The 60,948-nt window shown below is 36.1% G+C and overlaps 2 protein-coding genes, 2 long non-coding RNA genes and 1 pseudogene across 10 annotated transcripts in view; 2 read left to right on the forward strand and 3 right to left on the reverse strand.

Annotated features, from left to right (window-relative positions):
• The window catches only part of LOC113303428 (kunitz trypsin inhibitor 2-like), an 881-nt gene extending 672 nt beyond the window's left edge, over nucleotides 1-209 (reverse strand). Inside the window, exon 1 of the mRNA XM_026552457.1 lies at nucleotides 1-209. This exon is cut by the window's left edge and continues 672 nt beyond it. Coding sequence (XP_026408242.1) covers nucleotides 1-42 — 42 coding nt within the window. The 5' untranslated portion in view covers nucleotides 43-209.
• A 40,360-nt stretch (nucleotides 210-40,569) lies between these two features.
• LOC113303429 lies at nucleotides 40,570-44,542 on the forward strand. Of its 7 annotated transcripts, none has more exons than XM_026552462.1 (7): nucleotides 40,570-40,661; nucleotides 41,219-41,424; nucleotides 41,545-42,276; nucleotides 42,596-42,902; nucleotides 43,456-43,505; nucleotides 43,586-43,638; nucleotides 43,806-44,542. In XM_026552462.1, the coding sequence occupies exons 4-7, from the start codon at nucleotides 42,685-42,687 to the stop codon at nucleotides 44,184-44,186; spliced, it is 702 nt and encodes a 233-aa protein (XP_026408247.1). In that variant the 5' UTR covers nucleotides 40,570-40,661; nucleotides 41,219-41,424; nucleotides 41,545-42,276; nucleotides 42,596-42,684; the 3' UTR covers nucleotides 44,187-44,542. The 7 variants fall into 7 exon arrangements, with proteins under 7 accessions (XP_026408247.1, XP_026408250.1, XP_026408245.1 ...); XM_026552465.1 differs by having other exon boundaries at nucleotides 40,582-41,424; nucleotides 43,806-44,148; nucleotides 44,314-44,542; XM_026552460.1 differs by having other exon boundaries at nucleotides 40,582-41,424; nucleotides 41,545-41,587; nucleotides 42,110-42,276.
• A 6,276-nt stretch (nucleotides 44,543-50,818) lies between these two features.
• On the forward strand, nucleotides 50,819-53,694 carry LOC113303430 (annotated as a pseudogene).
• Nucleotides 53,695-54,712: 1,018 nt separating this feature from the next.
• Nucleotides 54,713-55,861, reverse strand: LOC113303431. The gene is made up of 2 exons (XR_003337477.1): nucleotides 55,572-55,861; nucleotides 54,713-55,072 (listed from the first exon to the last, which is right to left on the reverse strand). It is a non-coding gene; the product is annotated as an uncharacterized LOC113303431 (long non-coding RNA).
• Nucleotides 55,862-56,475: 614 nt separating this feature from the next.
• LOC113301610 lies at nucleotides 56,476-59,068 on the reverse strand. The gene is made up of 5 exons (XR_003336388.1): nucleotides 58,899-59,068; nucleotides 58,671-58,717; nucleotides 58,386-58,457; nucleotides 57,472-57,496; nucleotides 56,476-56,701 (listed from the first exon to the last, which is right to left on the reverse strand). It is a non-coding gene; the product is annotated as an uncharacterized LOC113301610 (long non-coding RNA).
• Nucleotides 59,069-60,948: the final 1,880 nt, after the last annotated feature.

Here is a 60,948-nt window from a genome sequence, read left to right on the forward strand (position 1 = left end):
GGAAGAAAGTAAGAGAGCCAATACTAGGAAACTTATCTTCATTTTCTTATGCTGCGTTTTCAAAATTGAGATTGTAATCAGGGCCAGTGAGATTTATACAGGCAACCATTATATAGAGAGAGGGCAGAAACGTATACTGCTTGAAATATATTCACAAAGATTCATAAGAACTGGACTTCCCAACATGTGAAAGTGAAACAGATCACGGATAGAGAACACACGGAGAAAACCAAAAATGATGCAAATCTAAATAAGCCTATGCAAATTATAGTGCTCATGTGACACAAGAGACGAAAACAAAAATTGTTTTTTCCTAACAAGTCTTTTTCTTATGGTTATCATTATATGTTCGTACTGGTGGTAGTTGAACCATTACTATTTCTATACAATTTTTCTTCTTGTAATATTTCAAAACAGAAATGGTTGTAATGTGAATGCTACTTACTTTGTTTTTGGTTTGTTTTCAGATAGTTAGAGTTGAGTGTAATTTGTTTCATTATCCATGAGTGAATGACTAATCAAAGTTTATTGTGTTTGCATAATGATTTTTGACAAAATTTAAAGTAGAAAAGCACCTGTCTGAGTAAGAGAAATCGAGAAAAAGTCCATCAATAACCTAAAAACTCAATACCATCCCCACTCCAGAACAAAAGTAGCACTTGTGAGCTTACCCTCTTTCCTATTGGTTGGTGAGCGTAACCTCGCGCTTTCATTGGCTAATTGAGAAACCATTCGTATTCGTCGGATGAAATTCCGTTAGATATGGTGCGTTGATCTGACACTATGCGGTGTAGATTGGGTGGATTGTTGGGACACAGCGATGAACGACCCTCGTTATTTAGAAAAATTGCTATATTAATTTCGTGCATTTATTGTGAAAATCCAGAAAATAAAGAAAATTATTATATTAATTTCGGACGTTTATAATTAAAATAAAAAAAAATCATTTCAACATATTTATGGAATAAAATAATATAATTTATATTTTTTGAATCCTTTATAATTTCATGTATTTATTATAGAAAATCCAGAAAATAAAATATTAATTCATACATTTATAATAAAATAAAATAAAAAATCAATTCAACGTATTTATGGATAAATTAATGAGATTTATATTTTTAAAATCTTTTGTAAGGAAAAAAAAGAAAAAAAATATAGAAATGACAAAAAGATTACTATATTAATCTTTTATAATTTCATGTAGTTATTAAAAAATCCACAAAATAATAAAAAATTCCTATATTAATTTTGTGCATTAATTGTGAAAATCCAAAAAATAAATAAAACTAATATATTAATTTCAGACATTTATGATTAAAAATAAAATAAAAATCAATTCAACATATTTATGGAGTAAAATAATATAATTTATATTTTTGAATCTTTTATAATTTCATTTATTTATTATAGAAAATCCAGAAAATAAAAAAAATATATATTAATTCTTACATTTATGAATAAAATAAAATCAAATCAAATCAACGTATTTATGGATAAATTAATGAGATTTATATTTTTGAAATCTTTTATAAGGAAAAAAAAAGAAAAATATATGGAAATGACAAACATATTACTATATCAATATTCATTAATCTTTTATAATTTCATGTAGTTATTATAAAAAATCCAGAAAATAATAAGAAATTGCAATTTTAATTTCGTGCACTTATTGTGAAAATCCGGAAAATAAAGAAAACTACTATATTAATTTCGGACATTTATGGTTAATATAAAAAAAGATCAATTCAACATATTTATGGAATAAAATAATATATTTTATATTTTTTGAATCTTTTATAGTTTCATGTATTTATTATGGAAAATCCAGAAAATTAAAAAGAACGCGATATTAATTCTTACATTTATGAATAAAAAAAATATCAATTCAACGTATTTATGGATAAATTAATGAGATTTATATTTTAAAATCTTTTATAAGGAAAAAAAGAAAAAAAAATTAGACTGACAAAGAGATTACTATATTAATCTTTTATAATTTCATGTAGTTATTATAAAAAATCCAGAAAATAATAAAAAAATACTATATTAATTTCGTACATTTATGACTGAAACAAAAATAATCAACTCAATATATTTATGGAATAAAAAATAAGTTTTAAATTTTAAAATCTTTTGTACGGAATTTTTTTTTTGAAATGGTAAAGAAAACTAATATTAATTTTGGCATTTATGATTAAAATTAAAAAAATTAAAACATATTTATGGAATAAAATAATAAGATTTGAATTTGTTGAATCTTTTATAAGGAAAAAAAATCTAGCAATGACTATATTAATTTTTAATATTAATGATAAAAATCTAAAAAAGTTTACTAACAACGTCTAAAAATTACTATATTAGTTGATATTTTAAATTAATATTTATGTTTAGCGTATCTGAAAAAGTCTAATTATTTACCTGAACACAATCTTACGGGTTCCATTAATACAGTTAATTTACTAATATAAATAAAGCCAATGTTTAATATGTTAAAGTTAAATTAATATTTATGTTTAGAGTATCTTAAAAAATCTAATTATTTACCTGAACACAATCTTGCGGGTTCCATTAACACAGTTAATTTACTAATATAAACAAAACCAGTGGTTAATATGGTAAAGTTCGTAACCATTGTTCAAGTCACATTAATTAAAACCATATGAAAACCATATTTTAATTAATACTAATATGTTGTTGATAAAATATGAAACTAATTTGCTTAATTTTCTTCCTTTAAGATATTGATTGATATTGTTTCTTAATAAAAGTAATTTCTTATCGAAATTTAGTTTTGGTGACTGAATATAAATAATTCAAGCGAAAGCCAGACCTCATTGTTTGCACGTTACTTTTCTTTTTGGGTTTTTTCTTCTTCTTCTTCCTTTTTTTTTTTTTTCCGGTTTCTTACAATCTAGGAATTTGTTGTCTTTGTTTAATCTATTTTTATTGTTTGTTTTGCATGTAATCAATAGGTTGCGGTGATGGGAGGTCAATATTAAGCTTTTATCGGTGGTATGTTTTTTACCTATTTTCAATATAGTTCATGATGTTTATGGGTTTTATATTTTCAGAAAAAAAAAATATTTAGTTTGGAAAGGTGGTTTAGGAAGTCGACATCTCATCAAAAGTGTCTGTGTGAAAAGGTGAAATTTAAGTACCAATTTCTTCTTAGATCTCAATTCGGTTTCTGCTAAGGTTATAGTTTGTTTGTTGACTATCTATGTATTTCAGGTGCGAGAGCAATTCCAGAATAATTTCATTAGAAAGGGGTAAGCATGATTATTTGTGGGTGCATTTTACACATAGAAATTGTTATTGGCTATTTTCTGCGGGTTGAGGAGATGCCTACAAACAATAATGCTGAGAGCTGGTAACTGATATGGTGGAGTAATTTTTATTAAAATTTGTGGAGGAAAATGGTGGTGTGTAGTAGTGGGGTTTAGCTTATGAAGATGCGATGTAAGATTGTTTATTTTGTTTTCTTCATTTTCTGTTTTATTATGATGATTTTCTCAAAATAAAATATGTATTGCAAAAGTAGGTGTTTAATCGTTTTGTTGTTCACGGTATGATGTTTTGAGTTCACACAAATATTTAGTTCATTGAGATTATTTGTACATAATGATTACTGCAGTTCACGTGTTCATGATCTAAAAATGATAAATTTTAGGAAGGAGAGACACACTTATTCATTATAATGGTAGTTGTATTTTTGTGTTGTTGGTATCATTTGGTTGACACAAATTCTAGGTTTTTTCCTATCTCAGGGTGCATTGCGGGTTAACTAAATGGTTCTTATAATTTGTATTCCATCAATTAAATGTGTTATGCCGATGAAGACATCGACATGACATTCCAAACATGTGGTGTTAGTCAAAATATCAATTTGGTAAATCCATTTACTTCTATGTTTGGTATATCCCTGTGATTCACATGTCTTTGTGCAAGCAACTGCTGGGAAAGGATACTTTGATGTCGATTTTCTTATGGAGGTGTCTCAGCTATCGTTTTCTGAAGCATTTATGGAACGATGCATACATATTAATGACGTAGTTTTTTTCAACAATTGTTAATTATATATGGAAATAAAATTTTAAATTAGTGTTTATAAAACTCAAAATATCTAAAAAACCTTAAGGCAAAAAAATCTTTAGAGGTCTCCTTATGGTAAAAGAATCCCAAACGGCTAGCTTAAATATTTAGTACGTTTAAAAACATCTTTTTCTTACCATGTATTTTCGAATTAATTTAGGGAAAAAAAATCTTTCCATTACTTTGTTATATTTTTTTGCCACATAAAGCAATTTAATTCCATTTCATTTCTCAATTCTCATTGTTTTCTTTGCAGCCGAGTCTCAGAGGTCTATATTAAGGACAACCGGCATGGACATTTGTGAAATAAATAAGTCTCTTTGTCATCTTGGATATATTCTCTAAACATGTACAAGTCTTTTCGATGATGTAGTAGTGAATATATAATAATAAACAAGGATGTTACTGGCCCCGTCCATCATTTTCAATTCTATGTAGTGCCAAAAGGATAAATGTTAGGGTTATTTGGTTTTTGATACTTACATTTTGGCCGACATTAGTGTTTGGTCTAACTTTTGTCCAACTTAGGGTTTGGTACTTGGAATTAACGTTGACCAAGTCAAGTCATTATATATGTTTAATAATTATCAGGAAAAAAAAAATATTTAATAAGGGACTGTTAACAATTTAATCAAAGAAGAACCCATATTTCATGTCTATTAAAAATCATTGTTTCTAATTTCTTCCATTTCAATTTTTAACCTCATTTCCATATCACAAATTCAATCATCTAATATACAAATATCATAAACCCAAAATGATAGCAGAAAACAAATACAATCGTGCATAAATCTTCTACCAAAATCATGAAAAAAGTAGACTACATTTGAATCATATATACTGAAGCAATCTTAATAGGGTAAAACAAAACCCAGAGAAGAACAAATTCACTACTTCCATCATTCATCACCAAAAAAAGATGAATTTGCAGAGAAGAACAAGAACCCAACTACAAACCCCAAAAAACCATCTTCAAATTACAACCCATCTTTTGATTGTTCCACAAAAATAGAATATAAACCACAAACTTCGATTCTCCTTCAACTGAACACTGAACCCAAAATTGAACACAAAAAACCCTGAAATTCCTTCAAACCCATGAATCAACAACTAAAAGAGCACAAATTAGTTTTTTTTTAGAACTTTTATCGAATCAAAATACCCAAAATCAGAGCTCACATCAAGATGAAATCAAAACCTTTACGGCGGACAATTAATGGGTTCAAGGGCCATGATTTATGGTTTAGAAAACAAATCGAAAAAAACGAATTCCAATATGGGGTTTAATCACAGATGAATTGAATTGAATCTGAAATAGGGAAGACAATTAATTTCAATCTTAATTTTTGAGTTCTCTAATCGCAAATGAGAAAGAGGAAAAATTATTTCAGGATGATGTGGACAAGGTAGAAAAAGAGATGAAGATGGTTTGAGATTTAGGGTTTCTGTGTGTTTAATTCTTAGAAGAAGGAGGAGGCGCAGATGAGGTTTTGGTTAGGTTGATTAATAAATGAAAAAAAGTTTTAAAATCTTAGCCGCAAATCTCTTAGATGCATTGAGATCTAAGTGTGGATCGCCCGATGGGTTGAGGACAAGGTTAGTCATTGTTAGAAAAGATAAATATGTTTCTGTAATTATGTATTAATTAACCAAAAATTTACCACGTCGTGACTTAACTGGGTCAATGGAAGTCAATGTTAATTCCAAGTACCAAGCCCTAAGTTGGACAAAAATTAGACCAAGCACTAATATTGGCCAAAATGTAAGTATCAAACACCAAATAACCCTAAATGTTAATATGAAATAGGAAAATAGGAATAAGGATGGATGTAAATCCCAAACAACATTGTTAAGTTATTGTCCTAAGAGCATTGTACTCTCTCTTGGTTTTCCTTTATAAATTTTTCTGATATTTTTGATGGAGTTATGCTAGATTATTGAATTATAGTTTTTTGTGAAACTTATTCTTATTATTCTTTTTCTTTCTCGAACATGATATACGCATGAAATTGCTTTGTTTAATAGACCATGCTGTAACGACACTTTGTTAACTTGACGTACGGTTGATGTAAAAAAAAAATTCCTTTAATCATTCAATTCCAAGAGAGTTTTATGTTTTGTTTCAAGCCACATACATGATAAAATTAGCTGTTTTATTTCAAGCCACATACATAATAAAATTAGCTATATGCATCACTAAAAATCCAGCAACCAAATTATTTAATCAACCAATACAATTTAGATTCTCTTTACCAATAAAGGTAATCCAATCATTAATTAGTGGACAATCCTTGCGGTTAAAGTAACAATCATGAGTATTCAAACAGAGTCTTAGTGGGTTGTTAGTTCATTGCTTGATTACAACTTCTTTGACGGGAAGCATTTCATCTGTTTTGTACTATCTAAAATTGGAAAACTATTTTATGTTATATCGTGTGTTCTTTTAATGTCTTTCATATCATATACTAATATTTGAGTGTGATTTTTCATTTAACAATAAGGAGTTGGTGCGTGGGTTGGGTTGACCGCTTGATTCTTAATACAAGTATATGATTCCTGTAGAAAGATATATCAATGCATTTTCTTGATTACATCATCTTCGACGGGAAACACTTTATATTCTTTTCATTATTTAGGGTTGAAAATATATTTATATATTAATATCTTTTAGGATTGATTCGAACATAGTCTTAGTGGGGTGTTTGTTCATTGATTACAACTTCTTTGACGGGAAGCATTTCATCTGTTTTGTACTATCTAGAATTGGAAAACTATTTTATGTTATATCGTGTGTTATTTTAATGTCTCTAATATCATATACTAATATTTTAGTGTGGATTTTCATTTAACAATAAGGAGTTGGTGCCTGGTTGGGTTGGCCGGTTGATTCTTAACACAAGTATATGATTTCTGAAGAAAGATATATCAATGCATTTTTTTTATTACATCATCTTCGACGGGAAACACATTCTTTTCATTATTTAGAGTTGAAAATATACTTTATATTAATATTGATTTTTAGTATCACTAATATCAGATATCCATACAACTATATAATGAGTGTGATTTTTCATTAACTATATAGGGAATTGGATCCTGGAAGAGAACTTGAATTGGCCGCTTGATTCCTAACGCAAATATTTGATTCTTAAAAATATAGAACGGTGAATTTCCTTGATTACATCATCTTCGACGAGAAGCAATTCATATATATGCTTTGCAATATTTAGGGTTGAAAATCTATTTTCTATTAACAATAAATACAATTCTGACCAGTAGGAGTCATAAATAGGAAAATAAAAAAATGATGAGAATTCATAACCAATATAATTTGGATTCCATTTGCCAATAAAAATACTCCAATTATTAATAGGCGATCGTTACGGTTAAAGCAACAATCACGGGTATTCAAACGGGGTTATAGTGGGATATTAGTGCATTTCCTTGATTACAACTTCTTTGACTGGAAGCACTTCGTCTGTTTTGCACTATTTAGAATTTACAAGCTATTTTTACGTTATATATCGTTTGTTCTTTTAATTCTCTAATATCAGGTATTGATACAACCATATAATGAGTGTGATTTTTCATTTAACTATACGGACTTAGCTTGGAAGAGAACTTGAGTTGGTTGCTTAATTCCTAACGCAAGCTTATGATTCTTAAGAAAGATACATCAGTGCATTTTCTTGATTACTTCTTTGACGGGAAGCACTCTACATGCTTTGCGATATTTAGGGTTAGCAATCTATTTTATATTAATATCGTGTTATTTTTAGTGTCTCTAATGTCAGATATCAACACAACTATATAATATGTGTGATCTTTCATTCATCTACAAGAAGTTGGAGCCGGGAAAAACAATTAAATTACCCGCTTGATTTTTTACGCAAGTATATGATTTCTGAAGAAAAATATATATGTGTAGTTCCTTAATTAAATTTTCTTTGACGGGAAGCACTTCATATGCTTTGCGTTATTTATAGGTGGCGATCTATTTTATATTAATATCATGATTTTTTTTAATGTCTCTAATATCACATATCGCTGCCTACATAATGACTAATGACATTTCCTTGATTACTTCTTTGACGGGAAGCATTTTGTATGCTTTGGACTATTTAGGATTGGCAATCTGTTTTATATTAATATATCATGTTATTTTTAGTGTCTTTAATGTCAGATATCAACACAACTACAAAATATGTGTGATTTTTCATTCAACTACAAGAACTACAAGAAGTTGGAGCATAGAAAAACAGTTGAGTTAGCCGCTTTATTTTTAACGCAAGTATATGATTTCTGAAGAAATATATATATGTACGTTTCCTTGATTACATTTTCTTTGAAGAGAATCACTTCATATGCTTTGCCCTATTTAGAATTGACAACCTAATTTATATTAATATCGCGATATCTTGGTTTCTCTAACTTCAGATATCGATGCCTATATAATGGCTAATGAGTGTGATTTTTCATTTAATTATAATAAGTTGGAACCTGGAAGAGCAGTTGAGTTGGTCCCTTAATTCTTAACACAAATATATGATTTTCGAAGAAAGATATATGAATGTATTTCCTTGATAACATTTTCTTTGACGGGAAGCAATTCATATGTTGTGCACCATTTAGAGTTTTCAATCTATTTTATATTAATATCGTGTTTTTTTTTAGTGTCTCGAATATCAAATATTGATACAACTGTATAAAAAGTGTGATTTTTCAGTTAACTACCAATAGTACTGATACATGTGATGTGATGTAATGAACTACTTATTGATTTCAAAGGTTGGTATAATTTTTCAAAAGTATTTTTATTTAAGAGGATTTCTAATCTCCAGCACTTTAAATAATATGTAATTGGTGAATAATTTAGTTCTAATTGTTAATCTACTAAATGATTGCTTCAAAAATAATAATGATAATTGGTGTTTTCATGGTACACTGCAGTTGTTAATTGAGATCGCTTCTTGGACGGGTGCGGGTCTTCCCCCAACTGAGGATCGATTCGGCGTACCCGATTCGAAGCACAGTTTAAATACTATTTTTTTAATGTATTTATAGCTTTAAATATTTTAGTTTATTTGTAAAATTGATTATTATTTTATTATATTGCATGAAATTAGTTTTCAAAACCATGTTAGATCTTCAAATCATAATAATATTATATATTTAATTATTATAAAGTTTTAACTGTTAATTGTAAATCTGTTGGATAGTAATTGTATAAGCTTATTAGAACTCTTATTAGGACGGGTGCGGGGCGAAGCCCCACCTCAGTGAACATGAACTGACGATGCAAGAAATTTCAGCAGTCCCGGTGCATAACACAGGTTTCAAGCTAGTTATATTAAATGATCTTGAGTTTATCGTTCTAATGGAGATGAGCATAAGATAATCCCCGTGTCAAATTTTGTAGATGTGGACTTTAACGAGCAAAATTTGAAGACTTAGATGGATGATTGTAGGCAGGGCCGGCCCCATAGGGGAAGCAGGGAAATCTCCACTTTGGGGCATCAAGATCCAGAGGGAAACATAATATGTGGTTTACATTTTGGATTTTTATAAAAAATAAAAACATTTTTAAAGGCTTTCTATAAAATTATGTGATATGTGTGCAGAAGAAGAATAACCTTAGGGCTAAACCAGAAGTTTTTACTCTTTCCTCTAAATAATCCTTGTTGTAGGCTTAGAAATGTTATTTTGGAGCTACTATGATTTAGGAAGTATTATAACTCTCATCATCTTGTTAACTGTATACTAGATAACTAATTACAGGCACAACTAGTCGATGTCAATGTCAATACTTTTACCTATCAATATGTTATAGGCTTTGATTAGTACTTTAATTTGAGTTATAATTGAAAAGTCGTGAGTTGTATTTATTCTACTGCTCATGATTCTTGTTTTGGGTACTCTTGTTTCTTCTCTTTTTGTGCTTTCACTTAGAAACGAACCAAGCATCACGACAATCATAGAAGAGTTAAAAATTTCTCTTGTTAGAATAAGTAAAGTTGCAGGGTAAGAAAATTATAAATAATGATGGGGGGCAAACAAAATATTTACATGCTACAAATGGATAGTTCTGAGTCTGCAGATACTGAAGAGGAAAAAGAAATATTTGAAGAATCCAATGAATCTCCAGTCTAGTCTGATGTAGAGATTTGTCTCCATGCACTCACAGGCAATGCAATTGGGGAGACAATCAGAATTCCTGGTGTTATTAACACACATAAGGTTTCATCCTTATTGACACTGGTAACACCACCAGTTTTATTAACAACAAGTTAGCATCTTCTCTCAAGTGCCACATTGAACCAACTGCTGCTATGATGGTCACAATTTCTAATGGTGATAGAACAATGAGTACTGGCATTTGTTCAAAACTTCAATTGAGCATGCAGGGACATATAATTTATGGAAGATCTGAGAATTCTGCCACTTGGAGGCTGTGACATAGTTCTGGGAGATGTCTGGCTAAAAAATTTAGGTGATGTACTCTTCAATTTCTCTAAATTAAGCATTTCTTTTAAGTACAAAAATAAGAAGATCACATTACAAGGGAGCTCTCCAAAACCTTCACTGTTTATGGAAAGTGGTACTGCAATTAAGAAGTTCCCCTCTACAACCTGTGATGGATTGGTGGGTCATTTCTTATCAATCTCAACAACCGATGCACCACCAAATCTTACATCATTACATCGATCCCTTATTACAAGAATTCTCAGACATATTTCAAGATCATACCCAACTACCACCCAAAAGAAGCTTGGATCATACAATTCCTTTACAACCCAACTCAACACCTATTAACCAAAGAGCTTACAAATTCCCATATGTTCAAAATGAAGTGGTTGAAAACATTGTCAAAGAAATGCTTAATTCTAGCATCATTCAACTTAGTCACAGCCCTTTTGCATCCCCTATACTTTTGGTCAAGAAAAAAGATAACTCTTGGATATTTTGTGTAGATTATAGAAGACTCAATAGTGTCACAATCAAGGATAAATTTCCTATTCCCATTGTTGATGAACTATTGGATGAGCTAAAAGGATTTAAATTCCTCTCCAAGATTGACCGTAGAGCTGGTTACCACCATATCAGGGTCAGTGACTTGGACATTTTCAAGACAACTTTTAGGACTCATCAAGGAAATTATGAGTTCAAAGTAATGTCATTTGTCCTCACCAATGCCCCTGCTACATTCCAAGCTTTAATGAATGACATATTTCAACCATTTTTGAGGAAATTTGTGTTGGTCTTCTTTGATGACATACTTATTTATAGATCCAACATGGAGGAACACTTAGAACATCTCAAGTTTGTTTTCTCCTTGCTCATACATCATCATCTTTTTGCAAAAATGTCCAAATGCAGCTTTGGTCAGTCCTCCTTGGAGTATCTGGGTCACATTATTACACCTGAAAGAGTTTGTGCTGACCCAAGTAAGATTTCCTGCATGCAATCTTTGCCATAACCTAAAACAATCAAGGAGTTGAGAGGTTTTTTATGACTCACGAGCTACTACAGAAAATTTGTGAAGGGGTATGGTTCTTTCCGCAAACCATTATCTGACCTACTTAAAAAGAATTCTTTTCAATGGACTCCAGAGGCTACCACTTCTTTTGAGAATCTCAAACATGCCATGAGCAACACCCCTATTCTGGCACTTCCTTATTTCACTATGCAATTTATGGTGGAAAATGATGTCGATGATATATGCATTCGTGTAGTATTACTTCAGGAGGACAATCCTATTGCTTACTTCAGCAAGCCATTGGGACCAAGAGCAAGAGCCATTTCCACTTATGAAAAGGAGTTTTTATCCATTGTCCTAGTTGTTCAAAGGTAGAGGCAACAGATTCATCATAAACACTGAACACCAGAATATCCAATATTTTCTTCAACAAAAAATCACCACTACTTTACAACATAGGTGGCTGATCAAACTATTTGGTTTTGATTATGAGACACAATACAAAAAGAGAGCTGACAATGTGGTTACTGATGCACTTTTCAGAAGACCTCATGACTCATCAACTTATCATTCTTTGTCTTTCTCTACCCCATCTTGGGTATAGTAGATTCTCCACAACTATACACAAGATCCAAAATCAGACACCATCATTGCTCGGCTACTTCTTCATGATGACAATGTGTCATATTTCACTTACAAGGAAGGAATTACGAGGTAAAAAAATAGGCTTTACATTGGTACTGGAGGTAATGTCAGACACAATCTTTTACAGTCATTCTATGCTTCTTTCTTGGGTGGTCATTCTGGCATGCATGCCACTTATGTTAGAGCTAGAAGCCATTTTTTTGTCCAGGTATGTTGAAGGATATTCTACTCTTGGTTTTCCATTATAATATTTTTCAAAGAAATAAAAGAGATTAGACCAATGATGTTGGGTTACTTCAACCACTATCTATTCCTGATCAAGCATGGCAACATATTACTATGGATTTTATTGATGGCCTACCTACCAGCAACAGAAAGAGTGTCATTCTAGTCATTGTGGACAGGCTTACAAAGTACGCACATTTTATTGCTCTACAACACCCTTATACATCTGCTTATATGTCCCAAGCATTTATCACTAATGTTTTCAAGTTGCATGAGTTACCCTCTTCTATTATGTCTAACAGAAATAAGGTCTTCACAAGTCATTTTTGGCAGGATTTGTTCCAAGTTTTGAGAAATCAATTGAACTTGAGCACTTCCTATCACCCCCAAACAGATGGACAAATTAAAAGGGTGAATGCATGCCTAGAGAATTACCTAAGATGCCTCACTAGATATAAACCAAGAAAATTGAGTCAATGGCTGGATTTAGCTGAATGGTGGCACAACACAAGCTTTCACAGAGGGTTGCAGATGTCACCATTTCAAGCCTTATATGACTATGCTACTCCACACATGGTTTTCCCTACTTCTGCCACCACTTCTGTAGCTGCAGTAGAAGATTATCTAAAAGAGAGAGCATCTATGCTAGATCTCATCAAATAATCTCTTTAGAAAGCTCATGAAAGAATGAATTTATATGTTGATGCTTCTAGGGTTGAACGAACTTCTGAAGTGGGAGACTTGGTCTACTTGAGACTTCAACCTTACAGACATGCCTCTGTTGCTTTGAGAAAGAATTTCAAACCCTCAACTAAGTTCTATGGTCCTTTTCCAATTTTGCAAAAGGTGGGACAAGTAGATTATAGATTGGAACTTCCTTCTAACTCTCGCATGCACCCTGTGTTCCATGTTTATTAGTTAAAGAAACACATTAGCCTACAATACACTCCTTCCCCTACTTTTCCTGTTGTAGATCTTACAGGAGACATCATCATGCTGCCAGAAAAGGTGCTCCAATATAGAACCGTTCTTCTAAGAAAAAAGCCAGTACACCAGGTGCTCATCCAATGGACAAATTCTTCTCCAGAAGACGCTACTTGGGAGTCCACTGCGAATATTAAGGCTCACTACCCACGTTTATCCTTGAGGAGGGGGGGGGGGGGGTTGGTGGTCGGAGGGTTGTTGAATCAATCTAAAGTTAATGAAACTAAACCTCATTTGGCTGCGCATATTTGCACAGAACCTTGGATTGGATCTTTGATTCAAGAGGTGTTTAACACCAATTTTATCCCATTTCTTATCAATCAGTTGTCTAACTGTTGTGTTATTGCAACAAAACCTCACTTGATAGCCAAATCACAACGACACAAAAGGTTTTTTGCGGCTATAAAACTATCCTATGGCATGTCAAAACCTTTGATACCGTCCATTACTTCCCTCATCTTCAAATTTCAATCTATTTAATGTTTCCGTATTTCCGGGTTCACCGCCAAGTGAGTCTTCATAAAATGCCCTATTATTTACAACTTCACAAAACATATATCTTTGGGCCTCTTGAAAACCATCTATGGAAGAAATACCAAGATGGAAAGAGATGGTATGGAAACCACAATGAATTAACATCTCCAGGAACATGACCTGTCCCTTCTATGTAAAACTGCATAAGTTCTGGAATTTGGATTATATACTTTGGATTTGGAAGATTCCAATCCCAATTATGAATCCTATGCCATTTTCTTAATTGCCAATAATCGGGATCAGCGTTAAATCTATCTTCTGCGAACCAATCTTCTCTTCTTTTTCTTTTTCTTCTTCTCCTGGAAATGGACTAACCTTTGGTGAATGGTTTGTTCTTGTCCTATTAAATATGCTAACACTCATGTCCGACATTTCATAATCAACCACATTAAGATTTGTGATATCATCTTCTTCGTACCTACTTCGGTAAATAGTTTGTTCATCCACCACAGTTACTACTTCTTCGTTAGACTTATCTGATTTTACCATTTCCTCTACATCAATTTCATGTTCTTCCACTAATTTAGAGATTTCCATAATAACTTTTTCAGTACCCTCAGATGGAAGCTTGAAAACATCATGTTCATTTTCCTTTACTACATTTGGTTTCTCTTTCACCACTTCTTCATCATCCTTGAACAGAAGATCCAAAACGCTTTTTTTAGTCTTCTTATTCTCCAAATAATATGTAGCTTTTTTTTGTATATTTTCTCTTCACCTTGGGTCCTTCTTGATCATCGGTTTTTGAAGTTGAGACTGTATTTACTTTATATCCTAGTTGAGATTGAATACGTTCATGAGCACTAAGATTCCTCTTTGTATAATTTTCATTTTTCTTCTCGGTAGCTTTTACGTCCCTTATGCGCAACTGGCTGTAAAGGTTCTTGTAAATGAGTTTTATCTGGTTGTACAAGCTCGATCAGTGTTTGGGTGACTTTAAGTTTCTCTACCTCTGTATATTCAACCCACTTGGTCTTGAGAATTTCTACCTGTGGCAGATAATCAAATGCAACCTCATTCTCAATAGGTGGAACCAAATTCAACTGCCTACACTGGGAATCAATGACTAAAAGAGGAATGGGCATACCCTGAGATCGATATTGCAACAACATGTGGGCACATGGCAGGACATATGTCTTCCATAGAATACATCCACAAAAAATTTCACACATGCTCCCCATCTTTTTTAATCTATCCAACTCCAAACATATTTTATCTAATGCATACTTTGAACCATGGTGGTGCAGTCCCCTGAACTCGGCGATATTATGCGCATGTTTTCTAAAATTAATACTCTTTTGAAATGTGGCTTTAATAACCACAAGCTAGGAGCGCAACATATTGTGCATGTGCTTCCAACATTCTATAAATCCACCTATACTATTTTTCAAGTACCGATTAAATACATTTTAAGTACTTTCCACGCGATTAATAGTTCTGATACTGTAATGTCTAATTTTTTTTGTTTGCCAACACTGTTTCACATATGTATTTTATTTCCTTCAGATATCGTTTATCGTATTTTTGAACAAAGGAGTCCAAAGCCATATCAAATAGAGTCACTGTTTCATTTCTAATTACACGTCCCCAATCATTTTCAAACTCCTTCAGCAGATCATCCTCTTCACCCTCTTGTACACCATTTTTTTTATCCTTACCTTTATTTTTGGTTTTTCCTTCATTGTTTTTATCTTTCAGTTGATTCACAATTTTATCCTTCGTCGTAGATGCAAGAAACTTCAAATATACATTCTTCTGAATATGTCAAGTACATAACAACCTCTTTGCAGCAAGCAAGTGGGAGAGTTTAATGTTCTCAAACATTTTAGTGCCCATTCATAGTTCTCCTTCAGCTCCACACACATAAAAGCAAATGCAATTGTGAAAGATGAACCAGTGGTCGTCATACCTGCAACATGAAACAAATGCATTTTCCATCTGTTGGTCTTATAAGTACAATCTATTATAACCACGGAAGGAAAACATCGGGCGCACATGGTGAATTCTGGATTAACCTAAATAATTTGGGCCAGTTCATTAATCTCAGGAATTCGCTTATTCCATGTCACATAATGATTTGATCAAGATAAGCATGAAGTTGTTGTAACCTAGTCCTTCCGGCACTTTCGGCTAGACCACGCTTTAGTTTAGCATTATTAATAGTCCTAACAATAGAATAATTATTTGGATACTTCTCCTTTATAGTGTTGGGTACGCTTTTAGGTTTTGTGCCGCCTGCCGCCAATAGAATAATTTTTTTTTTTCGTCGTTCGTTAATCTAGCAACATATGCATGGCCTAATAGACTGTCAGCAGCCAAATGGTTATGATATCCAACCCTGAAAATTAATATCCATGTATCAGTATCTATACATGCTGACCTTAGTCTAAAAGGACACTCACACTTTTTGTTGTTGTTCATTTTCTTCGCTTTACATTTGGATTCAACAAAGTTTTATCTATTTTGAGCTTTCTATGCTTGCCACTTTTTTCACGTGCTAATTCAACAAACGAACCCTTACCTCCTTGATTTTTACTTTCCCCCTTTACAATCATAATCACCATATTGTTCTTCTTGCCCACATCACGACACCACTCTACAAGTTCATCTTTTGAACCAAAAATCTATACAATAAAGTGTTAAAACATCAGTGTTACTTCAACTGAATGACAAAAAAATTGATATGTCAGATGTTACCTTATTGGTTGTAAAGAGTTTTGTAGAATCAAGTCCAAAAACTTTGACAAGTCCCGGCAGCTCGAAAGAATTTGAAGCGATAACATTTAAAGAGAGTTTCCCTTCTTTTTCTTCGGAACCAATTGATCTTCTGTCTGTGTCCCTCTAAAAATAAATCTACCTGAGTTGGAATTTCTTCGATCTGATTGGGAATAACCTATTAAACAAGTTTGAAATTCATAACAAGTATGTTAAAAGTGTTAAATGAAAGAACTGGATATAAACACCTAGGGTCCCCCAGACATGAACGTCCAGATACCTATGTAGTCATCCACAAGTGGTTGACACTATCGCGTCACAGTCATTTAGACAGAAGCGACTCAAGACAGCTAAGTAGTCAGCCATCAGTAGTTGACTCTAATGCATCAAAGTCATTTACACAGAAACAACCTGAGAAAATTTAGTAATCATTTGGTCGAATTCTTACAACTGAATCTTACATCAATCGGTCGATCATCTATGACTGACCGCGTTAAAAATATGTTATAATCCATGAAGCCTCATGATCGAACATCAATTTCCTACTATAGTCGGTCGATTGTGATAACACAATAAGCCTCATGATCGATCAAACCCGACCGAGTAGTTATTCATCTTAATTTCTCATTACTTAAGTTTTAACCATGAAAGAAAAGAAAAAAAAAACAAGGTTGCTTACCTATTCATTATTTTCATAAACCTTAACTTCATTTGAACAACAAAGATTTTCTTATGATTCATCTATGGTTTGGCCTAGATTTTCTACACTTGGAATAAATGTTATGACTAGGGTTTCCAGTTGATTAGTGAAGAAGAAAAAAAATAAAAGCAAACCTAAATATAAACTTACCTTAATGGAGAAGGCATGAAAAACAATTAGTTATTTTTGGGTGGTTATTTTGGATTATGAGTTTGATTTGACTTGACTTTTTAGGTTGCAGTTAGTCACTTTTAAAAATAAAGTATATCAGAATCTCAGAAATGGTATCTCGGTTGCATTTAACCCAAACTTTGCATTTAGTCATTGTCATTATTTAAGACGTTTAAATAGAAGATAAAAATAAAAATATTTATAGAGTGCGACTTTGTGAACCTGCAAGTGCACATCCTCCCCTTTTATCACTGGTTAGGCTTAACGGGGGATTTATACCGTTAGAAATTTAATTTTCTTAGCATTTTTATTTAGGGAAAAAAAACACAACTTCCGAGACTTTATCAACGCATCTATATATTCTGTTTTATCCTTAGATATGTTGTCGTATACAACCTGACTAGTTTGCCAAAACTTTTTATTTCCATTAAACTTGAATTGGTTGAGAAGAAAGAAGAAAGAGTTAGAGGGAGTAGTATTTTTTAGAAAAATCGAATTTTGGGAAGTTCCAATTTTTAGAAACTTAAAAAAGATCGTTAAGAAATTTAAACAACTATATAAATATAACAGTGTGTAAGAGTAATACCCAGATATCTAACTTCTAATTTCTGCTCTGACACTCTCCAACTCCCTCTCTACATATTTTTCTTCATTCCCCATTTTCTTCAAATTTCTTGATATTATCCAGTGGCTTCCCTGGTTAAGTTTCTGATTTTAATTTGTATAATTTGTAGTTTCTGTTCATCTATTTCATCTAGGTCGATGTCCACAAACACTTATTCCGCTGGTTCCCTAATCAAAGAGAAAGGATATAAAATCCTTCACAAAAACTTTACTGTTGCTCCACAGAAGAAATCTTCTCTAACTGGAACACTTGTGAAGAACAGTGATAATGTAAGAACAACTTCGACGTCATCAACCTTCTCTTTGATTCCCAAGGAAAAGTTTATGTTCAAAGCTAGTGGAGAGGTTGGATGGTTATGGTTAACAGAGCCGATCCTGAGTCTATAATGTCCATGTGCGAACTTGACCATAGGGTTTTTTGTAGGGTTAATTTATTTCCTGATAACCTTGAAGAAACGATTAATGAAGGAATTTTAATTAATACTTACCGAAAAGAACACCAAAAATGTAAGAAGAACTCAAAAGATTTAGTGGTTACTGCAATGAGGATTTAATAAATTGTCCCTTGTATTGTATCACCCATATGTAGAATTTAAACTGTAACACAATTTTTTATTATCAAAATCGAAATATATTAAATCAATTTCTCTCACAGCGTGGATTCTTCGTAATATTAAGAAAGTGTTGTAAGATTGATATTTTTTAATGTGTTATTGAACTGCTGAAGTTTCAAATATGGATTCTTCGTATTATTAAAAAAGTGTTGTAAGATTAATATTTTTAAAGCATTTTTGTACTGGTGACGTTCCAAATGTCTTAGCATATCAAGATAGTGCAATATTTATGATACACAAAATAGCGGTAAAAAATAGAGATTTGATATTTTAGAAAATTGTACAATTCATTGTTTTATAATTCCATCCAACAATCCCAAACTATTTTATATAAGTGAAGAAGACACAAATGTTGCTGAAACTTCTACCCCGACAATCACAAACTGTTTCTTTAACATTATGTAATTCAGCTTCAATTAGAATTGATTGTGGAGCTAAAGATCCACCCAATACCTAACCATAGAAATTTCTACTGGTTGTGACCTCTTTAACCAAATTGGGTTTTTTTTATTTGTTGTAATTTTTAATCTTGTATCTTTTTTTTTCAGTCGTATAAATCCTACTTAATGAAGCTTTCAATTGTGCAAATAGAACTGTTACCAGTGTGATTTATTTTTATTCGTTAAATTGACGATCAAAATCTCCAAATCTGTTTAACCAAATTCGGTTTTATTTAGAAGGTTCTTACTGTCCTGCTTCCGACATTATAAGAAATTGCTTGTTGAGATCTTCCATTAATCTTGTGTAAGGATTAACTCACCCTCGCCCTGTAGCTTAGTTTGCATGTTACTAAGTAGTCCTTTTTAGTATCTTTAAGTGTGATAAATTATTGTCTACTTTCTGAGAGGAATTTGTAGGAGGGTCCTCTAAATGAAAGAAAATTTGTGGATTATTTCCCATTCCGAAAGAAGTATATATACTGAAGTTTATTTGTATCATTAATCTTTTAAGAACATCTGATATGAAACAATTTGAAGTGAATTTGATTCACTGTTTTTTATTGCACATTGTCAAATATCTTGAACAAATGATCTACAAAGAATTTCGAAATGAGCACGTTAAAATTTTGTATGTTACTACGGAGGCCTATAAACATATTGTTGCGCATATGCAAGGGGAAAATGTAAGTGTTCCGTAATTTCTAGTACCTGTCAAACATTCCATTTAATTTTTGATCATTTAAATGCATTGGAAATCAGTAAATTGTTTTACTGTTGTGGAAACAAGTTTAAGTGCGCTTGACATATATGGTATGTTATCTGATCCTCTCATCTCATGAATATTATTACTTATGTAGGATTTATTTTGCTAACATTATATTGGATCTTGTTTATGAACTTCTGGATAACACAAGGACAGACTGTGTTCGGGTTTTTGGAGGCCATACCTTAACCACATTCATCTACAATCATGCGAGTTTAATTATGACTTCCATATTTTCCTTGCTTACATGTTCCTGTTTGATCTTACAAGGACACTAAAAAAATAAAATCACCGTGTCGATATGCGACGAACGGACACTCGTGTCGGACACAACTCAATTAGCAAGAAAAGAATAAAATATTTAATAACATTACAAAATACTTCAGCTATTGATATTTTACATATTTATATTAGGAAGGAAAATATTTTCTTCATTCTAACTTATATAAGAATCTTTATCTTTAGTAAAAACATATTTTCTTAACTTCAATAAGGAGTTTTGTCTTTAGTAATATAAAAATAGAGACACTCCCAAAACTCTCCATCGATCTCCATTAGATTTTTTTTAGCAAAATTGGAGATATTCTCCCACAACTATATCTATATCTATGAGATGATGGAGATACATAGAAATAACAACGGAGTCTATATTTCTAATACCTTTTTTTATTAGTCATATACATATATATAAGTATTTTTCTATGCTCGCCATCCGTGTCCCCGTTTTCTAGTTTTTTGAGTTGTTGTGTGAAGGTATCGCATCAGACACGAAAAACCGACACCGTGTCTGTGTCCTTGTAACACAACTAATATAAGATATTAGTCTCACACTAATGCACTAACAGGATGAAAACACGTATAGTCACAACATTGAGAGTGTTGTTTATAAAATATGCACATTGGCACGTGAGTCAGGAAAAGAGCATGGAAAAATACGCTTGAGCGCGCCAATCTTAAAGTGCCTTTCTGCCATGGTAACTCATATTCCTATCATTGTTAAACTTATTTGTATTGTACTGTTATATCGGTAAATTTGTTGTGTACAGTAGGGGAGCATAGATGTTAATAATATACTTTGCACAGTTGTGGTATATGTCACAATTTTCACATGTTTTGCTAATTTTGATTAGGTGAGTATCGGGGAATAATGTTGTGTGTTAATGTTAAATTATTTTTTGCAAAAACAAGTTCATGTTAGGTTATGTACATCACAATGGGAAACTACAAAGCAGATAGAAAAGTCGAAGGTGCTGATGGAATAAGAGAGTCAAATCAGAATTAGGTTGGTGAAGTAGTTTTAATGTAGGAAAAGCTGGTGCAGGCGTTTCTATTAAGTAGATAGAAACGTCAAAGGTGCTGATGGAATAAGAGAGTCAAATCAGAATTAGGTTGGTGAAGTAGTTTTAGTGTAGGAAAAGCTGGTGCAGGAGTTTCTATTAGGGTGACATGGGACTAGTTCTAGCCATATGATCATAAGGCCTCCATAAAAGAAAGATATAGGGAGGAAACTCAAACACCAGAAATATGAACTCAAATATGTATCCATAAAATGGCGGAATTAGCCAAGGAAAGTACAACAACTAGTCGAGTATTGGAACGAATGTTTATCTACTTTCACACTAGAAACATTGGGAACCACATAAGGGCTTGCCTATGTTTGTTCAGTTTGACATGGCTTACTTTGTGGGAAACTCAGGTATTTGTATCAGATTTCTATGCATTTATGTGGTAAAGAAATGATTCGTACCTGTGGTCTTATTTTTAGTAATCCATTTTTCCTTTTTTTTTGCGACTTATCAAAAACTAATTTTAGCTGCTATCATTCGCCATCTAGACCAAAAAAATTATTGGAAATCATGTCTAACCAAGACTATGATTAGAAATCATACACTGTTACTTGACATTCAAGTTTTTGAGTTTCTAGAAGATGTTCTGTTTAGGAATGTCTTGAGTTTAAAGTTAAGATTGTTCTAGAAGTTTACTATGTTCAAGAATTTGATTAGGTATGTTTTAGTATTTCCTGTTTTTAGGAATCTCGGTGTTATTAAGAAATATAAATAGGTTGTTAAGCCATGAAGCAATGTACACCAAAATTATTAATTAAAACAAGTTATTAAGAATTCTCTCTTGTATGATCTTTTCATAAGTCTTTGTATATTAGATATCTACAACCGGTATCAGAGAAATATGATGTTAGGTCTGCGGTTTAATCAAAGAAGAAAATATGACATCTAATTTGATTTCAATCAAGGTTTCATTTTTTGATGACAAGAATTTTGAGCATTGGAGAATACAGATGAAAAATATTTTTACATATCAAGAAGTTTGGGATGTTGTCGAAACGGGATACGTGGAACCTGTTAGAGCATTTCTCGGTCGAACTCGCATGTGTTGTTATCTCAAGCATGTTTGCCAAGTTTAGTTGTCAAAACTAGCTAAGTCTCGGTTAGGACAGGTTAGTGTAGTTGAGCTCCAGACTCCATGGCGATTATCTTGCGAAGACGAAGAACTACTCAAGGAACCAGTGGAACTTCATCCGACCAAAAAGGTATGTGGAGACTTGAACTTATATATCACTCAAAAGTCTATTCAATCTCCTACTCTTGAGACAAAGCCGTATAAGTATGATAGTTTTCATACAAACACATTTGAGATTTCGTGCCGAGTTTACTCGTCTATCTTTTATCTCGAAATACGTGTTGGTAAAGCTTTCGCTTTATCCGTTGTTCATCTTTATACGTGACGCAAGTCATGAAGACGTTTCGATCTTGATAATAGCTTTGATGACGATAGTCGTGAATAATGATTATTATAACATTATAGAAGAATGTTTCAGTGATTGAAATGTAGAGTTGAGAGTATGTAACTGTTGATGGTGGTTTTTAGCTTAGGGTTAAAATCGTAAAACCACAATCTGACATGACGTCACTATGACCATTAACACATTTATTGAATCGATCAGCATGCCTACGTAAGAATTACCAGGGTACCTTTTTTTTTATGTGTCATGTTCCACGGCAGAACCCTTAACATTGACCGACATCATCTATGCCAAACCCTAATTCTCATGCTACCGTTCCAAGGCATGCCAACCATTCCAGCCGCACCACTTTTCCAATGGCAAACCATGCCATCCACATCTCCGCGCCAAGGCATGCCAACCATGCCATCCGCACCACTTTGTCAATGGCAAACCATGCCAGCCACATCTACGCGCCAAGGCATGCCAACCATGACAGCCGCACCACTGTGCCAATGGAAAATCATGTCATCCACATCTCCTCGCCAAGGCATGCCAACCATGCCAGCCGCACCACTGTGCCAATGGAAAACCATGCCAGCCACATCTTCGCGCCAAGGCATGCCAACCATGCCAGCCGCACCACTGTGCCAATGTCAAACCATACTAGCCGCACCATACGCCAATGGCATGTCAAACCCTTGGCCCCACCATGCCAAGCCAACCGCACCTTACCCTGGCCCCAACCATGCTAGCCGCACCATGCGCCAATGGCATGCCAAACCCTTGGCCCCACCATGCCAAGCCAACCGCACCTTGCCTTGTCCCCACCATGCCAAGCCGTCCGTGCCAAACTCTTGTCCCCACTATGCCAAGCCATCCGCGCCATTTTACTTGGCCCCACCATGCTGGCCTTCCCTATGAGGCTACCAAAACGAAGGCGTGCGACGATCAACGACCACCCTTCCATCTTAGATGCAAATCCTAGCCGTCCAAGGTTGCCAAACAGCGCATGGTAACCTTTGGCCCAAAACCCTAGTTTTTCCCACGCCAAACCGCGCCAAGGCATGCCATGCCACATGTGCCAATGGCATGCTAACCACCTTGCCGCGCCATACCATGCCGACCTTCCCTACGCGGCTAACAAAACGAAGGCGTGCGACGATCAATGGCCACCTTTCCATCCTAGATGCAAATCCTAGTCGTCCAAGGTCGCCAAACCACGCATGGTAACCTTTGGCCCAAAATCCTAGTTTTTGTCACGCCAAACCGCGCCAAGGCATGCCATGCCACATGTGCCAATGGCATGCTAACCACCTTGATGCGCCATACCATGCCGGCCTCCCCTACGCGGCTACCAAAATGAATGTGTGTGACGATCAACGGCCACCCTTCCATCCTAGATGCAAATCCTAGTCGTCCAAGGTTTCCAAACCATGCATGGTAACCTTTGTCTCAAAACTCTAGTTTTGGCCACGCCAAACCGCGCCAAGGCTTGCCATGCCACATGTGCCAATGGCATGCCAACCACCATTCCGACCTTCCCTATGCGGCTACCAAAACGAAGGCGCGCGACGATCAACGACCACCTTCCATTCTAGATGGGAATCCTAGCCGTCCAAGGTTGCCAAACAACACATGGTAACCTTTGGCCCAAAACCCTAGTTTTGGCCATGCCATACCGGCCTTCCCTATGCGGCTACCAAAACAAAGGCCTGCAACAATAAACGACCACTTTTTCATCTAAGGTGCAGATCTTAGCCGTCCAAGGTTACCATCTAACGCATGGCAACCTTTGGCCCTACTTTTGTCGCGCCTAAACAAAGCCAAAACCCTAAATTTTGGCTGCGCCTAAACTAGGCCATATTAAAGCCATACTGATCATGCTTTCATGACACTGGCTACCAAACGAAGGGATGCAATAATAAACGGTTACCTTTCCTCTTAAGATGGAAAATCTCGACCGTCGAAAGTCACCACTAAGCCGGCAAGTTTCCCAGGCTCAACTTTCCAGACAACAACAACGTGCTACATGTTTTCCACGAAAACACTCGAGACATCAACGCATGTCACAAACTGGGGGATGCTCATTGGGTATTGGTTTGGCGGTTTACAGCGTGCGGCGTACACTACACCCGTTATAAAAAAGTGTCATAAGGATGAGGCGGTTAGTAAATACAGGGAGTAATGGTGAAATGCTTTCTTTTATGGAACATCAATTCCAGGCGTTACCGGTTATCACCTCCTCCCATTTACTCACCCGTTTTCCATTTCTTAATGAGACCAGAGTACGTTTCACTTCGACTTGTATAAATATGCATTACCTATTTCCACCGAAAACAAGTTCAGGTCAGGAGGATACAACACTCAGAAAAAATTTGCTAGCTTTCCATCTATTAGCTTCCCACTTTCTGATACAAGTCGTGAAACAACTACTCTTCCAGAATCAACTATTCTGGTCTCAACACTTTCTTCGCTTCCCTCCCCAAAACCAACCCTTCTCCTTCACTTTGTGACCGAAGCAAGTCTGGAACGACCATTTCTTGGTTCAGGCCGGATTTTTACAGATTGATCTCTCGAATATAAAGTACTCCCTTGCAGTACATTGTTTAGGTTTTAAATTCGTTTCTCAACCACACACCCGAAATTACCAAAATCAGCAGAAATCGTTTTCACCCTAAAACAATTGGCGACCACAGTGAGAGATTGATCTTTCGGTTACAATGTCAATTTTCGAGCATCGACCTCATGCTTCGACCCAGACATCAAGGCGGTAGAAGCAGGCGATCCGCTCAGAGATCGACCACTCAGTTACCAGACGACCCGATTATCAGTCTTGACACGACGAGGGATGACTGGGGACTTCCTAGAGGTTAAAAGATAATGATCCAACCAGGGATCAATGACTATTAGATGAGACGACTGGGGACTTTCCACAATCACGGCGGTGCCTCCCGTAAAACTCGGTCTTACACCCGGAAGATTCCCTTTTCATCAAGAGACCTGATACACCGAGTAAGTCTTACCTAGACAAAATACATGGTTTTCTATTTCAAGTTTTCACGGGAATGATGAAACCGATATCCATGTTATGTTTCACCCCATGTCATCTACCGACACGCAACGCTCACGGCATGGTTTTCCTGGGATGTTTGCGTCACTTGTATTCGTAATCAAGACAACATCATTCCCAAATCAATCCATTCCAAAACAATTCATTACAAAAGAATAATCCAAAACCCTCAAGGTAACATTTGTCTATCAACCCAAAAATCCAGGAAATCAAAACCATAAACTAGGCGTTTCATTTGCCTTTCAAAAAAAAAAAAAAACTAAAAATAAGAAGTTCAGAAGACAGAAATACATTCAAGGAAAGTTTTTCAACAATGGAATGCTCTTCTTAGCAAGAGCTTCCTTCGTTCTTTGGAGAGCCGCCATCTTCCACTTCAGCTTCCTTCGACTTCCGCTTCCTGCTTCTTCACCATATCCGCAGAAGGACCTTCGACTGTTTCGACCAGCAACTTTTCAACCTCGGAGAAACCTTCAACGAACCAAGGAACATTGAACTCGAAGTTTACACACATGTCACGATGGGACCTCCAACTCGAGATTACATCCCCAGAAACAATATTACCGGGCACGTTGCACATGTCGTCAATCGAAGACAAAGCTTCCTCCACACGCTTAACCAACACAAATCGACTAACAACCTTCTTGGTCGTGGAGATATATCCGTAGCTTTCCCATATCTTGTTGTATACCGCCGCATGTTTGGCTGGCACGCTAAATCCCCGGATCAACACATGATCCGGATAAGGAACCAGGTATGGAGGGTTGAAAGTGAGTCTCGCGTCTACATCAGCAACCGACAAGGGATTCCTAACGAAAATTGCACCTGCGGACACTGGAGTACTCTTCATTGTCTGAGTCACAACGACGTTTTCATCTCGATCAACATCCATTGCATGGCCGCCCGGTGCGGCTGCCACAATTGGAGACAAAGCTGTATCACCACCAGTCTCCATCTCAGGGCCATCTTCAGAAACAGTTTCCCCCTATGACATCACGAATTAGATATTTTCCAAAGAGAAAGAAAAAAAAACATGCGGGAGACTCACTGATTCGCTTTCAGACTGGCTATAGGAATATTCAGTACTGATGTCGGAAGAACTACTCTCGCCATCACTGAACTCTGAGCTTTCATCCTTCTTGAGTTCCCCATCGCCACGGATAGGCTTAGTACAGCCACCCTTCGTCTCGAGAAGCGATGTTTTCTGACTACTTGCAAGTTTGGTAAAGGCGTTCACGCTGCTGAGACCCTAGGCAAGATACAAAGACGGATACTCAGGAAAGAAACAAGGATATACACGATCCAACTAAAGTCAAGAGGAAAATCACACGTACTCGCATATTGGACGAAATGAAAGTCGGTAGGGCTGTCGAAACTGACTGGAAACCATCTGCACGGCTTTTAAATCTTCGCTCCTTCACTTGGGGACTATCTACATTTGGGCTAACGGATTTTCGTTTGGGCGAAGAAGGATCCCTCAGCAATAGATGCTCCGCTAAAACCACAGGAGAAGGCTTACCGCGACGGTTTTCTACCACATCATTCAAGAATCCATGGAAAACGAGAAAATCATCCTGCCAAAATATGTTATATTTGGAGGTTGTTGATGGATTTCGTTCCGCAAGAAGGAAAGGGAAACTTTTACCCGACACAAGAACAGTAGCATCGAGAACAGTTGGCAACGAAACTTCTGGAACAACCGGCTGACGAGCAAGTGGGACCTCTTGGTCAAAACCCATATACCGAGCCGCCCTATCGATATTGTAAGAGACTGCTTTGCAAGATCCTCGAAAGAAAGACGACACATAACCGGGCGTGCAGCTTCGCATGAACGCCATCTCTCCAACACTCATATCCTCTTTATCAGAAGACAAATACATGCTCGGAGAAGGAGCAAAGGTACTTATCTGAGTTTTATGGACGCATGCACCGGAGCCCATGGACGAAAATTGACCGTGTGCGAGTTGTCAAGGAATCCAGCTAGGTTCGAACCAATCTTTGGGCGCCTATTCGACCAGCGCAGTATCTACGACCAACCGTTTTGGAGCATGCCTTTCGAAGTGCTCCCACAGCCACGCTTGTAGAAAGGCGGCATGAATATACGAATCCACTTTCATGTAACCATTTGAAGCGCACATGTCCGCGACCAGCTGATCCAAGTGTGTGTACAGAGAACCAAGAAACAAGCCGCCAATAGGGAGAACGACACCTTTTGCAAATTTTATGGCACACTTGATAAGTTCCTGTCTTATCTCCTTCTTACCCGATCCGTCATCGAAAATATCTCTGGATAACCAAAGAGCCAAGAACGCCGCAACATGAAGCGTACTATTCTTCTGATTCGGCTCCAACTCACCGGGAAACCACTGAGACACCCACCATCCATAGAAGCAATCCTTTTAATTTTACAACCAGAGTGGTGCGCATTTTTTATTCATCTGCAGACAATTTGACATCGAGGTTTCCTACTACAGGAAGGTTAAGAAACACGGCCATGCTCTCTAAGGAGGTAGTCATTTCACCCCACCTGCATATGGCCGTGTGAGTGTCTGGACACCATATGGAAATAAAAGCAACCAAGCCTGGAATATCTTTCTTAATTTGAAGCACTGCGGAAGCCGCGACAGCATCAATGATCTGCGCCTTGGTTAAACTGGCTTTTACACATTCCTGGCTCGTAATGAATCACATCCATTTATCAAAGGGATGCAACGGACTCACAGAGATTTTAAATTCAATAGGAGAAACATGATACTCTTTTCTATGAAGAAAAAGCCTTATTACACCTCCTGGACGAACCGATCGGGCCTCACCTTCACTTTCCGGACCAGTCAGAAGAATCGACACATACTTGGGATGATTTCTCTTAATCATGGCGGATGTTGTAAAGAACTCATCATATATGTTCGGCTTGGAATTTCCAACATCTTTCGGTACGGTAGAACTTTTCTCAAATGATATCCTAACGAAAATTCTCTCATGCTACTTCCACCTTCGAAATAACTACAATGGAACAATACGAAGAGAAATTATTACGGAAAGTGCATGGAAATTACTTTATCAGACACAGGAGATCCATCCTGGACGCAAGCCAATTTGTTTTAAAGTCATAATGCGCATAGGCAAAGAAATAGGGACTGACAGACCCTGCATCACCACCTCATGCCAAGACTATACCCTGCAGCGGTAAATTTGCGTCCGGCCGAGGAGGCGCTCCCCACCACGGGAACCATACACACGGTCACACCAGGAAAAAAGAGTAAACCCTAGAAGCTAGGTTTTCACGGGAAGGGAATGATAATTACCATCTCATGCATGCCTACTTTGCTCGGTAATTGAGGCGGCCAACATCACTACGGTATTCACGCCTAAATGTTACTACAAGTTCGTGCAAAGCGTACCTACGGTTAGGATTCATACCAACGCAGAAGGACAACATTTCTACAAGTTCATGAAACGGTACGCCTATAGCTAGGGTTTGCACTAACACAAAAAAAACACAAGAAAAGTAAGTTAAAGAGGAAGTGTTGGAAGACATACCTGGGATTCGCTCGTCCGCTTTACTGTTACCACACGACCAGAATAAAAAAAAAAATAAGTGTGAAGTAAAAGGAGAGGTCGCTCCTTCCTTTTATAGGCGTGATACTTGGGAGTTTGAATAAGGAAAGGACTTCCTATTTGAGTCATGTAAGGAAAAGAGGAAATCGGGCCCGCGAAGACCAATCACCATGCCAAGACCGTCCGCGCCATTGCCTTGGCCCCACCACGCCAAATCGTCCGCCATGCTTGCCTCGCCAGGACCGCATCACGCCTTGGCCCCACATGCCAAGCCGTCCGCGCATGCTTTGCCTCATCAAACTGCACCATTGCCTTGGCCCCACCATGCCAAGTCGTCCGCGCCATGACTTGCCGCACCAACACCAACAAACTCACCAAGCCAGCGTCACTATGTTCCTTAACCCAGCCAAGGTGATGCATAGCCAGATTAAGCCGACGATTTTCATCTCACCACTCCACGGTCTGCACCACCAGTACAATTTATGCAAGGCCGCCAACACGGGAAGCACAAACTCTCTTTAACTCTCGAAAAAGGTTAGTCGGACCTTCCTGACCATCTTTTCACGACTTGTTGTTTCGATTTTTGTCCTAGCCTGTCACCATCTTATGATTACCTCGCAACGATGCTCCCGTTCCGAGCAAAGCAGGGGACTTAATGTTGATGGTGGTTTTTACCTTAGGGTTAAAATCATAAAACCGCATATCTGACATGACATCACTATTACCATTAGCACATTTATTGAATCGATCATCATGCCTACGTAAGAATTACCAGAGTACCTTTTTTTTATGTGTCATGTTCCACGGCAGAACCCTTAACATTGACCGACATCATCTATGCCAAACCCTAATTCTCATGCTACCGTGCCAAGGCATGCCAACCATGCCAGCCGCACCAGTTTGCCAATGGCAAACCATGCCAGCCACATCTCCGCGCCAAGGCATGCCAACCATGCCAGCCGCACCACTGTTCCAATGGCAAATCATGCCAGCCACATCTCGGTGCCAAGGCATGCCAACCATGCCAGCGGAACCACTGTGCCAATGGCAAACCATGCCATCCAATCTCCGCGCCAAGGCATGCCAACCATGCCAGCCGCACCACTGTGCCAATGGCAAACCATGCTAGATGCACCATGCGCCAATGGCATGCCAAACCCTTGGCCCCACCATGCCAAGCCAACCGCACCTTACCTTGGCCCCAACCATGCTAGCCGCACCATGCGCCAATGGCATGCCAAACCCTTGTCCCCACCATGCCAAGCCAACCGCACCTTGCCTTGGCCCCACCATGCCAAGCCGTCCGTGCCAAACCCTTGGCCCCACTATGCCAAGCCATCCGCGCTATTTGCTCTGGCCCCACCATGCTAGCCTTCCCTATACGGCTACCAAAAGGAAGGCGTGCGAAGATCAACGACCACCCTTCCATCCTAGATTCAAATCCTAGCCATCCAAGGTCGCCAAACAACGCATGGTAACCTTTGGCCACGCCAAGGCATGGCATGGCACATGTGCCAATGGCATGCTAACCACCTTGTCGCGCCATACCATGCCGGCCTTCCCTACGCGGCTACCAAAACGAAGGCGTGCGACGATCAACGGCCACCCTTCCATCCTAGATGAAAATCCTAGCCGTCCAAGGTCGCCAAACCACGGATGGTAACCTTTGGCCCAAAATCCTAGTTTTGGCCACGCCAAACCGCGCCAAGGCATGCCATGCTAACCACCTTGTCGCGCCATACCATGCCGGCCTCCCCTACGCGGCTACCAAAACGAAGGCGTGCGACGATCAACGACCACCCTTCCATCCTAGATGTAAATCCTAGCCGTCCAAGGTCGCCAAACCACGCATGGTAACCTTTGTCCCAAAACTCTAGTTTTGGCCACGCCAAACCGCGCCAAGGCATGCCATACCACATGTGCCAATAGCATGCTAACTACCTTGTCGCACCATACCATGCCGACCTTCCCTATGCGGCTACCAAAACGAAGGCGTGCGACGATCAACGGCCACTCTTCCATCCTAGATGCAAATCCTAGCCGTCCAAGGTTGCCAAACAACACATGGTAACCTTTGGCACAAAACCCTAGTTTTGGCCATTGCCATACCGGCCTTCCCTATGCGGCTACCAAAACGAAGGCCTGCAACAACCAACAACCACTTTTTCATCTAAGGTGCAGATCTTAGCCGTCCAAGGTTACCAGCTAACGCATGACAACCTTTGGCCCTAGATTGGTCGCGCCTAAACAAAGCCAAAACCCTAACTTTTGGTCGCGCCTAAACTAGGCCATATTAAAGCCATACTGATCATGCTTTCATGCCACTGGATACCAAACGAAGGGTTGCAATAATCAACGGTTACCTTTCCTTTTAAGATGCAAAATCTCGACCGTCGAAGGTCACCACCGAGCCGGCAAGTCTCCCAATATCAACTTACCAGACAACAACAACGTGCTACATGTTTTCCACGAAAACACTCGAGACATCAACGCATGTCACAAACTGGGGGATGCTCATTGGGTATTGGTTTGGCGGTTTACAGCATGCGACGTACACTACGCCCGTTATAAGAAAGTGTCATAAGGATGAGGCGGTTAGTAAATACAGGGAGTAATGGTGAAACGCTTTCTTTTATGGAACATCAATTCCATGCGTTATAGGTTACCACCTCCTCCAATTTACTCACCCGTTTTCCATTTCTTAATGAGACCAGAGTACGTTTCACTTCGACTTGTATAAATAGGCATTACCTATTTCCACCGAAAACAAGTTCAGGTCAGGAGGATACAACAGTCAGAAAAAATTTGCTAGCTTTCCATCTGTTAGCTTCCCACTTTCTGATACAAGTCGTGAAACAACTACTCTTCCAGAATCAACTATTCTGGTCTTAACACTTTCTTCGCTTTCCTCCCCAAAACCAACCCTTCTCCTTCACTTTGTGACGAAAGCAAGTCTGGAACAACCATTTATTGTTTTAGGCCGGATTTGTACAGATTGATCTCTCGAATCTAAAGTACTCCCTTGCAGTACATTGTTTAGGGTTTAAATTCGTTTCTCACCCACACACCCGAAATTACCAAAATCAGCAGAAATCGTTTTCACCCTCAAACAGTAACCAACTATGGATATAAGCATATATAGTGTGTTCGCGCATTAGTGTATAAATCCATGCACCGGAAACCAAGTGTGCGCACTCGTGCATACGGTATTGGGGAAAGGAGACAGGTTGGGTACGCGTATTGGCGGAAGTTTTAGAACCAAAAATTTCTGCTGAGGTTTGTGAAGTTTGCAAACTGGAAAACCGTCACCTTAGGTATGCGTACCCTTACGCGTACCATCGGAAGTTGTCGAACCGAAAATTTCTACTGGGTTTACAAACCCAATTTCGGTAAAGCTAGATTACACGTACCCGTACCAAGCTGTTTATATCTCAAATCGGTAGCTCATGAACTTAAAACAATAAATTAATAAGGAATGCAATCTTTGCAAACCGTGGCTATATTTTTCATGATTGATTCATGTGAATCAAACCGATTTTGTTTCAATTGTGTCTATTATAAAGATCTAATCAATTGAACAACTCTTGAACTAGTTCGTTTGAAGTCATTTGAACTAGTTAGTGAAGAAGATGAATACGGTCAATATGAAAGTTGCTCATATGGCTAACCATTGGTGAACCATTTGTGAACCAACCAAATGTACACGTTTAAGTACGGTTACACAAACCTAAATGAAACACATTTCATTTGTGTGTGACAAGCTAAGTTTCGATCTAACGTTTGAAAGATATTAGATTGGAGAAAATCAGGTTGATCATCTAATAGTGAATATTGAATGCTTTGTTACCAAGGTAACTTAGATTGCAAACCTTGATTTGAAAACTATATAATGAGGACTCTATCATATGTGCAAACCTAATCCCAACACCTCCTGTGTGATACTAGTTGGTTTGCTGGAGTCGGTTCTCCTTTAATCGTAGGTTTCTTCGTGAGACCCTGTCGATTAACGACTAAAGACTTCATTGGGATTGTGAAGCCAGACGATACTACTTCTCTTATAGTTTGCGATCTGATATTTCTATTTTCTATCGTATGAGTTTAATTGTAATATTGGCTTGAGATTTATCTCTGATAGGGCAAGATATAAAAATAAATCACAAACATCTTCGTCTCATCTTGTTTCGCTACCATACGATTAAGATTGTTGTGAGGTGATTGATAACTCTAGGCTGTTATTCGGGAATATAAGACCAGATTATCAATTGGTTCCTATTCACCTTGATTATTATCAAAAGATGGAACAAGCTTTAATAGGTTTATCTGTGGGAGACAAATTTATCTATCTTATAGACTTTTCTGTGTGAGACAGATTTTTTTATACAAGTCTTCGACTTTGGGTCGTAGCAACTCTTAGTTGTAGGTGAGATCAGCTAAGGGAATCAAGTGCGTAGTATCCTGCTGGGATCAGACACGTAAGGACGCAACTGTACCTTGAATCAGTGTGATATTGATTAAGGTTCAACTACAGTCCAGACCGAAGTTAGTCTGTAGTAGGAAATAGTTTGTAGCGGCTTAATACAGTGTGGTGTTGAATTTGGACTAGGTCCCAGGGTTTTTCTGCATTTGCGGTTTCCTCGTTAACAAAATTTCTGGTGTTTGTGTTTCCGCATTATATCGTTTATCTTTATAATTGAAATAATACAGGTTGTGCGTTGAATATCAATCAATTATAATATCCAAACTTTGGTTGTTGATTTACATTGATTGACACTTGGATATTGGTCTTTGGTACCATCCAAGTTATTCCTTGTATTTGATTAAAGACTCGCTGATTTCTATTAGCTTGAGTAATATCAAATCAAGAGAAGAGATATTAACCCCTTGACATACTTTTATCTAGATTGAGTCTGACTGTCTAATTAATTCTCTAGAAAGTATATTGGAGTTAGTCCATACAGATTGCTAAGTGAAATATTGGGTGGTTTTGTTAGACCCCCGCTTTTTCATAACCAGCTGAAGGAACTGCTCTTACAGAAGCTCCGAGAGATGTTCTAACTTATAACATGAATAAGAACTCTAAATCTACATATATTCTTCATCAAGGTATTCATGAATATATTATGGATATATTTGTATACATCAAAGAAGTTAATAGGGCTTGTGACTCTTTAATAAGATATTTAAAGGTTCTGACAAAGTAAAATATGTGAGACTATAAACCGTAAAAAGAAAATATGAGTTGTTACAGATGGATTTAACTGAGTTGATAAAAAAATTCTTCTCAAGAACATTGAGTCTAGTTAGTGAGATGAAAGCCAATGGAGACACAATTGAAGATACTGTTTTTTATTATAGAAAAAATATTACGCAGTTTGCCAGAAAAGTTTGAGTCAAAGGTGACTGCGATTTAAGAATGTAACACAATTTTTGATTTGAGTATTGATGATGTGTTGGGTTCACCGCAAGATTATAGACAAAGAATATTAGAAAAGACAGCCGTAAAACCAGTTGAAGAAGCTTTACAAAGTCAAAAAAAAAAACTAATACAAAGAAGCTAGCTCAGGTAGATTTCAAGATAATAGAGGAAGAAGACCTGTTGATAAATCTAAAATCTGCTGCTTTAACTGCCAAAATTTTGGTCACTTTAAAAATGAATGCATTGAACCAATACAGAAGAATGTTTATTACAATAACAAAGATGGTAACTACAATAATAAAGCTGTAGGATATAATAACAAATCTAGTAACTACAATAATAAAGCAAACATGACAGAAGAACAAGAAGATGATCAAGAAACTCTTTTGTTAGCTTGTCATTCATCCCATATCAATCTCATTTCCAAGCAGCAAAGCGTATCTTAATGTCTGTGAAAGGTACAATTAATCTAGGATTTTTTTTGTGGTGCTTCAAAGAATGCAAAATTGGTAGATTATACTGATAGTGATTGGGGTAGTGATACTGAAGAAAGAAAAAACACTTCAGGTTTTGCTTTTAATATGGGATCAGGGTACTTTTATTGGTCATTAAAGAAGCAACAAGTGATTGCATTATCCACAACAAAAGCAGAATATATGGCTACAACTTCTTTTGCCACTCAAGCAGTGTGGTTAAGAAGAATGTTAACTTCGTTAAATCATGAGTAGGTGAATTCAACTAAGATTGTGTGTGACAACAATTCAGCTATTGCACTTAGAAGGAGTCATGTCTTTCATGGATGAATCAAGCATATTGATATAAAATATTATTACACTGGTGAGTTAGTTAAAAATGGAGAAGTCGTCGTGAATTTGTGTCCCATTTCTGAGCAAATTGCAGACATTTTTACGAAGTTTTTGAAAGCTGATACATTTAAAAATTTACGTGAGAGACTTTAATGACTAGTTTACATAGTCTTGGTTTGGGGGAGGTTGTTGGAAATCATGTCTAACCAAGACTATGATTAGAAATCGTACATTAACAGTCAAGTTTTTGAGTTTCCAGAAGATGTTCTGTTTAGGAATGTCTTGAGTATGATGTTAAGATTGTTCTAAAAGTATACTATGTTTAGGAGTTTGAGTTTGATTATGTATGTTTTAGTATTTATTGTTTTTAGAACTCTCAGTGTTATTGACCAATATAAATAGGTGTTAAGCCATGAAACAATGTACACCAAAATTATTAATCAAAACAAGTTATTAAGAATTCTCTATTGTTATGATATTTTCATAAGTCTTTGTATATCAGATATCTACAAAAGTGTCTCATATGATCCCCAAGATAAATCTTATATAATTAAGTTCGCATCGGCCTTGGATCAGCAGTTAAGAGCGCCAGCTCCTGACATTGGAACAATCAGTGATATTTATAGGCATTTGAAGAAGAGTATTCAAGTTTCGGTTGAGTTTGTCGGACAACAAAAGCCAAACACTAGTACTTCGTTTCACTAAATAAATCCTTTTCCAATTTTTTTTCTTTTATGTTATAAATAATTAAAATAACTCTGAAGAATCATTACATACAAAACTGGATGGGAGTCTTGCAGCCAGTTGAGTTCCAACACCCTTTTAAATAGCCATACCTATTATATGAAAAATAAATCTATTAAAACAACAATTCACATCATTATTAGGCCTATTCCTATGCACATGCCAAAAGCCAGTTTTTGGCATATATGCACCCACTATGGGTATGCCAAACTGCCAAACTCATATGCCTATATGCCAGTCCTGGCATATAGGCATACACGACATACTTTCCATCGAGCGACATAGTGTCCATCTCTCGATGGTCTTAAAATCTCTCGATGGTTAGAAAATCTCTAGCGATAGTCATCATGTCGCTTGCTGGTCAGATCATCGCTTATCAGATCTTCATCCAACAGCTACTATTTTTTCCCTCTATAAAACCTAATTCAATTTCATTTCAACTCAAACCAGAATTTCTTAATCTCTTTAGAATTTCTCAATCTCTTTAGAATTTCTCAATCTCCAGTACTTTTCATCACTCTTCCAATTCCTTAGAGAACGTGATTGATAATATGAATCTTGTTGAGTGCGTAGCAAACCAACATGTTGTTGAAAATCGAAGTTTTGTTGGTCGTGCCAATGTAGCAAGTGAACTTAGGAGAAGTCAAACTATGAGGCGAAGACCAAAATTAAAAAATGCGGAAGATGAATGTATTTGCAGGAATTTTGTTGATTTTACGCAGAATCTAGAATTTCATCATCTCTAAATATTGTGGCAAAGGGTTTATAATGTTTTTGTAGAACAAACATTAAACATCCATGGTCGTGATGTTTCAGAGTTGATTCATCGCTTCAGTATAATTACGCAGGAAGTTAGTAGGTATGTTGTTGTTCTTCAACAAGAAGGTCCAAACTTGAGAAGTGATGAAACCACGATGGAATTTCAGAAAAGGTGCCTTGTGTAATATCGTCGCATCTACGGGCAAAAGTTCCATTTTGAAAGTTGTTTCGAGATTTTAAGATGTTTGCCCAAATATTCTCCATCATTTATGTAGTAATTTCTCAATTGTCCACTATTAAGTTTTAATATTTGTTTGAATTATTAATTGTGAGGTTTGATTAAGAACATAATTAATATTAATTTGCAACACTATTCGTCAAATTTTCAAATTCATTAAACATAGGAATAGTCATTTTACAAGACATAGAAAGACTCTAAAAATAAAAATTTAGGACAATGTTCTTCATCTTCTTCATTTTACCAAATTTCTAATCAATGCGCTCATGAACGGAATCTCCTTTGTTTATCTTCTTCTTTGGCTTCAAATTTGTTTTGCCTTGAACTTTCCTTTTCCTTTTCTTAGTTGCGGTTTTGACTTGGTTAATATCCAAAACTTGAAGACATCTTTGCTTCTTACCAATTTCTTTATAACTCTCACAAATATTCTTAACGGCTCACCCTCAAGCAGTACTCCAGAAAAATCAAGTTGTATTGCCGAATCAAGTTGGGTTAATTGTGCCATTTTGATAAAATAGAAGAAATAAATTAGATTGAGAAATGAAGAATAGATTGAGAAATAGAGAAATTCTTTGTGTAAAAAAATTTGGGGTAAGTTTTGAGTTTGAAATTCACATATTTATAGCGATAAAGAACTAGCCGTTGTCGATAGAGTTCAAATTCGCTAGAAACTCAGTCGCTTATTGATTTTCCCATAGTGGCGCAAATGGTTTTCCATGCCACCTGGTATGCCAAACACAATTTTTTTGGCATGTGCATAGGAATAGGCCTTAGCTAAACAATTCTTCTGTCTCTTCAAAAAGATTATAGTGTCAAGCTAGCCCAAGTTCAAAAAAAGCAACCATATCAATGAGACACATACTTATCCAGATCTAGGAATTACTGTTTGGTCCAGAAATGAGAGGACCGGTTTAATGTGTAGTCCACCCCTAGATTAGAATTATCCGCTGGTCCAAAAACATGTTTTTGGACCAGAATCTTTATTCCCTAGTCCATCCACGTGCGGTTGACACAAGACAGTAGTTTAAATATGCCAAACATACCCTTCTGCAACTGTTAATCACGAACAAAACACATTCAAAATCAGTATCTTCTCAGATTCAGTCTCTCGTTTTATCTGCTGCTGCGTTTTGGTTCATCTCAGTTTTCTGGTAGTGTCTTTCAATTAGGTTCATCTTAGCTTCGAATTAGGTTCATATGAGCTTCGAATTAGGTTTATTTGAGCTTTGAACAAGGTATTTATCTTTTAATCATCTTCCTCTGTTGCTATTCTTGAAATCTTGATGAATAATTAGGTTTATTCTGATCCGATTTCTAACAGAATAATTGTATATGATGTACATTATTATCTATCTCTTATGATTTCAGTTTTATGTTGGTTTACATTGTCAATTCAGTTTCCGTTCGATTTTTTAAGTTTTTTTTTTGTTTTTTTTGTATGTTTCAATTAGGTATCTCAGATTCGAATTAGGTTTATCTCAGATTAGAACAAGGTATGTTACTATAATCACGTTTTTATCTGCTGCTGTTCTGTTTTAGTTTTTTTTTGTAATCTGATTTTTGTATTTTTTGATATAGGTTTGTTTTACATTAGACAGATCGTGTAGTAATTTTTGTTTTCTCTTTTTGATATAGCTGCAGTTTCATTAGCATGTTTTTTGTTAATATGATCATGATTCTCAAAATATATGGAACATATTTATTCATAGGCACGGTACATATTGATATGTTGTTTAATGTATGTTATTTATTCTACATGTTATATGCATTCAGAGACTCAGTACATGTCAATACGTAATGCATAGAACATGTCAATACATATCGAAATATGGAATATATTTATTCATAGGCACGATAGATTTTTATATGTTGTTTAATGTATGTTATTTATTCTACATGTTATATGCATTCAGAGACTCAGTACATGTCAATACGTAATGCATAGAACATGTCAATACATACCGAAATATGGAACATATTTATTCATAGGCACGGTACATATTGATATGTTTTTTAATGTATGTTATTTATTCTACATGTTATATGCATTCAGAGACTCAGTACATGTCAATACGTAATGCATAGAACATGTCAATACATATTGAAATGATACAATACATATCCACACAGAGACTCTTTTTGGTTCATCTCAGTACATGTCAATACGTATCATATCAATATGTATATTACCAATAGTTAATTATTGGATCATTTTTTACAGGGTAAAACATGTCTGACGTTGCTCCCGCACCAGATTTCTCTTGCTATTCTCATGTATACCATAAGCAATACCATTTTGCATATTTGGTTACATCGTTTTCAACTTTAGAGGATTTGAAATTTTGCATCTGTAATATGTGGAGCTGGTTGACTCCATCAACTATTTTGGTTAACTATTTACAGAATCAAGCGATAGTTCCTATTCTTGCAGACGTAACGCTCCAGAGCATTGCTGCATTACATTCTGCAAAGCAATCGGCTTTCTTTGATTTGCAGGTGGATGTAATTTCAGCTGGCGCATCTAGTTCTTCTAGGCGTATGGAAGTTGACGGTAATGCAGACTTAGTTGTCAGTGCAAAAAACAGTTACTTGAAAGATGGTAAAGAGGTCCCAAATATGTTTTTTTTTCAGATGGTTGGGAGAAGATTTTTGATGATACTACACAATTATTCTATGGTGGTGTTGATGCCGTACGTATAACATGCCAAAAATACTGCATGAGAACTGGATATGAGGTAATTAAGAAGAAGAATGACCTTGAGAGATTCACCGTCGTATGTAGCGTGAAAGGTTATTTATGGAGGCTTCATGCAACTGTCATTGGTAGTTCTCTTCATGTTTTTAAGATAAAGGAATATGGGGGAAGGCACACCTGTGGCGGTGGTTATATGTTGAAGCATCCAACAATTACGAGAAAACTTATGAACAATCTAATCATGAGCGTGTCAGGCACAACCCTCGCACAACGCCAACAAAGATCGTAGATTATATTAAAGTTGCTGGACGGATCGATATCCAATATCACCACGCATATCATGCACTTGAGTTGTTGCAAAAAAAAAAAAGCAACCATATCAATGAGACACATACTCTCGATATCCAGATATCTGTAAAAAGATAAAGATACTGAAAATAATCGGATCCGTATTTGTGGATCTCAATAATCGTACATCCAATGGCTGTTACCCGCGGATTCATATGACAGCACGAGCCATAAAGAAACTCTACAAAATAAAACCTCATTGGCTTCCTCTCTCCCCAACTTAGCATCCCCCTCAACTTCCAAGTGCTCTGCGATTTTGCCCTAATTCAAATTAAAGGCTTTTTCTCATTTCAATTTAATGTATGAAATCAAATCATTAAGTTTTAGTAATCTGTTATTTAAACTGTTCATTTCCTGTTCAAGTGTTGGGTAAAGTTTATTAGAATCAGTTACTCATCTTCATTGAGGTTTTCTTAAATTATGTTTGTATGATCAGTAGTATGATGGGATAAGAAGATCATTTTCTTCCGTCTTTGAATGGTTTTTTGAAATTACCCAACTGATGTTTGTGAAATTGCCTGACTGATGGTATTAGTGAAGCCATTGAATAGAAAAAATGATTTTGATAACTAACTTTTGCTTATAGTTTGGGGTATTGTACAATTTCGTTTTCATAGTCAATTTTTCATGAATCCTCTGCAATCTTTCAGTTTTGTGTAGTGAGTTAGTAACTCTTTAATAGACTTATTGTGCCAAAAGGTAGTGGTGGTAGTGTAATGCCAACACTGTAAGCTGTAACTGTAGTGAACTAGTCAGCTGTAGGTTAAATGGCTAGCTAATAGGCTAGTGGTGAATGGCAATAAGAAAGCTGCAGCGATTAGTTGGCTAGTAATGGTTATCTATGACATTGGTCGCAGCTTGCAAAGATGAATGGAAACTGCATAGTAGAGGTGCTAGTGTTCTCTGGTTAATATGACAGAGCTTCATAAAGTTGAAAGGTCATATGGAATCAGTGGTTAAATTGAAGGGTATTGACTTAAATACTTCCCAACAGAACTATATACGGTTTGAGTGGGTAAATTCTGCGGCTGCAGTCCATAGCCCTCCCATTCAGAATATAAAGGTGCTGGTTACGTATGGCATAATGTTTAAGTTGAAGACTTGATTCCTGTTATGTATGATGTTATATGTTATGTGGGTTTGTCTTGTTTTCAATTTCTCATATTTGTCGTTTGAATTGCAGGGTGAAGCTTGCTTCTTGTGGTGGTGAAGTTCTATGCGTTGTGGTATTTAATGTTCTGATATTGATAGTACTTGGTTTGAGTTCTATATTGTATGGAAACCCTCTCTCTTTGTAGTTGATAAACAAATTGGAAACTACTGTATACATTAGGAGGGCAGCTTCTGTGTTAGTGCTTTTAGAATATTCTTAAATGTTATTTTTCTTTCCAGTCAATTGATATATCAGGTTAACCATGCATCTGTTTGAGTTTAGTGGACCTGCTAGTTGATAAGTTGCCTAACATAATATAAATATCATTAGCTACTGGTATTTTCGGTGTAAAGTCACTATGATGGGGAACATACTTGTCATAGTCATGGCATATTAAAATGTTGATACTATCACCATCTACCTAGCAAGCATTTATTTTAGCAATATGCAAGCGTTTTTGTAAGACTTTCACATATAGCGCAATTGTTGTGATATTGAGCAAATCCCATGCTTATATACCAAGTCTACTTTAGTCGATAACATCCTCCTTCCAGAGTTAAGATTGAAATGATTTTCTGCACAATTTTTGTTTCAGAAAACTGTAAGAGGGAAATGGTTATCTGGCAAATCACTTCCCTAAACCCGTGCATGTTTCAGTAGGTATAACTGTAAGGCTCAGTCTGACTTAGGTGAGTCAACTGAGGAAAAAGGCATTTACTACGAGCAGTACACATTTATTATGCATCTATGGTTTATTAAAAGGTATTGCTAAGGTTTAATATAAAACAAAAATGATAATGGTAGATATGTTTGCCGAACAATTTTTCACATAATCCATTTTTCTTAAGCGAATCAATTATTTTCAAAAAGTGTTTGTTAGAATTTATTCAAAAATTGATTATGGGGTATCATTTTCTAATTTTAAATTATCTATATAAATAGATTACTACAAACAAGACCATTGTTTCTTTAAGATTATGCTGGTGGTACAAATTGGACTTGAAGTGTTTGCTAAATTGTTACTTACAGTATGTCACGTCTTAGTGTTAGGTTGTGCTTACTTTTCCCGTAAATGTTGCAGGTACAAAAATATTTTGAATTAAATATGTGATGGTATCTATATGTGATTCGACTGGTGGAGTTATGTGGAATGGGAAAATTTAGAAGAAGATGAGAGGATTTCGTGTGGCTTCATATTGCTCCCAATTGTCAAAGGCTGCTCGTTTAGTCCATGCCACTAGGCCTCTCTGCACGAAAACATATGACAGCAAGGCAACAGCAGTGAAGCCTGTGAGAGATGATGATGCGTACCGTCAGCTTGAGAACCTTGACTGCATGACTGCTGCCAAAATGCTTTTTACGGATCCTTCAAAGAAAAAGGAATTTGGGTACCTCACTCTCTCTCTCTCTCTCCTTCCCTTAGTTCTGCAGTTTGAGTGGTTTCTGTTTAGCACTATATAAAGAGATGAAGCTTGACAAAAATAACGCTTTTCTTGCTTGTAATTCATTCAGTAGCAAGTGTTTGCAACTCTACCGAAACATTTAATGATCATTGATAACTGGAGTTGGGAAAACAAGATGGTATTTGTGGAATTTTTTATTTGATATGATCTCATACAATATAACGTGTATATCAGATGATTGTATTTATACTCTCTTTTTTTTTCCTATCATTTATTTATGCTGCTCAAATGAAACATAAATCAGTTTTACAAGAATTCCGTTCTAAACATTGATATATGGCTATATACCCACTGGGACAAATGAGATCATTCATGACTCAATTTTTCTTTTCTTGTCAATTTTTAGAATTTTAGGCTTTCACTCAACCTATTTTGTATAACGACTCCGTCTACTTTTGGCTCATGCTTTAGTGTTCCAACATTCTTGCTTGTTATCACAGCAAAGTTCACTCGCAATTTTATTTCTTTTTCTCATCAGGCTTGATTTCCATCTGGTCCAGTTCTTCTTTTGCTGCCTGCCTTCAGTGGGTAAGAGAACTTGAACGGTATTTTAATGCTTCATGTTTTGAGGGGTTTTGAAGTCTGATCTTTGAAATACTTGATTACAGCTGTATATCTGGTAGCGCAGTATGCTCGTTATGAAATCCGAAGGATGGAGGAGGTAATGATACTCTCTCTCTCTCTCTGGTAACTTCATTTCTGGTTTCTCATTTATTTATTTGTTATCATGGACTAGTTGTCTAATCTAGAGTTAAATAAAGTTCCATTGGGATACACGAAGCTTCACTGATAGCATCTTGTCACACGTTCATTAAATTCTTCATTCAGGAAGCTGAGGTGAAAAAGAAAAAAGATGAGAGAGAAGAGAAAGCTAAAGGGTTGGAAGTAAATGCCTCGAAAGAAAGTGAAGAGGCAGAGTCTACAGGTGAGCTTCTTAAAGTGAAAGACAGAGTAGAGGCATTAGAGGAAGCATTGAAAGAGATAGTCTTAGAAAAGAAGAAACTGTCTTCACACTCATCCGAAGAAATTAACAAAAGTGAGAATGTTGAAGCGATCAAATCAATTTCTGAGAATAAATTAAAAGATGTCAATGCAGCGGGCAATTCTGATCAACAATCCAAGACACATCCATCGAGCCATGAAACCGCCGCTAAGTCAGGACCTGAGAGAGGTAGGGAAGCTGCAGAAAAGAGTACCCATCCCAAGTAGTTAAAGGACAAAATAATTATTGTTAAAACCACTGCCGTCGAAACTTACAACACTTTTTCCATACAGGTCCATAGACTTGGGGGAGTTCAGCTCATTCTAATTCTTATTTTTTCTTTTGGGTGAGCAGATTCTGTTCATTTTGCATCCTGAGTGGTGTTTGAAAAAAATATGATATTTGGACCCAAATAGAGCCAGCTGGATGGGAAGATGTGATATTTTTTTGTTCAACTCTCTCATCTTTTTAGCTCATGGTGCCTTACATTTAAGGCATGTAAACAATTTTGAATCTGTTCTCTTTCAACATCTTTATGTAAGAACTATATTATTGGGGATTAAAAAGGATGGGTTTTTGGGGATTTTTTGGGGTCATGAAATAACAATCCATAGGACTTCTTATTTATATTTTTCTCTAATGTCTAATCTACCCTTAATTTGATTAGTGCTAATTAAATTGATTAAGCTAACTAATCAGTATTAGTGAATCGATTAGACTAATCCAAACATTAATCTTTTGCAAATCAAAACTTGTGAATTTGGTTTTGAAGACAAATGACGAAACCCTTCATCACAAAACTCAAGATAACCTTATAATCAACTCCCAACATCAATTTTATCAGTTCAAATTCGTCGAAAATCTGAAAAAGAATCTGGAGTTTTCTGCTGTTACGGATGGGAAAACTTATCGACCCGGGCGGAAATCAGCAAAACTGTTGGGATATTAGGAATTCCCAGCCGTAAATAAATATATCGGTTGGGATATCAGGAACTCCCGGCCGTGATTAGAAAAAACGGTTGAGAATTTACGAACTTATGGCCGTTATTCTTCCCTAAATAACCTAAGTCTGCAAAATGGCTGGGTTTACAAAACTTCCCTGGCCGTAATTAGATTTGAAAGTTGAGAAATTTTTTGATTCAACATGAATTCTTAATATGATTGAAAATTACTAATACTTTCATTAACTAGACCACAATAAAACTCATTACATGCTTAATATATCCCATTACAAAGTTGGTATTAATAACATCCCTTCCGATGTGTCAAGAAATCTTTGATGATGGTCATTTGATCTTCGAAGTTCAAATTATAACCTTTCCATTTTCTCCATTCCTTGTTAGCTTGATCTACGACTTCTTCATCAGTCTCACCTCTAAGTCGAAGTTGCTTGCACATACGAAGTAAAGCCATATACTCTTCCACTTTTTTGCGTATGTTTGAGAATGGAAGATACAATTCAATCCCATCGCGGTTGTTAGGGTTACCTGTATCACTACAAAAAATTTCAAAAATCTTGCTCCAATAAGATTGACTTGGTACACAACCATTCCTTCGTTCTTATCCCTTCTTTTGATAGCATAGCACAAAATTTTAGCAAAGAGATAACTCTTCATCCAAATTAAAGTCGGGTTTATCCTTTGAGTACATTGCATTGAGTTATTAGGAGTTTCAGTAGAGCTTGTAGGTGTCATTTTGATTTGGAATGGGTGGCTATATGGAGAACAAGTTATTTCAAGTTTATATAGGTCGTTGAACAGCTAGAACCTTCTACAGATTAGTCTTCAAACGGATCTATTTTTCAAAATTCAAAAAACTAGCCGTTTTGAAGTAGTACAAATGAAATTATAGAGCATTACGGCTGGGAAATGCTAGGCATACCAAGCCGTAATTCTGTGACCTGCAGATTTGGTGGTCTGTCAGAGTTACGGTTGGGATTCCTGGTCGTAATTCTGATTTTTTACTTTTAGCCAGAATAACGGTTGGGATTCCTGTCCATGCAGCAAATTACGGCTGGGATATGTAGCTGTTACTTGGAGCCCTTTTTTTTTGGTTCACCAGAGTACTACACGGCTAGGAATGTCCCAACCGTTGTCGTAATTACGGCTGGGAAGTAGCTAGGTCGACCAATACGTAAATACATTTACATATTTAAGTCCTAACCGTGATATTTTAAACGGCCTGGATATCTATCCGTAAACATGACTCATTGTAGTTCAGGGAATTCAGACCACAGAACGGCCATATTTTTCCCAACCGTGAACCACCAACAGACGGGTTTCCAAAGCGTTATTCATTTTACGGCTGAGATGTTCTAAACGTTGTTAGGTTTACGACTATGAAAGTTTATTTTTCAAGAATATAGGCATTTTCGGCTAGGTTTTGTGAAGCATCGACCTAGCCGAAAGTGCACAAAAAATTCAACAATGTTGATTGTTCCTTCATTTTTTAGATTGGACAAATGGAAAGACTGATATTCATTCATACATGCAAAGTTATAAAAGTTCATTCATCCAAATCCATAACCAAAAAACTAAAATATTAATACGTCTAAGGTTTAGATAACAAAAAATCCATGAATTAAAATACTAAAACGTAACAACTTGTAGTATATTGTCATTCACTTGACTCACTTTAGTCCTCCCCCGTAGACTCTCGCAAAAACTCATCCAAATCGTCCTCTGGCTCCGGTTCAAAAACTTGTTCTACAACTCTAGCCTTTTTACCTCCTTTTCCCTTGCGAGCTTGAGTTGGAGTCTTTTTACCTCTACCACGTCCACCTCGAGCACTTGTTCCACTTCGAGCAGCACTTGTTCCACCACGAGGAGCACTTGTTCCAGCACGGCCTCCTTTTTCACCTCGACCGCTTTTTTCTTGCTTTGATGGGGCTTCCTCATGTTGGGGAGTATCCGATTCCTCGCTAGAAGAAGGATACCTAGCCCTCTTACTTCTCCTTGATCGGTCATCTTTTTGAGCATATAAACCTCCTTTCTCAGGGATTATTATGCCTTGGACTCGATTCCGAAGTAACCTTTGTTCAAGGACGGTTAATTTCTCTCCCAAATCAATCTTACAGTTCATGTCCTTGACCACCCAATTAACTCATTCAACCTATTTTTAATATCAAATACACTTACTGTAATTATTCATAGCTAATCAACCAATAAAAAAACATTTATAAACAGAATTAGTAGTATACGTACCACCATCTTCTCCCATTTGGTTTGTTCATTTATCTCTTCCGCTGATTTTGAACTCTCTTTCGCTGCCTTTTTCAAATAACTCCGCGCCTCTGGATCCATATTTTCCACATAAGGATGAGCCCACTCTTGATGCCATCCTATGTAATTATCATCCGCTTCGGAAGTCCCATGAGCAGCTTGAAGCCCTCTTATACTCATTTGGTTTTCCGGTTGGGAACGAGCATTCCAATCATCGATCGACGGAGATATTGTTGTTGCGTAGTTCAATTTGACATTTTTTTCATTAAACATGGAGTTGGATACGCTCAGTGTAAAGCGAGATTCTTGAGGTACAATACCAATTTGGCGGAGCGTTCTACGAGGATCCAAAATGACGAATCCGGTTGAATGAAACAAAGGTCCCGTATAAGTCTCCACATTAGAAAATACTCTATCACCAACTTCCTCATCTCCATCCTCATCAAGTTTCAAATATGGATCAAACTTCAAATTATCAATTGTCAAAGCATCCAATTTTCTCCCCATTTCGACCATTTCATTCTCTTTATCCTTGTGTTGAGTCCCGTTAAAGGGGTATCTTCCTCCTGTAGGTTTCTCTAGAGGCCATTTTTTATCCCGAGTAGGCCTCAAGGATTTAAAATGGTTGTAAACCCATGACTACAGAACAAAATTAATCAATTATACATATAAACCAATACGTAAAAGTAAAATAAACCAATATTTGTTATCTTAATACAAAAATATACTTGGATAAGAGCAACACATCCCGTAGTTTGTGTTATATTCCACCTAGAAGTTTTGTAAAGGACTTACAACATACTAGCAAGGAGGGCGGTGCCCCACGAGTACCTAGGAACCTCGTTTTTTTGTGGATCGAGACTGAGAGTCTTCAACCACTGCAAATAACAAGCATTTACCTTATTTCCTGAGAAATCGGGAAAAAAGACGGTCCCAAGAGTGTGCAAAAAATAAGCTATAGACGTATGTCTAGCTCTTTCTGCGTCCATCACGATCTCTATTTTTGGTCTTATGGTCAGAATCCCTAAAATGATCCCTCAGACGAACCAGGTTAATCTTCCTTGACATATTAACTGTTTCACGACGTTCACTCGATTGTTTAAATTCCCTCTTAGCTCTGGGAGGGGCCCCATAACCAATCTCAAACTCTTCTTCCGCTTGATCTTTGTTCCATCCAAGACGGTGGTTAGCCAAGACATAAAGCTCATCATAAGGTAGAGAATTGTTGAAACCCTCATACACAGCCTTTCCTTCCAAAGCAAGACCGGTGATTGCCTTTGCATCATCCGGGGTCATAGTTATTTCGCCGAATGGGAGTAGAAAAGTCATGGTTTCAGGCCAGAATCTTTCTCTAAAATTACAAACAGTCACAACATCATACGACTTCTGCAGCGCCTCGATTCCAGACCATAACCCCGAAGCTTTTACCAAAGCTACCACATCTGGATGCTCTGGATTCTCACCCTCCAACGGCCAAAACTTTGGTTGTTGGTGCTTTAGTTTAGGAACCGCTTTATTGGGAAACTATAAATAATATAAAATTATGGTTATTACAATTAAATATCCATAATAAAATAACATATATTAAGTTTGATTTATTACCTTTGTTGCTCATACTCTAGCAGCCCATGATGACTCATAACCAATCAAGACGGAACGATCTCTTGGCTCAATCCAAGGTCTCCCATTCTTCTTTTCAAGTTTTAACTCCATAGCATCAATAATGTCTCTTGCATTATCCTTTGGTGGATACTTCTTCTTTCCATCATTCTTGTCCTCCTCAACCACTGGTTTACCTTTATCAAGAGCTGTACCACTAGAAGTGCCAATTTCAGTAACAATTACACCTTGATCAAGAGCATAACTAGAAGTGGAAACTTCAGTAACAACATCTACACCTTGATTTCCTACAACAACTCCACCTTGATTTCCTAAAACAACTTCACCTTTTTCCTAAAGCAACTTCACCTTGATTTCCTAAAGAAACTTCACCTTCATTTCCTCCAGTAACAACAAGACCATCATTTCCTCCTGAAACTCCACCTTCATTTCCTCTACTAACAACAAGCACACCTTCACTTAATCCACCAACTCCAACTTCACTTGTGTTCCTTGCGTTCGCATCCAATGGTTTTTTGTGACGAGGTTGCGGATTGGGATCACTATAAGGTGTTACTTCTATTGATCTTTTCTTCTTCTTTTCTTTTCTGTTCAAAGACAAACCAGACAAGAATGCAAAAGAAGATAAGTTACAACGGCTAGGAAATCTTGACAAAACCCAGCCGACAACATAAAAACAGTTAGGATGTATGCATAGTTCCATCCGCAAATACAATTATGGATGGGTTAATTATCAAACGACCAAGACGTAATACAAAAACGTCTAGGAAAAGTGAAAAGTCCCAGCCACGACACAAATAACGGATGAGATTTTGATTTATCGACCAACCCTTAAAAACAATAACGGCTGGGAAGTTTTCTTTTCCCATTGCTTACTCATATTACGGATAGGAAAACCTAGCCGTCTTATATAATCGGTTAGGTAACTAACATACACGGTTTGGAAAATCAATTATGGACAGAATAACCTAGACGTAACCACTACCGCTGAAACATGAAGTCGAACACAGAGATATATACGGCGAGGAAAGTCCCAGCCGTGATTAAGTTGTTGTGGATGGAAATATTATATCTCGTACGCATCGACTAAATTTCGGCTGGGTATTCTAAAATTTCCCAACCGTGACAATAAAAACGGCTGGGAGTTCTTAGATCTCCCAACCGTGATACATATAAACGGCTGAGAAACCAACATATCCCAACCATGATACATATTTACGGCTGGGAATCAAAGAACTCCCAGCCGTAAACAATTTCTGAAACTGTTTTTTCAGACCTAAAATCTTTGAAACTTAATGAAAGATCGATAAAAAGCTTAAATAAAGAGTGGGTATTTTGATTCATACCTTATTGCTGTCATCTCAGGAGTCTGGGAGGCTGGTGCTCTCCTTCATTCAATTCCTCTTCATCTTCACTTACCACTTCTTTAGTTGAAGTTGGTTTCTCTACTTCAATAGGAGGTTGATTCGACGAAGACTGACCTAATTTTTTCTTTTCTTTCATGCTTTTATATTAGGAGTTTAATCGACGATAAATTTTTTTGGAATCGACGATTAATCGTTGATCAAACGAAGAGAATATAGGAGAAGAAGAAAAAAGAAGATGAAGAGAAGAAAAAGGCATAGAGGAATGAATAGGCAGAGAATAATGAATAGGGGGGTCAGTCTTTTTCTTTTAATGATTTCAGTTTTTTTTTTCATTTATTGATTTTCAATTTTTATATTTTATTTTATTAGATTAATCAGTTAATGAAAGGATGAAAATGTCTTAAATGAAAATGAATGAGGGTGCTTTTGAACTTTCACATAAATTTGATCTCCTCCTATACCATTTAGTCTCCATCTAGCTTTTTAAGCCCCCAAAGTCACACTCCCTCGAAACCCCAATAATATGTAAAGGTATATGCGGTATTGCATTATGTACATAAACGAGTTTTTTTTCTTTTACTACACTTCAATACAAATATGAAGTAGTCTAGAAAAATAACAATCAAATCGAATCCACTATTCTCACAGTACGCCTGCAATACCCAACATAACTGGGGCAGCCGATACACATCCAGTGACCTCCCCTAACATAACTCGGGCAGCCGATACACATCCAGTGACCTCCCCTGGTTAAATATCTATATTTATTTATTTTTGTAAGGAGGCCGCTTTTCCCCCGACCTATATAAGATGACTTGTCTCCGTGCCTCTGTCAATGCTGCTTTCGTCCTGCTTCCCTCTTTCAAGGTACAACAATATTTTCAGAAACGTCTGCCCTAAAGTTTTCTTGGATTAATTTGATAACGCTGAAGGCTTTATATACAAAATTCATGGTTAATCAAATGGTTACTTGAGTTCTGTTTTTCAACTGAAAGTATGTTGTTCTATCAAGGTGAAGCTCAAACGTTTGGTTAAATGTCACAAAGCGAAAAATAAAATAAAATTACATTTTGATACAATGATAGGAAGCAGTGTCTTTTTTTTCTTTTTCAAGTTAAATTTTGAGTTATTTATGTAATTAGCTGATAAGAATATAACCTCAGTGAAGAATTAGCAAAAGCGTATGCTCAACTGAAATTTACTTGATCATTATAATGGGTTTCTAGTGTTTCTTTCTATTCATTTGTGTGGTCGAATTTTTTTTTTTTTTTTTTCTTGCTTACAGTTCTTGACATATATTTAATATCATCAGGTGAATTGACGGATCCGCAGCAGCTCTTATTCTGGTTTGTTGACTTAATCTGAATTAAGGAGCCGTGTACGTGGGGGTCCGAAGATTGTGAAAGAGATTTTCTTGATACCCAACATGAACTTGAGAAGAAACACTATGGTATGTCTACTTAAATTTCAGTCTTCATTTAGTACCCAGCTTCATCAGCATATCCAAACACGAGGATTAGTAAAAGTCAGACTAAAATGGGCTAAGAATAAAGGTCTCGACCATATAATTAACTTAGAAACCGATGTCAAAGCTGCATGTCTTCTCAAAGATGCTGTTAAAGGATCCTCAACCGGCTTCATAACTGCGAAAACTGTTTCCGACTGGCCAAAATTACTGGGTCTCACTGTTCCAGTCCTTCGGTTCATGCGTAGGTATCCAACTCTATTTGATGAATTCCCTCACACTCGTTGGCCTAGTCTCCCTTGTTTCCGTCTTACTGATACAGCTCAGCTTTTGGATTCCCAAGAACAAAATATACACCAGACCCATGAGGCTAATACTGTTGAGAGGCTCACTAGGTTTCTAATGATGTTGAAACCTAGGACAATTCCCTTCCAATCACTTCAGCCTTTGAAATGGGATTTGGGGTTGGCAGATGATTTTGATAGAACCCTAATTCCTAAATACCCAGATCACTTTCAGGTCATTAAGGCGTCAAACGGGGCCTCATCCTTAAGTCTTGCTCAATGGAGAGATGAATATGCGGTGTCCGTATTGCAGAGAGCAAACGAGAGTATAGAGTCCAGCGAGGCGTATAGGCATTTCAAGAGTGGAGGAACATCAGTGGCATTTCCAATGAGTTTTCCAAAAGGTTATGGGGCTCAAAAGAAGGTTAGGGCTTGGATGGATGATTTCCAAAAACTACCGTACATCTCACCTTATGAAGATTCAGCACATATCAACCCTAATAGTGACCTTATGGAGAAAAGAGTTGTAGGAGTTTTGCATGAGCTTTTGAGCTTGACCATTCAAAGAGGAATTACTTGAGGTGTTTGAGGGAAGAAATGAATCTTCCTCATAAGTTTACTCGAATTTTTACTAGGTACCCTGGTATTTTCTACCTTTCTTTGAAGTGCAAGACAACCACAATTACTCTCAAGGAGGGATATAGTCGTGGAAAGTTGGTAGACGAGCATCCACTAGCTAGTATCCGAAAAAAATATCATTATGTAATGAGAACTGGAATTCTTTATCGTGGGAAAGGTGTGAACCTAATAACAGGCAATAAAGATGGTGAATTTAACTTAGTGACAGATGGAATGGAGTTCAACGATGATGACGAGGAAGAAGAGATGGAGTTCAACGATGATGACGAGGATAGTGCAGAATGTGAGTCAGGTTCGGAAGGAGAATAGCAAGTCTTCATTATTCATCTAGCAAAGTAAACGATATTCGAGGTATTACTTTTTTTTGCTCACTTTTATTTTAGGTTTTCACCATTAGTTATCTTTCTCACATGAGGATCTGTGGAATGTTTATGGTAATGATTGAATATGTCACTCCAGGGAAATGATAAAGAGTAAACATAAGTTAGAAGTACAGGTTTCTGCTCTCCACTCCCTATGCAGATATTCAGATAAATATACCATCTCTTGATCATAATCTTCGTAATGAAACACTGAGAAGAAAATATAGATGATTTTACTTGTATTTTCTCTCTTACTACGTTTCTTGAAAATACTTGTTTACATGGCTTTAAGAGACAGAACTGTGTTTGGTATCGATGGATTTTCCGAAGCTAATAGGAATCTGAAGGCAGTCTCCATAAGCATACAAATTAATATGGATGTTGTGTTTTCAATAGCAAAACCGCCTGTATGCTGTTGACTGCGCATTCAAACCTGGAGTAATTGATGACATACCTGCGCATTCAATAGCATACAAACTAATATGGATGTTGTGTTTTCAAAAGCAATCTGAATGAAAATCTATCTTTTTTACCAACCTTTGATGAAGTTCTTCATGTAATCTTCAATCTTTAATCTTTCTGAGTAGCTTGGATGAGCTTAAGAGTTTACTACCTAATATATCTAGACTTAAGCTAACTTTAGTAGGTTATGAATTGAGTAATATATTCCCAACACCAATCACTACCACTAGCAAGATGGTTCACAAGGATATGTTCACGTCAAGAAGGAAAATCCCACACTACATATTTAAACTTCTTAGAACCAATCCTTGTACCCTGCTTGGAAATTTATAGAAGATCGTTCAATAGACAAATTCATCCCGCTATTATCGATACACTAGCACAACACAAATGCCATCAACATCATTTATAAAGAGTCAAGATCTTAACAAATATCATTAAAGACCAATATCTTACAAATCAGTCTCACCCAGTTCTATACCAAGTAAACTTAAATACAACCGGTCCTCCATAAATATGAGATTTACTAATGGCACACCAAATGCTTATGAGACCCAAGTCTCGGGAACACGTTATGAGATTGGAATTTAGAAATCCCAATAAGAGTCATGAGATTGAAATTTAGAAATCACAATAAGAGTTTCTTAGAACAAGAAAACCTACACAGTAGACTCCCACAACTATTCCATAAATCCAACAAAATTACTATAAGAAATTCCCATATCTTAGATGGAAAACGAATACTCAAAAAAACCTCTGAATACCACTTTAACAATTGGGCATCTTAGTCTACTACGTATAAAACATTGAGTTAGTTCAATTTCGTAGGAACGCCATGACTTCATATAGCATAAAGTCAACCCAAAAATGGTTCAAGTGGAATTCAAGTACCTAAAATCAAGAGAAACTGAAGAGAAACCCCAGAGCTACTAAGTCCGATTAAAGGAAAGACCTTAAAATGCACTGTATGAGAAACTACTCGAACAAAGTCTTTTTCTATTTCGCGCTTCATTGGGGTTCTATATCAATCATTTAAACTTTACCTTCTGAAGTTTTGAATTGAACAATTAAACTCAAACCAATTTTACATCCATCCATCTAGTAAGATATAAGTTGGTTTCTCAAACCAATTCACAAAAACCACCAACAATTTTCTTGTTGATTTTCTAGCCCTAGCCATTCATTAACTAGTAACAAAACCATCTTATTCAGTATAACGCAACCCATATACGCCCTGCACTATTTATTATAGTTCTCTAACCTCTTCAGACATCATAACAGGTTCATATGCTCACTATCTATCGTCGCATTGGACATAAACAAAACTGTGACAACTTTACAAAGTTCAACTACTGTATATCTAGACTTTTCAGTGGTAAACGCTACGTGATCGTCTCAAAAACTTAACAGTGTCATTACCACTCCGGATACCATAATATACTAAAATTTCAGAGCAATGTAACGGTTCAATAAGGAGATAAACACAAAACAAGCTGACTGTTTACAGAATCATCATACAGAATTCAGCTCAGGATATCTTACTCTTTAGGGGACTTGCACTGATCAGGTTCACTTGAAAATTTTACAGCAGGTTACCACCAAAGTATAAAATCACATACTAAAACTTCAGCTTCATCCAATATATAATTAATGAGAAGACACTAAGTTCAGTTGGTTGTTCAGAATCTGAAATCTGCAGAATGCAGTCATAGATTAAGCAATATTTTCAGTAGAAAACGGGACCTGATCTTCATGAAATTTTCGGAGTATCATTATGACCCAATAATGCACGACATACTAAAAAATTCAACATATTCCAACGGCTGGATTTCAAGATATCAGTAAAACTAAAATAAAAATTCTAGGGTTCACAAAGTGGAAATAAAATCAAATCATGAAGTTTCTCATCAAGAGCTTGGTAAACACAAATCCAGTAAGAGATTAAAGTACCCAATTCATATATTTGCAGAAGCACGTGATTCTTATTAAAAGCCCCAAAATTATATGAAGAACCCTAATTTCAAAATACTTGATACCCGACATCTACACATGAAATTGATGTTCCATACAATTTACCCGAAGTTTTAGATAAGTAAAACACCAAAATCAGTATTCAATTTCTTCAAAATAGTGCAGCATATCATTTGAATGAAAATCAACTTGACAAAAGCTTAAGAGAAGATGATCCCCACCTTTAATTCCCCCACGCTAATAGCTCGAAGAACCAAATTTAGATCAAATTCAAACATAATTACCTCACTTTCATGAATGAATTTTCTAATGTTCTTCCTTAGGATTTTTAGGAATAAAAAACGGAAAGATGGTAAAACAAACAAAAAGATCCCTCCCTTTTTTCATCAATTTGAGACATGAATGTTTGTATTTGAAATCAACGCATGCATCAAATGATGAGATCGAACAAACATATTTTTCCCATTTTCAGTGGGTTGAGGGGAGAGGAGAAAAAGATAAAAAGTAGAAGAAGAATTTGAGCCCTCTATTTCTTCTCTTGGTCTTTGTTTTAACCTCAAAAATTACCGAAATGCCCTGATGCCCTTCCTACTCAACATGTGCAGGACATGTGGTGTCTTGGTGCATGTAGTGACTCCCATTAAGGCACCCAAAAGTTTAGTCAAAGCAGAATTTTCTATTTTGGCACTACTAACTATGATTCAGGCAACTTAGAAGTTCAAATACATTCGAGTGCTTATGCTTTAGGCATCCTAAGCGAGGAATTTGACTTGTGGGCATACTCAAGCCCGAGAAAAAGTTTCGGAGTATTACAGACTTGTTCGTGGACTTGATCAGGCAGTTGTTGTTGTTCGGCCGCATCCATTTGCTTAATCCATACAGCAAGTTGTCGTTCATTCATTATTGAAATGTTCAAACCGACTAACTTGTTTAGCTTACAATCCACGGAGTATTGTTCTCGCGAAAGAAGACTTTTTCGTTAAGTCTCACATAAATCTTAATTTGATTCCGTTAGGCTAAGTTATCGGATATCCGGAAAAAATTCCGATAAAATCCGGTTTCTGGAAGAAAAAAAAAACTGAAAAACAGAATTAAATACTTCAATTCAGTGTTAAAAATGTCTTCTTCTGTCTTCGTACACGTTCAAAATGTTCTAAAATAGAGTTCAATTCAGTCTCTCAGTCTCACACATAAAAATGAAGTACAAAGACAACCCACATAGTCATATACAAATGCAGAACATGACCAAAATAAATAAAATGCCAATGGGTAATGGAAGACTGCTAGTGCTCTTGCTTCGCTGCTTGCATGTTGCATCAACTGCAGTCTTTCCATAGCCTCATGGTACACACTACACAGTAACACAAACATTCAAGTCAGAGTAAGAGAAGAGAACCATTTATCAAAAATGAAGACAGTAAGTGTAATCTAAAAGAAGACCTACACATTTCATATTAACTAACCCACTAACTACAATCATCAGACCAACCTATTTAAGCCTATTGATTCCATTTTCACCTAAAACAGTCATTTTAAGCACCAACAACTAGAGTTCCATGGCAACTTAGCAGTAGGAAAGAACATGCCAACTATCCCCTCCCTATCTATTGTGTTCACCCCCCAATAATGATGAGTTCCACCTAGCCAAATGCGGGATTCAAGAAAAAAATCCTCAAATGTTTAATGAGCAGTCCTTGTACAAATGGTGCTTTTACTGTTGTGTTTAGGGTTAGCAATGGATAGCCGAAATTCGAGACCCGTTTCCGATAATCCGACATCCTATAGGATTTAATCCGACATATCGAATATCGAAATCGGATAATTTATCGGATAATATCTCTTATCGGAATCGGAATAGGCTTCTTCCTTTAGGTTAATATCCGACATCCGATAACCTAGGGGTATAGTTGTAATTTCTTACCCCCAGGTATTATCTATCGAGTGCCGGAGAAATTGATCAAACAAAAAAATTAGAAAAAATTGAAGAACAGAGCACACTTGATCAAATTTCTTTATCGATTTTTTTTTAATTAACACAAATTTCTGACCTACACCAGTGATTCTTCCTACACCCATCCTGCAAAATTACCATCAAATGCAACGAAAAAGAATCAATCTCACCTTAAACTTATTTCACATAACGCCCCTGTTTTCCAAAAATAAAATAAAATAAATAAATAAACTCAACTGCATCAGATTTGGCAATACTTAGATGGAGATTCTTCTAATTACAAACAATGACCGCTTTCAAAAGCAACGCAGATTAGATGTACAAACAATAACCCGATTCAGTTAACAATTTTGTCTTCTTTAACATACTTTGTTAAGTATCATCCATGCGAGATCATAGCCATCTAAAAAAAGTCATTTATCTGCACCAAAAGAGCAGCAAAGCGAGAAAATAACATGACTTTGTACTCAAAATCGTCAATGGCAGTGGCTGAACTATTTTGAAAAGATCAACCGATTATTTGACCATGGGTGTCTTTGTAGTTAAACTATCATGCCCAAATTTTCATTAATTCCATATACTACTAATACTAAGACATACTCCAGCAGATGTGATCTTGAATACAAATATATTTGGCTTGTGGTCTCTACCTTCCACAAAGAATAACATAAGAGGTTATACTGTACAACCCTTTTGGAGATCGTTATATATCTTTAATGATCTTGTTAAAGATGATTCTCATCTAAACCAAAGCTTGTTTAATTAATAGATTAATCTAATGAGCAAGCAACCTGTAAATCCCAACTATATCTATTGGGCATCCAACATTAAGTAATACTGAGATCATTATGTTATGGCATATATTTTGATACATTGAGATAATGAAATATATATATTTCACATTACCGCTTACTGATAATACAGACATGACATTGTAGCTGCATGCCAAGCAGTACTGCAAAAATTTATCTCGTTTGTGTTTAACGGTGCGGCAGAATTTGTTCTTCTAAAAAGATCAAAGAATTATTCAAAAATCAATTGATACTTTATTTAACTACAGACGGATTAGCAAGGAAATAGTCACCTCGATTATGTCTCAGATTGAATCTTATCAATTTCTTCTTGTACAATTAATGTTTTTGATATCTTTATCAATCTGCAATAATACAAAAATCACCCAATTAATCAAATGAAATCATATATAATCACCAAATCAAGAATAAGAGAAACAGTATCACATCTGAGACAGATATATATACATAGTCTATATAGAGAGAAGTCACATCTGGTCGAACTGATGAAATCACCTGCAAACAGTCCAACAAAAGAAAAAAAATCGAAAAAAAAATTCACCGAAGACTAATTTTACCTGGTGTTCTTTTCCACCAAAGTAGAAAACAGGATTTCCTCTCTCACCTACAGTACAAACAGAAAAAATAAAAATCAGCAAAACTATGAAAAAAAAAACTGATAACAAACCAGTTTTCATTAGGGGAGAAATGAGAGATGAAACGGCGAATAAAAGAGAGAGAGAGCCGAGAGCGACTGCTGAGAAGTATGAAATCAATGCCTACAGAAATACACAAAGACTGATAACCTGTACAAAGAATGAAATCAATCGACACCTACAACATGGGAGAATAATGACGGGTAAAAAAGAGAGAGGATCAGGGAGAGAAGAGAGGCGACAGGGATGATTATGGTTTTGTAAAGGGAAAAACGTATTTCATTGAGAAAAGAGAGAGAGAAATGGGGTTGAAAATATGCAAAATTAGAGGTGTGAAAAAATGAAAGTTTCGGGGTTAGAAAATCTGATGTGTGAAAAACAAAAGTTTCCTACTGGTTTAAATTTTTTTTGTGGGGCCCGAAATTCTAGAATTCGAGTTTGATACAGCTTTTAACCCGTACGATCGGTTTCTTGCTTATGGAATATTGGATGCTTATTAGAGTATTCCTATGGGTAGTCATATGAAGGAGACACGCTACTATGAGAAAAATGTAAAAGTTACACTGGATGGCAAATGAGCCGTTTGCCAAAAAAAAAATAAAAAAAAAATAAAAAAATAAAATAATAAACATCCGAAAGGAGGGACTTTAAGTTTAAAATTTATTAAAAGATTCTATACTTTGTGTGGCCGATAATTGTTTGCCATTTAGCCTTCTTTTTCACATGACAAACTGAATGTATGAAAGATTTTGGGGTGAAGGAGTGTTGAAAGACCTCAATAGTAGGATCAAATTAGCTCTATTGGTAGTTCTTCTTTCGTTTTGAAGTAGTGATTAGAATTTTCTCTTATAAATAATATTAAAATTTCTTTTTCTTCCTAACCAATAAGTTAATATCTTAGTTGGTGTGCACAAAAATAAAATGAACCAAAAAGGGACACAAAAAAAATTTAAGGGAGACATTGTAATCAAAAGGAATATCTTTTTAGCATTCCTTCACATCTTCTTTGTCCTTGCTGTAAAAATGTTATCTTTGTCTATGTTAACTACTACCTTGGATGTAAAGCATTCTTTCATTTCTTTTTTGTCTTGGTAAACAAAAATATATTTGACAAAATGAATGTAATTTTTATGTTATTTGTCATTCACCATTGATCTATTAGACATGTCAATATCCTATTTACATCAACTCTTGCATTCACGTAACGTGAATAATTGCATAGCATCCATTGTAGGAAATAGGAATATTCGACGATATAATGGCACCCGGTATCATCATATATCAAAATCCTTTTCCCATACATTAAGACTACTGCATTAGGAGCACATGCACTTGGTATCATCATTTATGAAAATGGTCTATGATTAAGTGTACCATGCTCAACACTGAAGGCCTTGATAAACAATGAAAGTTGCATGGAAACTTGAGGCCAACACATCGTATACGTTCAATGGTAGATAAATTAAAAGTGTCAATAATAATCTTGCCCATTAATTCAAAATACTTAGTCATGAAACTCAAACAAAATAAATTCCAAACTAATTAAGTAAATAATATTATCTAAAAATATATTATACCTAATTTGATACATAGAGAATATTTTTTGTTTACTTTCTCTCTATAAATATTTTCTACTTAATTTGATATATATATTATACCTAAAAAATTTGTAATTGCTAAAATTAATTTATTTTATACTTATTTTATATTGTCATGATATATATGTCTCAAATTTCTTTCTCTTTTTTTTTGCCATTAGTAGCATCTATTTTTATTAAAAGATTCTTAATATGAAAATAACATCTGCGTATTTGTTTTTACTCTACGATAGACTCACTGAGTTTTTTTATTCTAGTGGTTGCTCGGATTTTAGAGGTCGAACTAAGCGTAAGCTAATAAAAAAATAAAATTGACTTCCAGGTTTGATCGATGCACACAATTATCCTCATCGCATTAATCATGCATGCATGGATCAAGCATTTTTTAAAAATCAAAACATATTACTAAGGCTAACCAAATTCGTTTCAAAATTTCGCTAGCTCTATTTAACCTCCACGTCCCAAAACCATTGAGAAGTGGATAGCAGATGTTAATTACCAAGGAAAGAGTGTGCCAAAATTTTGGTAGAATAAGCTTTAAAAAGTGATAGCACAATCAATTTGATTATACCAAAGACTAAATAGTTTTAAGAGTATGCTTT

Source organism: Papaver somniferum, chromosome 8 (assembly GCF_003573695.1).
Source record: "Papaver somniferum cultivar HN1 chromosome 8, ASM357369v1, whole genome shotgun sequence".
Classification (NCBI taxonomy): domain Eukaryota; kingdom Viridiplantae; phylum Streptophyta; class Magnoliopsida; order Ranunculales; family Papaveraceae; genus Papaver; species Papaver somniferum.

What these genes read in the sequence shown, in the direction of transcription:
- LOC113303429 (XM_026552462.1), top strand. Translation starts at nt 42,685, where the DNA reads ATGAGAGGATTTCGTGTGGCTTCATATTGCTCCCAATTGTCAAAGGCT. An exon ending in TCAAAGAAAAAGGAATTTGG is followed by an intron (nt 42,903 to 43,455) that starts GTACCTCACTCT and finishes TTTTCTCATCAG; the next exon opens with GCTTGATTTCCATCTGGTCC. An exon ending in AAATCCGAAGGATGGAGGAG is followed by an intron (nt 43,639 to 43,805) that starts GTAATGATACTC and finishes TTCTTCATTCAG; the next exon opens with GAAGCTGAGGTGAAAAAGAA.